The sequence below is a fragment of the Gopherus flavomarginatus genome, chromosome 17 (genome assembly GCF_025201925.1).
Source record: "Gopherus flavomarginatus isolate rGopFla2 chromosome 17, rGopFla2.mat.asm, whole genome shotgun sequence".
In the NCBI taxonomy this organism is placed as follows: domain Eukaryota; kingdom Metazoa; phylum Chordata; order Testudines; family Testudinidae; genus Gopherus; species Gopherus flavomarginatus.
The window spans coordinates 12401193-12462140 of record NC_066633.1 but is presented as its reverse complement, the minus strand read 5'-3'; the positions used below and the strand labels follow the sequence as shown (position 1 = coordinate 12462140).

Genomic DNA, 60948 nt, shown 5'->3' with positions numbered 1-60948 from the left:
CATGAAATGGGTATCAGGAGCTGGGTTTAGATTCTGACATGCCACAACCCCCGATTTCAGAGACTCCAGAGTGTGAAGTGGGCTCTGGAGCACACACCCCCTGATATTGGGGTGCCCAGATCCAGATCTGCCTTACATCCCATCCCACAGTAACCCAGTTCAGAGGCAGGTGGGGGAGGCTCCTAGCTACAGAGGGACTCGTGTTCCACATGGTTACCTACTTCCCTGAGGCCTGAGATTAAGCCAGTCCCCAAAGGTTCCTTAATTGACACGAGTGCCCCGCACAAACATGGCCGCCCGGGGGAAACCTTTAAGTGCCCCGCACAAAGATGACCGCCCTCGGTACTTTCGAGTGCCCCGCACAAACATGACCGCCCGAGGCAATTTGGACTGCCCCGTGCAAATATGGCCGCCCAAGGAGCTCTATGATGGACGACGTGCCCGGCACAAAGATGGCCGCCCGACAGTTCAGTTGTGCTGGGAGGTGAAAGGTGAAAGGTGATAACGGCGGGGGCCTGGTTCCAGGAAGATGGCAGAGAGCGAGCGGCAGACAGGTAGGGGGGAAGCTCTGTGGGGTGTTTGGTGGTGGTAGCGTGATGTCCTCCATGGGAGTGGGGCGGCACTGGGCAGGGGTTCTGTGTCCCATGATGAGGGCCGGGGTCTTCTGTGGTGCCCAGAGGGAGGAGGCTAGGTGATGCCGTCTATGGGGGCAGGGGGTCCGGTGCCCCCAGTGTGTGTGGAAGGCTGGGACATGCCTTCTGTGGGGGTAGGGGGTCTCTGTGCCCCATAGTGTGTGTGCGGAAGGCTGGGTGATGCTTTCTGTGCGAGCAGGGGTCCTGTTCCCTATATTGGGTGGGGAGTGGGGAGTCTGAGTGATGCTCTCTATTGGGGCAGGTGGTCTCTGTGCACCAAAATGGGGGGAGGACTGGGATCCTCAAGCGTCCATGTACCCTGGGGTGGGAAGGGTGAGTGGGGGGATTCTGTAATGTAGAGTTTCCTGCCTGTTAGTAGGAATGGGATCTTGCTGTACGCTTGTGGGGACTGTTCCTGTGCTTGGAGCCTCACGGTGTGGGGGAGCAGGCTGTGATGCCCCTCTTTGAGATTGTTATTCTGATGGCCCATACTGGAAGCCCCAGAGAGACTGATGCTAGCTGTGGGGTGGAGGTGTTACTTTCCCCCTGGCTCACAGGTGAAGTCTTGTATGGGGAGGAGTAGCTGCTAGGAGGGTCACTATGGGGATGGTAGTCAGAGGTGGCTGTGCTTTGTGGGGGCTACAGAGGGGATGTGGGGGAATGCTGGTTCACTGAAGTTGTCGTTGGCACCTCGGACCTTCTACCTGACTGTCACTTGCTGTATCTTGGGGTGCTGCTATTCTGGGGATAGACCACTGGCCCAAAGCAACCCTTTTGCTGCTGATGTTATTAATGTGTATGGGCACTCCTCAGCCAAGTGTCTCTCTCTCCCCTATATTAAACATCTCCTGGTTCAGGCCATTTCAGAATCTAGACCAGTGGTGAGAGCAGAGGATTGAGAGTCAGGATATTGGGTTTCTATTCCTGCTCTGGGAAAATTACTTAGCATCTAGGAGCCTCAGTTTCCTATCTGTAAAATGGGGCTTATACCTCCCTTCTCTCAGGAGTTAAGTATATGTGGAACATACTTTGAGATCCTTAGAGATTATGTGCTATAGAAGTGAAAAGGATCCAGAGAGAATTTGGAGCAAATGTACAGAGGTGATTCAAGTGTAGTAGTGTTTTTTTGTTTTGAAATTCAGGTGGCATTTGTTTGTCCCCCATATATGACAATTGGAAGGGAATTAACAGTGCTACTTAGTGTCACTTGTGGATGAAGCTATTGTTCAATTAATTCTTAAAAGAATCAAATACAAGAAACAAATGCAGAGCTGAGATCCAACAGCTCTCTGGTTTCTGACTGAAGCGCCAAGGTGTTCTGTTACCTGAGATGCCTTCTCTGAGCTGGATTAGATCCAGGTGCATAAGTGAAATGTTCCTGGTGGGGAAAAGACTGGGCAAGTCTCCATTGTCAAGGTCAGTTCTTACCACAAAATACCCTCTTCTCCTCCCCAGAGCACAGTTCCTTGGCTCTTGCCTAGAAACAAGTTGTCGTATATGTATTACAGTAGCTCCTTTTGTGCTAGGTGCTGTACAACACCTGGTAAGAGACAGTCTTTACCCCAAAGAACTTTCTTTCTAAATAGCAAGGGGCGTGTGGGGGAAGAAGCACAGAGAGATGAAGTGAGTTGCTCAACAATGGCAGAATTGGGATCATAGCTTGGGCCTTCTGAGTCCCAATCTAGTGTCTTCTCTTCAGGCCATCTTGTCAGTGAATCCTCCTCTGTCCTGTTACAGGTGATCAATCTTTTTGCTAGTCAAAGTTTTCACATCTTCCTTTATCAGTGCACTGGGGGTTTATTGAACTTTCTGTTTATTGTCTTTGATTTGTAAAGCATTATTTAAAAACCACTTACAATAATGTGACATTATTTAGTTGTGAGTTTGTTAAGCTGCAGCTTTTCTGAATACAGATACAATTCCACCTTTATATCTGGGTCTCTCAAAGTACTTTACAATAATCTGTTAACTAACCGTCAATGGTATTATATTGTAGAAGGGGAAATTAAGGGACAGAGAGGTTAAGTGACTTTCCTGAAGCAGCACAGTGAGGCTGTGGCAGAGCTTGCAATGGAATGCAGGAGTTTTGACTCCTAGTCGTCTGCTGTTACTGTAGACAGTGCTACCTTGCTGGAGAAACGGGAAGAGCTGGTGAACACTTCTGGGCAGTATAAACTGTGCAAGAGATTTATACACGTTTTTCTTTTAGGCAGTTCAACTTTTGTTGGAAAATGATATTTGGAATTTTCCGTTAGTGCTAAGAATGATTATTTAAGTGTTATCTGGGTGCTTGGTGCTGGACGAAAGGTTTTAAATGTTCTAGGGTTGAAAGCATTAATCAAGGGACTATGATGTAGCTCATAATTTCATGCTAAATACCCTCTTGGTTTTCTGGTTCACTGTTGTTTGCTGTATTGCATCTTGATTCTAAGTTTGCTAATGGCAATGCGATGCGAATATGCCTTTAACCTTGTGGCAATGTTTCCAGCTCTGCAGTGTCCTCGCGTGGGACTGCAGGCTGAGACTAGAACCAGTTGTTCACCTTGGACTGCAGAGGAATTAGGAAAGAGGTGACCCATATGTCAGGGTTTATTTCCTTTTTGTGCAAGCTCAGGGGAAAGGAGGTTCCTGGCTAACTGTGTACCCGGGTCAGGGAGCAGGAATGTTGCTGATGTTCTGCATTAATTATTTGCATTTCTATTGTGCCTGTCATCCCAGGATCTCAATGTGCTTTATAAAGAAGCTCAGTTCGTACTTCTCAGCATCACCCTAAAGCCAGCCTAGGGACACTGTTCAGTACCGAGAGAAGAGTGCCACCTACTGATTCACTGATGCTTTGTGTTCATTGCAAAAAGAGGATGTATTTTTACATGGAGATGGCTCCCAATGTAAAACCACACCTTTTGCAGTGAAGACCTAGTCTAATGCTATGATTGCCATGATGCCTAGAAAACACTGGACGATGATTAGGCTGGTGGTGTACTGAGACCACTGCCTCTCATGCTGACCAATATTGTCTCATTGTTCACTTATACCCCCCCCCCACCTTTTCCATCTGTTGTCTCTTGTTTTATACTGAAGTTCTTTGGGGCTGGACAGGTCTTTTTGTTTTGTGATTGTACAGTGCCTAGCACAGTGGGATCCTGGGCCACGGCTAGGGCTCCTAGGTGCTATGGTAATACAAATGAGAAAGAATAATGCTATTTTCTGCAGTGTCCTGGGATTGCTTGGGGCTCAGCCATCAAGGTACTGAGCAGGCCTGACACTGCTTAGCATGAGAGACCTGATGGGATCAGAGCACGAGGGTGAGAACACGTCACAGAGTTCAGTACCTTTCGGTCCAGAAAAATGAATGTTGCCGTCTAAGAAGTGGCTGTGATTAAAGGGGGCGTCTTTAATGTCTGGCTGTGTTTGACCTCTCTCTCTTCTTTGTCTTCCAGGCTCTCCTGAGGAGGCAACTCCTCCCCTCTGCCAGAGCTTCATGATCCCCAAAAAGGAAATACACATGGTACCCGACATGGCCAAGTGGAAACGCTCTCAGGTATGGAACTGGGTCCAGGGACAGTCTGTTAGTGCCTGATGTGTCCCTGGGGCAGCATTTGCATGGAAAAGGCCAAGCCTGGTTTGGGCCTAGCTAATGAACTAAGTAGGGTTGGATCGAGCTATGTGGAATAATTCTTTTTAAAAGCAAAAGAGCAGCATGGCTAATGCCATATGAATTGTCATAAAGTTTGTCTACCCCAATAAACTTTAATGACAACAATAGGGGGCTTTTGGATACTGGCAGCTCTTGCTTGGAGAGTAATTTTGTGATGGCAGGTAGGTCTTGTCTATGTTGACACCAGTGTATCCAGTAGTTCATCGCCAGTGGCAGCTGTAAGGTAGACAGAGCTCAGGTGTTTTTGCCAACCTGTAGGATTAGACAACACAGTGGTAAAATGCTTGAGCCGTGTCTACGCTCTGACTTTTGCTACCACTGCTAGTGAACCATTTTTCCTCTACAGAAGTGTTGAAGGGATGAGAGCCTGGAAGAGGAGGAGAGAGATCCCTCTGTGAGCTCTGATTAACACACAGCCATGGTCTGTGCTGCAAGGAGAGCCATACTCCTCATGATCACATTTAAACATGTTGCTAGCAGAATTCTAGGAACGTTACCATTGCAGACAGGGTGTTGTCGAAGAAACGTGATTGTGGCTGGAGTGACTCTGATCTCACTGGAACCATAATATTAAACCCTGTCTACAGATGGTAGCAATTGTGACATGAAAAATATTCCGTCGGGTTCTCGTAAATAAGAAGTGTAAGGTCCTATTTATGCTGCGGGTAAAACAGAATCAAGGGACCTGGTTGCAGTGTGGTTAGAAGTTGCAGGGCTATAGCTTTGGCCAGGGTAGGGCTTTAGTCAAATTATGGAGAAAGCAGTCACCAAGTACTCAGGATTTAATCCTAACCATGTTGTAATGGGTGCCTTTACTCAGGGCTAGTGAGTGGGCTTAAACTATTAGGACTATCCTCCTAGAAGTGTTACCCATTCCTGCGTAGAGTCTAGGCTACAAAGTGACTTTATAAGAATTATAACTGTCTTGATATGTCTACCCTGGCCCTTCAAACCATGCTAGAACCTAGATTACCCCCACAGTGATTGCACTGAAGTTTGAGATGGTTTCAAATATAGTTTTCCCTCGAGTGTTGATCGGGCCTGTGATGATAGCCCTGTCCACAGTAAAGAAGTATCCATGCAGAACGTGTCTTTGGGCCAGCCCTGATAGAGCATGTTGTTTCCTTTTCTATATGACCCTCCATGTTTTAACCAAACAGGAATAAAATGTTAAGTGTGATCACCAAACATAGTTTCTTAATATTGTTATAACATAGCTTTCTGTCCACAGGTATGTTTACGATCCATCCTGTCACGGTATAATATGATCCCTGATATGGTAGTTCTTAGACTTGAGGTGGCTTTCAGTCTAGGTACTAACCTAAGAAACTGACAGAAGTTGCCCCTTCCTAATGTTGGCGTTGGAAAAGGGAGTTGATGAAGATATGATAGTTCTGTTGGCGTAGAAGGGACCTTAGCAAAAGTTTTACTACTAGCACAATTGCAGTTGTTACATTGCAATACATTGGGACAACTTCAGGCTCTCTGTGCACTTTGACTTTTCCCAGTGTTATGTCCGTCTTGGTGCGTGTGTGAACTTGGGACAGTTGGCCTCTTGGTCAGTCCAGCTCTCTTTGGACTAGATTGAGGCCATCCCCTTTGTCAGCAATACTGTTTTGTTGAGACTTTAACCTCTCATCTAACTGGCCTGAGTGATGTAACGAGTTTGACAATTCTGAGCATTTCTTGAACTTGATGCCCACAAGCAATGTGGTATCTGCTCCAGCACATTGTGGCCAACAACCTTTTCACCAGGTTTTTTTAAAACTCTTGGGGAAGAGCCAGGAGAAGATCATTTTAAATGGTTAAAAAAACAAAAACACCAGTCCCACATAGAGGGCCTGTAGTGGCACTGGGGTGGCTGTTTTTAATGGGGTCTGCTTAGCTTGATGCAGAAGAAAGGGCTGCAGAGGTAAGGCACATAATTCCTGAGGTAAATGTTTGGGCTTGAACCCCAGGAACTGTCAGGATCTGTGTTCTTGTGTCTATGGTCCAAACTTGCTGCTGAGGGGTGGGGACAGCAGGGTGGGAATAGCTCTTGCATGGGGATCAAACTATGATGCCACCACCAAGGGGTCTTAAATAATAACAAGGTCTTCACGAAGCCCTGCGGCGGAAGCTTCCTTTGTCCCCTTGCCTGGGCTTTAAGTCTTATTTCTGCCCAGGGCTTCTGTGGCAGGAAGTTATGGGCTCGCCCAGATATTTTAAAGTGTCTTCCCCCAAAAAGAAAAAAGCCATTCACTACTCCCAGGGCTTTGTGGCACTTTCACCTTTGCCACTGTGTTTCCTGAGCAGCCTGACTCTATTCTGTATGTGGTGCTTCACAAGCAGGGGGGTTGAAAGAAGAGAGAGAAAGGTATGTGCCTGGGGCAACTTTCAGCCTCCTCTCCTCCTAATTGTGGGTAGCGTGAAAGAAGGCCTGGGGCAGAGAGCAGGAGAAGTAGATAAAGGAAGAGGTTTTTGAGAAGTGACATGGAGTAGGATGAAACAAGTAGTGATGTAGACAGGGTCGAGATTGTGCAAAGCCTGGACATGAGACGCTTGAATGTGGCATGGTAAGAGACAGGAACCTGGCAAGGGGATTCAAGGAGGAGGGTCGTGGTTTGGGCTGTTTGTACAGAGAGCTTGGTCAGTGTGATGTCACCACCGAGGGTTCAAAGTGCACTTAGTGGTGGTCCAGGAGTTCCCATCGGGCTAGGAGTCCCCAAGGACAAGACAGTAGCAGCAGAACAAGCCGTGTCCTGGACTATCCCAGGAAACTGATGCCATGGGTTGGGCATCATCCCTTCAGTTTGCTCTAGGCTTCTCACACTGGGGTTGCTTGGCTCCGAAGTAACTGTCAGTGCTCAGCTAACACCCCTTCCGCTTGTGTTTGTTTGCAGGCGTACGCAGACTACATAGGTTTCATCCTCACCCTGAACGAAGGTGTCAAGGGCAAGAAGCTGACCTGTGAATACAAAGTATCTGAGGTGGGAAAAGGGCCCAGCCCTGTTATTTCCAATCTTGCATTTGCTCTGCTTTTGCTGGTTTGCCTTCCACAGCAGGGCCCAGGGCTGCGACGGCTGCTTTCCTGGTGCCCCACAGAGAACAAAGTGGAGCCAGACTGTATCTGCTTTCCTCATTAACAGTGGTAGAGCAGCCTGTGGAGACAAGAAGTACCAGCATGCAATGCTTCATCTGGTAACGAGGTGCCTTTTACTTACTCGCAAAACTTGTAATTGAGCAAACTGAGAGGAAGCTGGGGTGTTTAGAGGCTCAGGGTGAAAAAGAGGTGCCCTGTTCTGTCCATACCCACTACGCTATTGCTGGCTGCTCTCAACCAGAAACCAGGAAGCCATCTTATTTAATGGCTATTGTGGAGGATTGGGAGTCTTAGTTTCTCTTCCCGCTGACTTGCTGTGTGACCTTGGGCAAGTACCTCAGTGTCCCCTTCTCTCAAATGGAGATAGTAGTAGTGACCTCCCAGTGAGGGCTGTGAGGTTTTATTCATTCATGTTTACTCGGACCTGAAAGATGCTACAGATGGGCAAAATATTGCTTCCCCTTTGCCCTCAATGCCAACGTTCTTTGGCTTTCTTGTGTCTTCACCCCCTGAGGGGACAGTTAGATTCTTCAGACTGTAACAAGCTGCCTTTCCTGTGTTGTTGTCTGGGCAGCAGTTACAGCTGCTCCTGCCTGTTGGTGTGAAGCCTGTCATAGTCTCTAATCTCTATTGTTTGAACAACGGGTGTGGTGCAGAGAGGTTTACCCTGGATCCTTCCATGCAGCTAGCCTTGCTCTGCTGTGCTTGAACTCTGAGTGAGCCCTGCTGGGCCCTATCCTGTGAGCTCGGGGGAGATTTTTGGCTGGGCCCAGACTGTCTAATGCTGCACTTTGTGTTCTTTTAATCTGATTTATGAGACGTGAGTAGAACACAGACTGGGTGAGGGAAGGAAGAGATGAACTTGGACCAAGATGACCTAAGCACTAGTTCAGAGGTGTTCAGCAGGCCCTTAGGGGACGGTAGGGCATTAGTGACCTGGTTTCCCCGGGGGAGTTTTCTGTGTGTGTCACCTGGTGGCATTTGTAACACTGCAGCTCCTCGTGTGCAAGTGGGCTGAAAGTTCTTTCAGCATAGTGCTATCCAGGCTGTTTGAGGCCAGAAGTGAGATTCAGAGTGGACTCTCAGGGTTATAATGCAGATTTCCTCTTCATGCGCATTATCCCCTGGAACTTGTCATGTTTCTGTCATTATTCCAAAGTAAGCAGTGGTGTAGCACTGACCTGTGGTTATTGTGTCAGTCACTGAACTCCTCATCTTCCAAGCAGCGCTGGACTGAGTCCAGTGCAGAGTGACTAAGAGAATTTCATGGGACCCTCTTAGCTCTTTCCAATTATAACCAGTCATAACTGTGCAAGTTAATGAGGGTGCTTAAAGGAGACCTGCAAGTGGCAGAGGGAGGAATGAACTTGTGCCCTGTCTGGCTGTGGCTTTCTGGGGGGAAAAGGAGGAGGCCTGGAAGGAAGGTTTTTTTCCCATCATTTTGGTTTTTGTTAGAGATATCAGGCTTGCCAGGGCTGGCCATCTGTGTTCTGGGGAGATTTCCCTTGAGGAGCTGAACATGTGGCTTAGAAACTCACTTGTCCTTTGCTGAAAGAACAGGGCTGTGGAATCTCTACCAAAAGCACTTTTCTTCCAACTTTTGTTCAGGCATTTGGTTAAATAGGAGCTGCCAAAATCCCATTTTAAACAGTCTGAATAAAAACCATTCCCCCTTTCAGTTGTTCAGGGTTTGCCTGCACAGTGTGCCTCTGTCATAATCATGTTGGTCTCCAATCATCACTGGAGTATTACAGGGTAAAGAGGGTAGCGAGACCTGAATTTCTAATGTATAAAACAATCAGAACAATAACTTTAAATCCCAGCCGCCCACCCTTTCAGGCCCTTAACCGTCATAAAGAAGCAGAGAAAGCATGAATATGTTTCCCTCCCCTCTTGGCAGATCCCCTTGAAATGATTTTAGTGCAAGTGACAAATACCAAATGTGATGTCAACAACTAAGAAAGTCATAGGAAATATATCTTGCTGCCTTCATGCTGAGCAGGGTAGAAACCTGTGACTGAAGGCAAAATGAATCTGCTTTCCTCTGGGGTGGAAGGTCCAGTGGGTTGCCCTGTTGATGAGGCTGCATCCATCTTCTTCCTCCTTCCCTACTCCCTGCTGAGGTTCCTTCTGCATCTTTATACCTTCTTTGCTGATCAAACCCTTGGAACTCCTGCCTGCACCTAACACTTCCTCAAATCCCTCCTTTGCATGCACATCCTCCTTGCAACTGATCACTTGTTGGTAATGGGAGAGGAGAGACCAGACCACCTAACGGTCTGCAGGATATTGAGCATCTGAACTTGCAAAGGGAGCACACTTAGTGTGTGAGCATGCTTAGCTCCTGTTGCAATCAAATGAAGTCACTGGTGGCTGAGTGCACTCCACGCCTCTCATGAGGTGCTGATCCACCTGGCAGGGCCAGACCTTCAGACTGTAACCTCTGTGTCACCAGCCTGGATTTTCATATTGCACTGAACACACAGGCTGCACTTAATAAATAAGAGGGCTGAGCATCTGCCTGTGGGCTGTGTATGGCTCCCACAGTGGAGGCTGAGTGTCTGGCTGCTTGCTGGGAGATGTTCTTGGAGCTGGCTCCCGGGCCAGTCTGTAGTAACAGCTGTGGCTTTGGCATGCATGTCTAACGTGGCAGGGAAGGGTTAACTTTGAGCTTCCAAGTGAGCAGAATTGGGACAAGAGAACATGCAGCCTGCAGAGAGATCTCAGACCCTTGAAATAGTCTCTGTGATTCCAGATCACATTTATTTTTATGGTGTTTGCCCACTTCCAACTTGCAGTTGAGAATCTCCTGCACTTGAGTGGCTGTCACCCAGCTCTGGGGTGACTTGCTTGGATTCTAGCGGGGAGGGGTGGGAAAGAGGCAGTCACTCTTGACACCAAGATGCCTGACTGTTTGGGCTCTAGAGGGGACATTTGCCATCTCATCGCCTCCAGTTGTCCGGCTGATGCTCACAAGAGACGCTATCAGGGCACTGTTCCATAGGAGGGTACAGGGTTCACCTTTGTGATCTCAGGGCAGATTTTGGTCTGGGAGGGCGACAGGATGCAAAATCAGCACAACAGAAAGAGGAACGGTGGCGGGGGGAGGATTTGCCCTTGCTCTGATGTCTAGGAAGGTAAAGTAAAAATAGAGTCTCTAAAAACCTAGCCACCCAAGACCATGCTGCAGTGGTTCTGATTGCTGAGCTCCTGTGAGCCCTGCTGTTTCAGCCCTGGCAGTATGAGTTTCCTCTGCCATGTTAATTCTGCTGGGCAATGGAAACCTGCCCCTTTCAATAAGCCCCGTTCAAAAGGCCCTGAGCCCAAAATGAGCTGCGTTTCTTTAATTATTTATTGGCATGGCTGAGCCAGCAGCTGGGTCCTGCTCTCCTGCGTTCAGCTGGGCTGTTTTTAATCCCTTTAAAGCAGGCGAGTGAGGAAGGGATGCGTGACTCTGCCTCCCCTCCCTGAGGCCTGGAGGCAGAGACTGCAAGGGGGACAAAAGAAGAAAATCTCTCGCCAGCCATTTATCCAGCCAGCACCGAGCGCCGCAGTCACAGCTCAGTGAATGGGTTTGAAATACGGGAGCTGCTCGTAATGAGCTGCTGCTGCTGCTGGGGATAAATCACTGGCGTTATTTAATTATTTAACAAAAGCCACTGCCGGGGCCTTTATTGATAATTGGAGGGGAGTGTGGTAGCCAGGTCGGGCTGAGCTGAAAATCAAGAAGCCCAACCCCATTGGGGGATGACCAGTCTCTGTGTTCTAGATTTGTACAGTGCCTAGCACCATGGGGTTCTGATCTATTACGGGGCTCCAACACCACAGTACAGATAATAAATAATAATAGTCTTGTCCCTCTTCGCTCAAGTCACGGGTGCTGCCCTTTCGCGGATTCCAGCCTGTGATCTTACAGTGGCTCCCAGGTTGCATGTGGCCTGTCGTCTTCCCCAGTGCATCTGCAGATGCTGTGCTGAGGGTCCCCCCGTGCTTTCCCTGCTTTACTCTGTTCTTGCTCACCCACCAATCACAGCCATCCTCTTTTGACCCCTTCACTGCTCTGGATTTAGGGCTCCTTTTGCAGCAGATAAATCCTAGATTCCTGCTGTATGACTTTATGCTGCACCCTCACTTGTTTCGAGCAGCTCCTCCAGAGCCAGTGTCTGGAGGGGCACCCGCTCAGCTGGCTGAAGATGTCACGAAAGACCTCCCTGCAGTGGAGAGGGTGAGGGGGGAGGAGACTTGCTGCTGGTTCAAAGGCAGTAAAGTGCTGCCTGTCTGTCTCTCCTCCCCCGCCTCTCCAGTGGTGCTTCAAGGGCTAGAAACTTGCTAGGCTCTGCTGTTTCCTAGTCCTCTTCTGACAGGCAGCATGAAGAATTGAACCACAGCCCAGGAGACCAGCCAGCTTCACATGGTCGATGCCTCCAGCAAAGTCAAACCAGCCCCTGCCTCATCTGTCCTCTTTCTCTCCTTGAAGGAGAAATCCCCTATTGAGACCGTAGTGCCTCTGTTGCCCAGGGCCCAGCCTGCCGCCGTGGTGACCAATGTGGCTCTGGCTGCTCTGACTCGGGATTGGAGAATCCCAAATATGTTGGCAGGTGAAAATATCTCACAGTTGTTAGCGGGGCCTCCTAGTGCTGCCTTCTGCAGCTTAATCCAGTGGTTGGGGTTTGGACAATGATCCTGCCACTACGTTTCGGCTTTGTAATTGAACTGGGGCAGTAGTGGCTGCACCCAGAGGGCCTCTGCTCCTCAGCTCTGGGCCCAGGGGGTGTTTGCACGTCCTGGGCTCAAACCCTAAAGCTTCTCCAGCAGGCTCCATGTACCCACGCAGTGCTGAACCGCGCTCTGTATTGCCTGCCAGTCTCTGCCCCTCGTAGTGGTCTCTCTTGCCCAAGGTTCCCCATTACTTAGAATCCTGCTCTCCCTTTGCTCTGGCTGTGTCAGCCCCTCCTTTAACCCCTTCCCAGGCTCCATCTCTCTCTTCACATCAAAATCAAGCTCCTCATCTCTACCTTCAAGGGGCTGGACACCTCTGCCTTTCTTGCTCCTCGGCGGCATCTCACTGTTCCTTCATCATTGTCTTCCATTCTCAGCATCATGCCATCAGTCACACCTCCCTCCTCTTTGGAATGCCTCCTGTCCCGCCCTGCGCCAACCGCTTTCCCTCCCTGCTTTCAAATCCCACCTCAGTCTCTCCTGGGAATCCTCCTTTGCATGAATGAGACTGTTAGCTCTTTTGGGTGGCGACCGTATCTCGTATGTGCGCGTTTGTGAAGTGCCATGTGCACTGATCGTCTGATTTGCCGAGAGGATTGATACCTCTGGAGATCAGACTATGACAAGTATTAGGTGGAGTCCTGATCGAGGTTGAGGCCCCTTAGTGCTTGGCATTGTGTGAACACCTAGTAAAAGAGACTCTCTGCCCCAAAGAGCTTACAGTCTAAATAGACATGACAGACAAAGAGTAGCGGGAAAACGGAGATCCCAGTTCTCAATGATATTTAGATGTTTAACTCCTATTTGGAGTTAGAAACCTAAATGCCTTTGAGGATCTGGGCCGAAGTGACTTGACAAAGGTCAGTCAGCAGCAGTCAGGATACTTTCTAAACAGTATATCTTGTCCTGTGGAGAATATTAGCTCTAAAGTGTGTGGTGCAGAGCCCATAACTGCGTGTCAGAGACCCCTGAATGATGTGGCCCTACCCCGCAACCTACTCCTCCCTCCCCTGGTTTGGTCAGGTTCTCTTTGCAAGTATTCAGACTAGGGACTTCCTTTTTTAAGATGAGATCTTAGACTCTGGAGCACAGTTATGTGACCATTTAAAAAAAAATCTGCAACAATAGAGCATCTTCTGTGGCTGTAGTATTGCATTGTACGTGATTCTGAGAGTCCCTGGAAGAGATGCCTGCCTTCTTAAGCTGCTGTTAATGAGTGGCTGTATCTGGGCTCTCAGAAAGCCCAGGTCAGTATGGGATGTGGGCTGTTGTCTTTTGGACTGGACTGTCCTTTCCTGATGTGAAGGGTTGGGGCTGGCCACTGTGGACCTTAGAGAGATGACGTGTACCCATTATCCCCTTCCATTCCTTGCAAAGTCTGTTTGGGGGTCTGCGACTCAATGCCGGGAGAACACTGGCAGGTGCAGGTAAAACAGAAATACTGGAGCCTGGGGCAATGGTTTTAAGGTGACTGGCTTGTACTTGTGCGTGAGACTTTCTTCTTCTGTCTGATTGTGAGCTGTCACCCATTCTGTCCTCGTAGCCAATTGAAAAGCTGGTGGAGCTCCTGGATACCCTCGACAGGTGGATTGATGAGACCCCACCAGTGAACCAGCCCTCTCGCTTTGGGAATAAGGCCTTCAGGACTTGGTACGCCAAACTAGACCAGGTATGTAGGGGTTGGGAGAGAGTCTCTTAGATGGTAGACTTAAAAGGGAGGCTTCATCAGCAAGAAGTATGTCTTGCAATGATCGTGGAAAGGCTGCCATCCTCATGTTATACCTGGGCAGTCAGTAGATTGACCCACCAATTTGCAGGATTAGATGGGGACTATGTTTCAGGTCTCTTGATCTCAGGTCTGGTGCTGGTCTTGAACCCCCATGGGAGCACAGCTCACCTTTACATGCTCTTTGACAGGGTCTTTGTCCCATGGAGGTAATCCCCAGGAGCTTCACTGACTGCTCTCCTTCTTTAACCATCCATTGTGTCCACCTGCCTGTAGATATGGCAGATGGGAGCAGGTACGTGGTGGCCCATGGCATAGTTTGGCCTGCCTCAGCTGAGAGGGCTCACCCCAGAGAAGGCTCCGTGGAGCTCGCGGAGGCAGAGTGCACTGTAGTAGGCTGCAGTGCATTTACCTGTGGGCTCCTTCTGGTCCCATAGATACATTGCATTGCAGTTTGTTAAAGTTTCATTTCGAGGGCACTGAGTGCCAGAGAAAGGTACTAGGTTGATGGCTTTGCAGACTGAAGTCCTCTCTCTCCAAAAAAGGATACAGGCCAGGCAGTGACTGGGCAAGCGCTCTGCACACTGCTCCCCTGTATGCTGCAATCCTGCCCTGGAGAGACCACCTCCAGCAATTGTAGGGGAATTCACTCTCCAGGTCATCTAAGCCTGGGGTGCTCTGCTGGGACTGTCAACAAGTGGGGCATCTGTATTAAGGACTTATCAGGATGTATGTTTTTTAAGTGGAAGAAGCCCTTACAGCGGGCAGAGGAATAAGCCACTCTCTCTGACTAAATCTCTGCCACCCCAACTGGTGACCTACAAATTCACCAGCCTGGAGACAATTAATGCTGCTCCTTATATTTGCCTGTAACAGGAGCTTTTGAATAATGTAAGAGTTTCTTATTTTTCCCTAATCAATCCGGTCTGTTGGAGGGGGTGGCTCGCTCCATGCAAAACCAACTCCAACCAATAGCGAGGATGTTGGTGGTGCGTTGTACCTACCTTTTGGGTTGTGGCACATCTAGGTTAACGCTCAGAAACCTTTTGTTGTTGTGTTTAAGGAAGCAGAAAACTTGGTTAAAACAGTGATCCCCGAGCATCTGGCTAAAGCTGCACCAGAGATAGCTGTATACCTGAAGGAATCCGTGGGGAACTCCACCCGCATCGACTATGGGACAGGTACCTTCATGTGCACACTTAATTCTTCTAGCTTTGCTGGGCTTAGATTCCCCAGCGTGAATTCACCCCTACAGTCAATATATGCCATAGCAGGGAACTGCTCTGGATCACGCCAAGGCTAAAACTGTCCAGGAGAGAGCAGGGGATCAGAATCTGATTATACCAGAGCTGTGATTGATGTAGATTCTTGGCTGCCTCCACTTCAGTCCTAGTCATCTTAAGTTTTTCAAAATAAGCATTCTTAGCTTCCCTATAGCATCTTTCATCCGAGTGCTGTAGAAATATTAATTGACCACTGCAACCACTGTTGAAATACTCTCACTTCTGGCATGTACCATGGGAGCTGCTTAACAGCGCACAGCAACACTGCACGGTGGTGTAGAACAGAAGTGTCTATGGATTATTGTGTGCAGCTGAATCACAAGGGGGAATTTAAGGCTCTAAAATGTAATATCTTGGATTGGAATCAGATCAGGAAATGAGTTAATGTTCATACTCTGTGAGAAGTGTCTTCAGATCGTAAGTGGCCACAAATGTTTGCTACGTGTGGCATAAATACCACGTCGGACCTTTAAGACCTAATGTGAGAGCAGAATCGGGCCCAGGGAGAAATGTCAGAATCAAAAGCTGGAGTAATTCCATTCGCTTTAGTTAGGTTATTTTGGATTTACATCAGTATGAGAGCAGATCCTGAAATTCCAAGGAGTCCCACCTGTATGTATTGGACGAAGAGGGCTCGAAGAGGAATGTCCGGCTAATGACTTAATCAGATAGCTGGAGTGAGGGTCATTGTAGCATGCCAGGAGCCTGAAATATGTGACTTCTGTAATGTGCTGGGTAAGGAGAGGAGGAGGATTGAGGTAAAGAGATAAAGAAACACAGGTGTGCAAATCTCATCAGCTGTGCTGCAGCTGTTGATCACCAGGGGGAGATGTTGCCTTTAGTAATGGACCTGTTGACTTAGACTGTCAGTTGCAGCTTGGTGAGGGAAATCCAGTCTCTCCACCACTCCCCTGTCTTGAGCATTGAGTTGTGTATTCTTTCAGATCAGCACTGCTAGACCTTTGGTGCAGCTTGTTCATATCCCAACAACTGCACGGCTTGATAAAGTGGAGGCACCTCCTTTATTTACTCTCTTTATTGCTGTAGTTTCTCCCACCCAAGGGGAAATTAAAAGCACCTTTCTGCAACCAGCCCCAAAATCTTATGGGCTCTTCTGAGTGCTGCATTTATTCTGCTCTCTTCACTGTTAGCCAGAGGACAAAGCTGCATAGAGCGGGTGGCCCATGGCTGACAGTTTGGCACCTTAGGGCGGAGCTTTTCCCTGGGGTGGAGCAGGGGTAATGTCCCTCTGACATAGGGCCTTTTGAAAGTAGGAGGAAATCTGTTTAATTGCTAACGAGTGTTTGTGTTCACCCCCAAACACACACATCCCTCGCTGGGTTATTCTGGAATCCTCCGGCTCCCCCATCCTCTTGATCAGCTCATAAGAAAGGGAGATGCTACCAACACTCCACTCCACTCAGTGCCTGGCTCTCAAAATATTTAATTCTGCAGGTAAATACATCTGTTAGTCTCTAAGGTGCCACAAGGACTCCTCGTTGTTTTTGCTGATACAGACTAACATGGCTACCAGTCTTAGAGATGAAACTGACATCTTAATTCCCTGAATATGAACAGGGAGGGTGTTCGTGTGCAGGTGCAAGAGAAGTGTTGTTTAGTGATTCAATTTCTGGGCTAGATTCATGGCTTCTGAATTCTGCCACTGATTCACTGTGGTGTCTTGATCAAGTCACATAACTCTTCTGTGTCTCAGTTTTCCCATTGTACAGATGGAACTAATCCTTCACTACTTCACAAGGGTACGTGTTTAATTTGTTAATGGCTGTGAAGCACTGTGGGATCCTTGGATAGTGGATGCTATGTAGGTATGAAATATTATTGTTGGGTGTTAATAATAGAAAGAGTCTTCTTTGTGATCTTATCCAAGTAAGAAGGAGCCTTTGTCGGTTGGAGCTCTGCCGCTCATGGGGATGTGATTGCTGTGTCCTCCAGAGAGCCATTGTGGCACCTGCAGAGAGCTTATCTATGATGGGAATTGCCAATGTTTTGTCTATCTCCTTTCCTTCAATCCCAGGTCACGAAGCGGCATTCGCTGCCTTTCTCTGTTGCCTGTGCAAAATTGGTGTTCTCAGGGTGGATGATCAGCTGGCCATTGTCTTCAAAGTGTTTAACAGGTGAGGCAATGCAAGTACAGGTGAGGTGGAGCTGTTCCTAGGGCATTTTCCCCTCAAATCTGTCTATGGTTCACTGGTCATAAAGCATGTGGCCTGCAACCATCAGTCCACCACACCTAATTCTCGCTACTGTCTGGTCATAATGTGCCCCCACACCCTTTGTGTTGTCACACTGCCTGATGTGCAGTAAACTATGTGTCCCCACTCTAAATCCAAGACAAGAGGTGATTTGATCACTGTGTATATATGCCTTCATGGAGAAAATGTACCAGCTGCTAACGGGCTCTCCAACCTAGTGGATAAAGGTATAATAAGAACCAATGACTCAAGGTAAAGCCAGACACATTCAGATTACAAATAAAGGATAACTTTTTTAACAAGTGGGGAGATTAACTAGTGGAGGAAACTACCAAGGGCAGTGGTGGATTCTCCATCTCTTAATGGCTTCAGGTCCAGACTGGATGGCTTTCTGGAAGATACATGGTAGTCAGTACAAATTATTAGGCTCAGTATAGGGGTAACTGGATGAAATTCTGTGGCTTGTGTTATGCAGGAGATCAGACTAGACGATCTAATGGTATCTTCTGACCTTTCAGTCTGTGAACCTGCAAGCCCTCCATAGCTCCTCTTGAGAGCTAGCACAATGTAGGAGCTGGGGTTTGTAGTGGTGCAAGCAGAGAACTGGCCATTGGAACGCCTACATTCTAATCCCAACTTTGCCACTGACTCGCTGTGTGAACTTGGGCAAGTCGCTTCTCCTCTCTGCGCTTCATTTTCCCCATCTGTAAAGTGGAGATGGTCAATCCTCCCTCACAGGGACTGTTGTACAGCTTAACTCAGGGATATTTGTAAAGTGCTTTGCGATCCTCTGGTGAAAAGAGCTGGGGGCGGGGGGAGGGGAGTGTCATTGTTATCAGGCAACAGACAGAAATTTTTTGCAGCAAAGTAAAATACACAGGGATGGTATTCAAAAGCTGCTGCTCTCTTTTTTTAAAATTGAATTCAGTAAAAACCTCAGTGCTGTGTTTGCCATTAAGTCTACTATCAGGCTCAATTTTCTCTATGGTCTTGTGGTAGAACATTTATCGAGCGTGCAGCGTTCTGTGCAGGGCGCTGTATGCAAGTCATGGATCCAGGGTTCTGATCCTGGTCTGTAAGGAACACCTTTAAAAGCGTACTCCCTCTTGTCGCCTCACAAATGGGCACAGAGAGCGGATACAGAGTGATGGGCATGACGGAATATGTTCTGCAATGAGTCAGAGTTGTCATCCCCAGGTACTAGCTCTATCTTCATCAAAAGATTTGGGGACTCTGTTGCCTTTTATGCTGTCACCATCACCCACTTACATTATCTCCTTTGGACAAAGTGCTGTTCCTTGACTTCCCTGCTTAGCCTCTTATGTATAGTTGAATGACCAAAATAGGCTCTGGATACCTCTTCCTCCTAAGCAGGGGCTCTCTGGGTAACATGAGTCGGGCAGGTTTATTTATACGAGTGTATCCTGTCCTCTGGTTAACCAAGAGGTAGAAATTTGGTACAAGAAAACCAATATTTGATATCTTTTAGCTGTAAACTTAACACTGCTGTGAACCAGACTGAGTCAAACCTCTGTCTTTCACAAATGGTTTATTGTCATTTGTTTCTCTTCGCATGGACTCTTGATGCTCACCCAGCCAGCAGGCTGTTGGCCTGGATCAGGTGCTTGTGCTGGGTCCAGAGAGAATGAGCTTGGGCCGTCTGGTTCTCTCCTGTATATGTAGATAGGTTTTCTGATTGGAAACCCACCATTGTTTCAGCAGGGAGGAGAGGCCCTGAGCCTTTACAACTGATGTCTTATATTACCCCTCCCCTTTCTTCTCTATCTTAGGTACCTGGAGGTGATGCGGAAACTCCAGAAAACTTACAGGATGGAACCAGCTGGTAGCCAGGGAGTTTGGGGCCTGGATGACTTCCAGTTTCTGCCCTTCATATGGGGCAGTTCCCAACTGATAGGTACTAACAAACCTACAAAATGTTGGTCTCTCTCCCCTTCTGTCCTTCACTGTGAAGATCATCAGTGGATCAGGATTTTTTTTTTTCCAGCTAAGTGTTACTTTAAAAAAGCTGATTTGGAAAGTTTGCTTGAAGTTTAAGAATTTTTGTTCTCTGCTTTCAAAACAAGCCAGTTGGTCAGAATGTGAAAAAGGAGGGTTACAGTGGAAATGCTGAAACATCTTAAAGTACACCTGTTTTTTATTGAGACTCCTGGGTGTATTTTTGTGCTGAAAAAGACAGTTTTTGCCCTGAGTGGCTTACAGTCTGCTCTTACTGCGAAGGCACTAGGGTGAGACTCAAATTTGGGTTTAATTTCCAGCTCTGCCATAGACTCCTGGGGCCACCTTGGGCAAATCACTTAGTACCTCTGGGCTTCATTTCCCTATCTGTAAAATGGGCACACTTCCTTTGTTCTATCTGTTTAGATGGTAACTATTTGAGGCAAGGACTTAATGCAGGGGCAGGCAAACCTTTTGGCCTGAGGGCCACACTGGGTTTCTGAAATTGTATGGAGGGCCAGTTCGAAAAGGCTGTGCCTCCCCAAACAGCCAGGTGTGGCCTGGCCCCCACCCCTATCCAACCCCTCCTGCTTCTCGCCCCCTGAGGGTCCCTCCGAGACTCCTGCCTGCCCCCCGCCACCCAATCCGAAACCTCTTGTCATTCCTGACTGCCCCCCTGGGATTCCTCCCCCACCCAACCACCCCTTCCTCCCTGTCCCCTGACCGCCCCTGGGGCCCCTGCCCCTGACTGCTCCGCCGGGATCCCTGCCCCCATTCAACCCTCTGTTCCCTGCCCTCTGACTGCCCCGACCTCTATCCACACCCCTGCCACCTGACCACCACCCTGAACTCCCCTGCCCTCTATCCAACCCCCCTGCTCCTGCCCCCTTTCCGTGCCACCTAGAGCACCAGGATAGGTCGCGGATCTGCAGGAACCCCGCCGCACAGAGCATTGTGCTGGTGGTGCGGCGAGCTGAGGCTGCAGGAGAGGGAACAGTGGGGGAGGAGCTGGGAGCTCAGGGGCCGGGCAGGAGGGTCCTGTGGGCTGGATCTGGCCCGTGGGCCGTAGTTTGCCCACCTCTAACTTAATGGGTGTGTATGACACCTAGCACAAGCAGGCACTGATTTCAGCAGGGACCTCTAGGTGCTACTGTAAACAAATAATAATGCATACTGTAGTCTGATCACAACAGGCAACACGCATCTGACACAATGCACTGGCTGGTCCACAGGATAATTCTGCTTTGGAACTGTGCTGCGAGATACCATTGATACATAGATAAGAGCCCTCATCATATTGTTCATTGCACAAATATTATGGACCGGAACATAGTTGGTCAGGTCTAGTGGGTGGATCAGGAATACCGTTTGGGGAATGAAGCCGAGGGTCAGCAACAGAGTCAACTGCCAGTTACCAGAGCTTGAGGTCAAGCCAGAATCGGAACCAGGAATCAAAGCTGAGCGTCAGAGCCGAGGTCAGTTGCAAAATGCCAGAGCCAGGGGTCAAGCTGGAATCGGGGTCAGAAGTCCAAGGCTGAGTTCAGAACCAGGATTGGTCACTGAGGTTTGGCAGTGAGGCATAAGGTCAGGAGGAGAGGCCAGAATCAAGCATGCTGGGAACAGGAGTGAAGGCAGAGGTAAGGGAGGAGCCGGGAGCAGAAGAGGAACAGGGTTGAGTGCAGGAGGTAGACATAAGAGGCTCCAAGGCAGGCACAACAGAAAACTACTTTGTTACATGGACAAACTTCCTGTTCCTACTCCTGGCTTAAATAGTGTAGTTGGACCTATCGGTGCAGCTGGGCCATCTTCCAATCAGAGCTCCTGTGGGTGGTGCGTTGGCTGGAGCTATCGCCCTAGTAGTATCTCAGCCCACCTGGTTTCAGTAGCCATTGGGTGGAGGCCAGGATGTGGCAGCTGTCTGGGAACTCCCAGACCTGGGTTCAAGACCCTGGATATCACAACTAATCCTATTGACTTGGGTCCACAGACAAAGTCAGTGAACCTAGTGCATCGCTGTCTTAGAGTTTAGGGTTAGAAATATGGCCTCTAGCAAGGAAGAATGATCTGAGCCTGACAATTAACATCCAGTAAATTCCACTTCAGTCTCTAGTGAAATAATGGAGCAAACTTTAAGAAGAGAGTATCTGTAAGTATTTAGTGGATAAGAAGCTGTGACCAATGAAGTCATGCATTTATAAGGACCAAATGTTACATTTTTGAATTTCAAAATCAGTGGGTGAAAGGAATGGAGTAGTTGTAATATAACTTGATTTTTGTAATGTATGTCAAGAAATCTCGTAACTTATGTTGTCTTGGCTGGAAACAGTACAGAATGGATGGAAAATTGGCAGCATGGGCATATACAAAAGCCAAAAAGAGGTCTGAGGGAATACTTTAGAAATCAATGTTTGCTCGTTTACCAGACAGATGTAGACAAACAGAGAAGAGCCTTGGAGGAGAGCAACCAACCTGGTTAGCAGGCTGATGAAAGATTAAAAGGACTGAATGTGTATGTAGCTTTGCTTGCTGAGGGCCATGGGCCCCTGAACCTACCAGTATTTTAATGGTACAAACATCAAGGAGGGGAGACAGATGACAGAGGGTGGCATAATGAAAGGATGAAATTAAGACAGGACACACGTCAGGAAACCTGTGAAAGTGTCTCCCAAGGGAAATGTGTGAAAGTCTCATCTATGGAGACATTTAAACTCCACTGGATAAAGCCCTATGCAACGTATCGTTGGTAGGAACCAATCCTTCACTGATCTCTGTGGTAGGTGACCTAGTATGAAACTTCTGTCTCTAACTCACCGGAAGCTATTGAAGTGGATTGTGTCTATAATGAGGGGCTGGAGCAGGAAGAGACCAGGCTGTTTGACATCTGAATTTTTTTCAGAACACCCAAACCTGGAACCTCGGCACTTTGTTGATGAGAAGGTGGTGATTGAAAACCATAAGGACTACATGTTCCTGGAGTGTATCCTGTTCATTACAGAGGTGAGCGTGGGGGTATTTACCCCAACGAGAGACTTATCAGCTGTATTGGGTTCTCTTGGGATTGGATTATTGGGTGCCTGCTGTGGCTTTCTCCTCCTCCTTTTGTATTTTTGGTCTGTCTTTGTGGAACATGTGGCTGAGCCTTTGTAGAAGCCCCTGACTCTCCTCTTGAATGAGTTCGGCAGGCATGTTGAGAGTGAATGTGATGAAGCTGCATGGGAGGTAGATATGGGTGATTTAGTGAGGTTTGCCATGGGTGGTAAATAAAGCAGATAGGTCGCCTTGGACACCTTTTTGGATAAGACAAGAGGTATGTGATTTCAGAAGACATGTGCTAGCAATGGCTGGTGTTCCTTGTTAAGTCAGGTCCTTGTGAGTGGTACTCCAAGCTATCCCTCCCTCAGCAATAAGCCTCTTGGCAGGGCCCTAGTGCCTCTGGGTCACCTGTGTGTGCTCCTAACCCACCACAGAGCCTGGGTTGCTCCAAATCTCAGCCTGGCCATTGGTTCTCTGTGGTAAAAGATACTTATTAAATGTCCATTCTTGTGAGCTAGTGAGGGGAGATGTCCCTCACTAGTAACGTGTCCAGAACCACATCCTTATTAAAGTGTATCATGGAATCTTGGGATGGGGGAAATAATGCTGGCAAAAGGTTTGGCAAAGCCCCTCTATGGTAACATCCAGTGTATCTTCATTAGAGGGCACTGTTTCTAAACGATGGTGCTTACTGCCTCCTGTCTGCAGCCACATGGTGTGAGTGTCTTGTCTGACTAGGCTGAGAGAAGGTAGGTGAGGTAGTAGCTTTTATTGGACCAACTTCTCTTGGTAGAAAGGTACTAGCTTTTGAGCTTCACAGACCTCTTCTTCAGATTTGGGGAAGGTAACCAGAGTGTTAGACCTCCTACTCCTGAGTGCTTTCTGTGCCAAAAATATAAAAATTCTGTGCCAAAAAATTAAAAATTCTGTACACAATATTTTAAAATTCTGCACATTTTGTCAATAAATAAATGCAGAGGCTCCAGCATGGCAGTGGGGAGCATAGGCCACTGGCTGCATGAAGGTGGGAGATCACCCTGCAGCCTCCCCACTTCCACCCCGAGACACGGACTCAGTGGTGAGGTTGCATCCAACCCTGACACAGCACAAGGCCTGGGCCTGCCCCAGAAACACCCTAGGGCCTGCCCTTCTGTGCCAGGCGCACAGGTGTGGGACAGGCAAGCTCAACCAGGCAGGATCCAAGTGTGGAGGGGCTCAATGTTGTGGGGGATCCAGGTGTCAGGTGAGAGGATTCTGTGTGGGACAATCTGTGTGAAGGCAGCTCAGCAGGGGATTTAGGTGTGGGGGGATCTGAATGCACAGAGGCTCGTGGGGGTTCCAGGTGCAGGGGCAATAGGACTCTGCAGGGGCTTCCAGGTGAAGGTGGTTGGGGTTCAGCATAGGGGTCTGGGTGTGGGGAATCTCGTCAGGGGGCTCTGATGCTGGGGGAGTGGGGCTTGGTGGGGTGGAGGTCTGGGTGCAGGTAGTTGGGGGTTGATGTGGGGGTCTGGATATGGGGGCTCAGGGTGGGGCTTGTCAGGGTGGAGGTTGGAGTGCAAGGAGCTCAGTGCGTGGTAGTCTGGAGGCAGGGGCTCTGGGTGCAGGGGGCTCCAAATATAGGGGTTCAGGTTCGGTGGGGTGGGGTTGAGGTATGGAGGGCTGGGGGGGGTCAGGGCATACGGGGTGAGGCCTGGCAGGGATGTCTGGGTATTGGAGGTCCAGATGCATGGGGGTTGGGTGGATGGGGGAGCAACTCCCTGTACAGTAACCCCTCCCCCCACAGCTGAGGAGTGATGGGGACAGGAAGCAGGGGAAGATGCTGAGCTTTTCTGCAGCTAGGGGAGGTTTCTGGAGGTGGGTCTGACACTCCTTGCAGGCAAGAGGAAGTCCCGTCCTTTCCTGCCTCCATCCCAGCTGCTGATCCGGGCTCAGGGTAGGAGCCACTGTCTGGGGTGTTCCCAGCCCTGCATTAATTTACTTCTTTGCCAGCTGCTCTGGGTGCCCAAAACAATGTACCTGCGCAGCTATGGAGTGGTGTATGATTGCTCTTGCAGCTTCCCGTTGGTTCCCTATCAGAAAGTCAGTTTTCTGCTGGGAAGCAAAGAAATCTGCAGGGGACGTGAACTCTGCACACGTGCAGTGTTGCAGAATTCCCCCAGGAGTAAGGACCTGCAGGAGAGCTCTGTGAAGCTTGAAAGCTTGTATATTCCACCAACAGAAGTTGGTCCAGTAAAAGATATTACCTCATCTACTTTGTTTCTCTAATATCCTGGGACCAACATGGCTACAAAACTGCAAATAGTCTAGGCTGGACATGTATACGGTGCTCATTCCCATGAGATCTCAGTGGGGAGAGCAAAGACTGTGCACTCTACTCCTGTTAGCAATCGCTTTTCTGGTAACCTGCTAGAAATAGAGGCTGACACAATTTTTATTCATGCAGTGCCACTCTTTTCTTGCTATTCTATGCCACTGTGCCCACTTTTTCTCTGTCTCCTCTTGCTAAATTAGTGGTCAAACAGACAGGTTCACATGATATACACCCACCCCACTATCATCAACAGTATAGTGAATTCTTAAAAGTGGCATATAGCTCCCTTTGAACCAAATCCCGAGAGGTGCTGGGCCATTGGAACTCCCACTGATTCCAGCAGATGCTGCTGGTGCTTAGCATCTCTTGGGATTTAACCCTTGATTTGCAGTTTAAAAATAACCTAATGGAAACCAAATATCACTGAGAACATGTGGCTATATAATGCCAAAGGAAAAAAAATTGTCTGTCTGGGGGGGATCTGTTTGTGCTTTCTGCTCAGTGAAAGCTGAAGCCAAGATGCTGTAGGATTTATTGTTTACAGTTTTGTTGTAGATGCGTTGGTCCTAGAATACTAGAGAGACAAGGTGAGTGAGGTAATATCTTTTCTTGGAGCAACTTCTGTTGGTAAAAGAGACAAGCTTTTGCGCTCATACAGAGGTCGTCTTCAGGTCTTCAAGAGCTCTGTGTAACCTTGAAAGTTTGTCTTTCTCCAGCAGAAGTTGGTCCAACATAAGATTTATTTTAATTCTGGGTTGTGTAACTTGTTCCTGTATTGAGGGTGTATTACAAATATGCATCTCTGTGCACAGGTATAAAAAACTATAAGCAAAATACAGATGACACTTTATAGGTTGAAGTGGATTTTTAAAACCTCTTTAGTCATTTTTTTTTCCCCTTGCAAAAATTAGCTTTTTATGGCTCCCGTTAAATAAATAAATATTTGTACCACAAATTTCATTGGAGCTGGTGGAATCTGGAGTTCAAAAAGTATCATGTCTAGCTGCTATAGCGCCACCTAGGGGCATGAAAAGCTGCTCTTGGTTCTTGTTGGGTGAGCAGATAAAGACTTGGGACAACGTGAATTATAAAACATGGGATATTTTTAACCATTTTTTCTCATAAATATTGTTTCAAACAGATTTATCTTTTGAAATGTAATTGTTTAGTTTCATGGGGAAAGGTTGCTATTGCCACTAGGTGGAGCTATAACAGCTTTTAATCCCAGCTTTTTGTCTATTAAATCAACAAGCTGAACAAACAATAAATATCATGGCAAAATAACGGGGAAAAAGGTTTTGAAACTTACTTTAATGCTTTTTTTCCTTCTAATTCCCGTGATTGAAAACCTGCTTTCCCTTAATAATATTACGTACACATAAAGCAAATCTCACACACTTAATAGCCTAGATTGAGTGCATTTTATAGGTATTGGATCATTCCTTGCTTTTGAACCATTCAAAAAACAGCAACTACAGTGGTGTGTTTTTTTGTTTGTTTGTTTTTTAAACATACAGTGTTTTCTTTGAGTTCTCCATTCCTTTGCCTGTATGTGATGTTTCAGTAATATAGATACTGGATTACATTGTTTTTATTTGTGTGTTAAACCTCAAACTGTTAAAGTAACAGTAACACAATGTCTGATCTGAATCCACTAAAACTCTTCTTTAATGCTCCTTGTAATCTATGAGTATTGCAGCAAATGTTACGTAAGCTAACTAATTTATAAGGTGACTTTTAAAGATGGTTCTGAAATGGCTTTGGTCCCTAAATAGGAGTTCCCTGTGTGTAAAGGGAAGTAGAGTGTTGAGTAGTGGCTGGAGCAGGGGACTGAGAGTCAGGAATCCTGGATTTCCCTCCCTGCCCCCCCCCCGGCTGTGTGACAGAGGGCAAGTAATTTAAAATGATTGCAAGATCTTCTGTGCAGGGTCTGTTTCTTTGTATGTGTTCCTACAGTGCCTAGGACAAGAGAACTCTAAGTGCTGCTGCAATGTAAAGAGTATGAACTGAACAAATCTGTGCCTCAGTTTTCCTGCCTGTAAAATGGAATTAATGCTGATGTGCTGGGTGGGAAAATATGAGGCTTTATTCACATATGTAACAGTGGTTGAAATGGGCCACAGCAATGTTATATCACTACTACTGAATCAGGCCTATAGGACTGACTTGTTCTCTGGTTTTAACTTCCATGTTCCAACAACAGTGTTTAAAAAAAGAATGGCAAAAAGCAAGTACTAGAACATCACTCCCACCCCTCCTCAGCTCAAAAACCCTTCAGAAGAAATAATCTGCCGTTGCATAATCCCCCCCAATCACTGGTGATATCTCTGGGTGCTTTGAATGGTGTTGTATGCAGTGTAGTTGTAGTTGTCAGTCCCAGGATATTTGAAGCAAGAGGAGGGGAGGTAATCTCTTTTATTGGACCAACTTCTGATGGTGAGAGAGACAAGCTTTTGAGCCATACAGAGCTGAAGAAGAGCTGTGTGTGGCACCAAAGCTCGTCTCTCTCACCACCAGAAGTTGATCCAATAAAAGAGATTACCTCACCCACCTTATTTCTCCAATGCTGTTAGTTATCTGGTGCCTACAATATGCAGAGCCCTCTGCAAGAGACAAAGATAAAGCTGCTCCCTTGTTAGATCTCCAGTATAATCTGTGGGACTGTGGTACATGGGAAAAGCCCAAGCATTGTGTGTGTGCTGAACTGTGCAGGGGGCTGAAGCCTGAACAAAACAGGGCTGTGTTCCTTTAAGAGCCAAGGGCAGGCAATGAAGAATTTCAGTTTCAATCTGGCTTCTAAATTTGGAGGTTTGGGAAGGGAGGGCTCAGGTTTCAGCTGGAAGGGAAGGAACTGACAGGAAGGCACTGCACAGAGCCGTCCTCCTCCCCCCCGACCCCCTCCAGTTACTGACAGAGGAACCATTTACAAAAGGCTGATTCTCTTGGGAACAGAGAGGCAGGAACGCAGCGTCTGTGAGTAATTTCCTGCTCAATATGGCTGCTCTGACTCACTACATTCCCCTGGGGTCACTGCGGGACTGCAGCGCTCTTGCTGTGTCTCTCGCTCTCTCCAGCTCGCTCGTTTTCTCTCTCTTCTCCCTTTGTGGCTAAAATGAGCTAATTTTTTTTTTCTCCCTCTCTGCCCTCCCTCCCCAGTTCGAAACAATAGCAAGTCTTCTGCTGGAGCGGACATGGGTTAGGAAGGCCACAGTCACAGATGCGTCAGGTGCTCCAGGCGCCCAAATCCTGTATGACTTGAACGTGGGTCTGGCCATCCTAACTGGCTTTTTCAGAGCTTCCCATCTGCCTTAACTCTTTCTGGCCAGGAGCGAAGCCAAAGGGGTTGATCAGGGCTGTGCCAATCTGAACGAAGGAGGGACTGGAGAACAGAATGAGGCTTGTCACTGAAATGTCTGCAGCAGAATCTTCCATAAAGAGAGAGATGCTTTTAAAAACTGCCTTTCATTGCATCCCAAGCACATGAGACTTGGGGCATGTCAGCTGGACTGTGCCAAGCCTCGTCAGTATAACCCCCTGACGTACACCATCTTCTCAGTCACCCACTGGTCATGATGGGATGCCAAATCTTTGTGCTTAATAACACGCCAGCTCCATTTAATTTTGTGTGTGTTTCATCTTGTATCTGCAAGGAAAACATATGCGCGCACACACAAAACGAAGGGGAGCAGGAATGGTTTAGTGGCTCATCAGTCATTCCCCAGCTCAGAAGAACTGCAAAGAGGAAGCAGAAATTCATCTGCGTTCTCATCGCAGCTGTTCAGAGCAGACAGAACTACATAACCGTTACCCACAGTGCTTCAGCCCTGAGGTCAATGGAGTCTAAATGTTGTCCTCTGAGTGATTTTTTTTTCTCTTCTTCCTTGTAAATTGCTGCCACTTTGCCTCTGCAGAAGGGCAGCAGTTTCTCACAAATGGATTGATCAGCTTTTTTACAGCAGGCAGCTTCAAAAACATAAACACTTTTCTCTGCTTAGTGGGGGGGAGGGGAGAGGGTTAGTTATTGAAGACCCAGGGTGCTCCTATCATGATAGTCAAAAAGACTCTTATTTCCCCATGATCCTTTTTAGCCTGAGCTTTGGCCTTGTGGTTTATGAAGTCATGAGAATTTCACTCAGTTATATTGGCAGCATTATTTTTTTCTCCCTGAGGGTCTGTTTAGTTGGTGGAGAGTGGCAAACAATGGGATAATCTAGAGGCAGCTGTCCTTGAGTTGAGCTCCCCCTAAACACTGCCCCCCCCCCCAATCTATCTCTGGAAAGAAACTAGCATCAATGATTAAATACTCTAGTTAAAAAAAATAAATCCATCGCCCGTTTGCTGTGTCTACTGTAAGATGGAGCCTTGCAGCTTCACCGGCAACGTGAAATGCAGGAACTTTAAAGAACCGCTAGACCCCCTGTAGCCCATCTCTGCTCATGGCAGGTGCAGAGTTTGGATCCAAGCGCAAGAGCTGCTGCCAGCCTGCGTTGCCCTCTGTATTCATGGTTGGCGGTGGTGGCGGCTGCTGCTGGTTGTTGATCTGAATGGAGAATGAGTCATTTTCTTGGAAAGCCCAGCAGCAGTGTTGCATGGGGAGCTTTCTGGGGAGAATGGGAGCAGCGCTGAGCTGGACTGTGTTAGTTCTTCAATGAATTCATACAAGGAGAAGGAAAAAAATGTGATTAGACTAGAATGTGGGGCAGAAAATGGTTGGCGCTTTCAGGTTGTGGGGGGCTGGGATACCCCCCTCCCTGAGTGGTAGTGCTGCTGCAGGAGGGCATGTGGAAGGAAGAAGGAGAGGGCGCAGTGACATGAATGGTGCTTGGGTCGCACAGCCCAGCAGGAATGTTTGTTGAAGTGAGCGTGACTGTGAGTCACTGGGCTGGTGCACAAACTTCCCTGTTGGCTCGACTCCCTTAGCTCTCTTCCTCTGTGTTTTAGATGAAGACTGGCCCTTTCGCTGAACACTCCAACCAGCTGTGGAACATCAGTGCTGTACCTTCCTGGTCCAAAGTGAACCAGGGCCTCGTCCGCATGTACAAGGCAGAGGTGAGTGAAAGGAGAGATGAGTGTGGTCTCCCCTGGTCCGGCATGCAACTCCTGCCTTGCAAGTAACAGCAACCTTTCAGATTGGCTCTTCCGTTCTTCTGCTAGTGCATCACTTTCTACCCAGCACCTCCTATAAGCTGGGTGTAGGGCACCTCAGAGCTCCTCCAGAGCCAGCAATCAGTCACCACTGACTTTTTGCTCCAAGAGGCTAAGGCTTGGTACAGCACCACCTTCCTATGCCATTCCCCATAGTGCCCCCTGGTGGGAGAGTCTCGATCTAGAGCCCATGGCAGGCTCCTCCCATACATCACTGACGCATATAACATCTCTTCTGAGAGGCTGGGCCTGGAATACCTCTGAGCTTCCTCCAAAGCTAACACACTTACCTCAGTTTTTAGATGTTTGCCTTTGTTCATCTCTCTCTTCTTCTCTCGCGCTAATTCTAGGTGTCCAGATTAAGAGCGGTTGCTTGAAGCAAATGTATTGCTGATCCGTACACGGGAATTACCCAAACTGAACTAGATCAGTTGCCCACCCCTGTGTGGAGACTCCTGAACCAATCTGAGTGTCTGCTCTTGGCTGCAGCTTGCCCATGTAGTCAGACACCAGATCAGTTAAATCAAAGCAGCTTCGGTGTGTAGACAAGGCCACCACAGCTGCAGCCTGCCTTCCCCTCAGCCCTGTTGTTCCACTGTGCGGTCAGCCCATGAGACTTGCTCTGTAAACCTTGACCTGGGGATTGGGCAGCTGTGGCTGTAACATCTCTTTTCCCCCACCTATGTGTACACCTCTTGTGGCACTTATGGAAGCTGGACAGGCACTTTTGACCTATATTGACCTATATTGACCCATATTGACCTATATTGACCTCTCACCAGGAGATAAGGCAGAGTCCTGACTAAGCAGCCCCACTCAGTGCAAGTGCATAAAAGGGTTAACTGTGCCTCTCCTCCTCCACTCTCTCCCTTCCCTTCTCCCCTCCCCCTTCCCTTCCTCTGAGCTTCACATCCTGTGTTTAGGTTCCAGCCCACATACCTCTCTAATCTGTGAGGCGTCACTCCCAGGGACCGGGCTGGCTCCTTCCGGCTGCAGCTCAGCTTTCCTCTGAAGAGCTGGGATCGCCAGGCAGTGGGGTAATGCCCCCCCCCCCGCCCCACTCTGCACCCCTGCTTCTTTACCCACTCTGCACCCCTCCTTCAGCTCAGTGGCTTTGTGCTGCCTCCTGTGTCTAAACCAGAGCTACAGCAAGTGCCAGTACTGCTCCCAGGGCTGGGGCCTCTGCCCTGTAAGAAATCCGAGGCCAAATTCTCTGGGGTGACCCAGCCGAGCCTGTGGTTACCATAGCAGAGGATTTGGCTCCAAGGGGACTATTAAAGCACACCAGGGTTCTCCAGCCTACCAAGGTGTGAGAGTGATCTGCTGGCTGCTTACCCCTGACCCTGCCAGTGCTTTTGGGCTATTTTCCTAGCATAAATATATGCAGACTGCTGTTCCCAGTACTACTGCTCCAGGCTAGTGCTCTGAGTGCAGGACTCCGTAAGCCTGGAACACCTGTGTCCAATCCTGCCTCTGACACAGGCTCCTCCTCTGGGCTACAGCAAATCTCTTCACCTCTTGGTTTCGCAGGGCTGCCAAGGATCCGACTGTGTTTGTAAAGCACTTTTTGAGACTGGGAAATGGTCATGGTGCCTGGCCATTTCAAGGGGTGTGTGCTAAATGTATCCCCATCCCTGACATCCTTTGGGGGCTGTGACCAAGACACCAGTGTTGTTAATACTAAGTCTTACGTCTGTGTAACGCCTTCCTTCCTTCCTACAGTTACTGACTGTAATGCAAACTACGCACAGGCACCTGGATACAACACTAGTGGGTGCTCTTGAAATGCCTAGAGAGATGCATCCACCTCTGGGGAGAAATGCGGAAGCTTTTAAACTGTGCGATATCATGATACAGTAGTTTAGACAGGAAGTGGAAAAATGCAGAGTACAGTTTAAATTTGCAGGACTTCTTTTGACAGGATGAACCTTTTGACAAGGACAATAGGGTTAATGCTCCTATTAAAAAGTGCTGTTGGCTCTCCAGTAACCACAAGTGGTTAGGATCTCATCTTCTCCAGAAGCTTGGACCCTCGCACCACACAGGGCGCTCCTAATGCCATGATGGGCCCTTCGCTTGGTGTGGATACAGACTCACCAGCACTGTTTCCTGCTAGCTACTTTTGGACGTCTCCCATTCAACTACTGATTCCGGCAGTTTCTGCTCCGTTTGTGAGATCAGACAGGAGCGTAGCAGATGATGCCGGGCATTGCTTTTAGCCATAATGGTGTGGGTGTTTTGGTTTTTTAATTTTTAGTTATTTATTTTTTTAGTATGGCTGAGCAAATTTTAGCCAAGATCTTCCAAAAGTGATGAGTAATTTTTTAGTTTGAGTGTCCAACTTGAGGCACCTTGAGATAGCAGTGAGCCTTCACCCTTTGAAAATCAAGCCCCCTTCAAGATGGGCACCTAAAATCACTCTTGAAAATCTTGGCCCTTAGCTACTGGTCCCTGAAGCAAGTTCATATTTCTCTTTTCCAGGAGCACTGTATTTGCCAACCCTTCCTTCTACCATCCCTCTCCCCTCCCCCCCATGCTGCCAATGGTAGCAGACAATACTTAGGTAAATGGAGCTCCTAATTGCTGGATTGAATCTTGGTTCATCTCCCAGGCAGGCAGCTGCTGTTGACAGAGCTGGGGGGGATTTGCATTCATGTTCTCTCTCACTTGTGCATGCTCGCTCTTTCTCGCTTCTCTCTCAGGCTGGCTAAGATCTGAGCAAGGCCACTGACTTTTTCTTCCACCATGGCTTCTTGCTGTTGATTAGATTACATTAACTCAATCTTCAGTATGGAGGCACCAAGCCAGCAATGTTCTAGCTATTTAACAGCTTCTCAGGTATATGTCTGCTGTGATTGATGGTGAGAAGCATCCAATGTCATCCAGACACTGAAGTGCTGCCACGTCATCCTAACAGGCAAGTGGAGCCAGCAAGAAGGAAGCGGAAGGGGTCATTCTTTACCAGTTGATCTGGAGATGGAAGTCCACGCACTCAACAATATGGGGCAACTGTCAAGAATAAGATCTAAGATCTGGATCGTTTAGAAGGCAAACTGGTTGCTTCAGTCTCATCTTTGCACCTCTCTGACTCTTGAATGCAGCAAACCTAAAATAGGAATGATTCTCTTGCGAGTGGGATCTGTTCTCTGGATCCAAAGATTCTGCGTACAAGGCCTGTGGTTGGGCAGTGGGTTGTAAACCAAGTATCTTCTGCCTCCCCCCCCCTTTTTTTTAAAATTGGGTATAGTTTTTGGCTGGAAGTGAGAGGGACTTTTCTTATCCTCTTTTCCATCAAAGGACAGAGAATGGAGCATGGCTAAAGCAGCAGCTGCGGTGTGTTCTCCTGAGCTTATCCTGAATTTCCTGTCCTTTCCCTCTCAGCTGCAGTCAGATGGGGAATACTTTCCATCAGGATTAGTCTAGTCCCAATCCCATCTGCAAAGGCTGCAGGAGAGACACTAATCCTGCTTCTGCTGGTGCTGGAGGAGGAGAGGTCTCTTTGCTGAACCCCTGGCCTCACTTTCTGGCAGGAAGGCTGGAGGAGGAGTCCCTGCCTCTTGTGAAGTTCCTCAGTTTACCCTGCGCATGTTTGAGGCCCAGGGTGCTGGGCCAGAAGTAGCATGTAGTGGACTAAATATCCATGCTTTGCTTTAGTGGTGGAATCTGTTCAGCAGGAACTCAAACCAGCCAAGTTCTACAGCAGCGCATCTACTGTAGAATCTCTTGGGGCAGTGGAGATGCTGGAAGCCACCTCAGCTCCACCCACCAGGGTCTTAAGGCTTCAGTTTGCTCTCTCCTTCCTATTGGTCAGCTTCGCCTACACGTTCTCACTGCTTTCCAGCTCTGCAGTGGCTTCCTCCTGCAGGTATTCAGCCCTCTCGCATCCCACCTCTGGTCTCAGAACCTTTCCAACTGGTTTTGGCTTCTGTGCATTGTGAAGAAGTTAGATTCTGCTGGAAGCAGCCTGACCTCTGGCCTCTGCTGGAATTCCACAGGCCTGGGGGCCTTCTCAGAAATCACACTGCTTCCCCGATGACGACAGCACCATGGCAGCTGCCTGCCTCTGGCTGTAAACCCCGTCTGTGCTCTGCACTGGGGGAGGGTGAGCTGTCCTCCTGGACATACCGGTTCCTTTCCCCAAGGGGCCATGCAAGAGCTTGCTGGTTTCCGGCATGCCAGCAATGAGTCCTTCAGTTCAGTTAGTGGAGACAAGGGCGCGTTTGCCCACGGAAGGGTGTGCTGGCACAGTGCCAGGCCCCCTTGCAGGTACTGACTCCTGCCTCTCTCTTAAATACAAAATCAATACTGCTTTAAAAGAAGTGACTGCAGCAGGAGTGTTTGCTTCCTAGGCAGAAGGGCAGGGGGGACTGGGGCTCTCTGAGGAGGTTTCAGAAGATCCAGATGAACCTCTGGAAAAGGAGTCTGGATTTACATTCCCACATGATGGGATTGTTCTGGTTCTGCTGCAGGATGGTAAGCAGCATTCCTGACTCATCATCCCAGTTCTCCAGTGTAGACAAGGCCTGAGATAGCTGTGCCTGTGATGTGCCAGGGAAATGTGGCTGGGCCAACGAGTGCACGGAGTGGCTGGTTCTCTTGCTTATCTTTATGGTTCAGCACATCGTCACAGGAGCACTGCTTCTGCCAGTACTGTTTGAAGCATTCACGTAACGTGTCTGTTGTCATCAATCCATTCTGGGATTCCTGAAGGACCTATTCCGTAGTGCTTAGCTTCATTGTTGGGAATAGGCTCTTCTGGGAAACTTCCAAACACCAGGCACTGCAGGGTACAAAGGAGTTAAGACAGGCTGCAGAACTTGTGACTTCCCATCCATGCTGGAAATAAACAATGTCCAACTGCATCAGCTCAGCCTCACCTGAGCTAAAGATCATGTCTTGGGTATTGCAGTCAGTTGGTGTGACAAACGTTCAGCCTCCGGGCCTTCCACCCATTGATTATTTTCAGTGCACCTTGACTTAGAGTCCAAGTGGAATACCCATCCAATACAACAAGGCCAAAGCCCTGTGCAACCAGTGCTCAGATCGTCATGGCTTCCTCCTTTAAAGTTAGTCAGAGCCTACACTAAAGGGTCGGTGCGACTGTATTTTTTTTTTTAAATGCGTAAAAATACCTTCCTGCCTCTGTCCAGTTTCCCACACTCAGCTCTCCGTTGAACAAGACTTCAGGAGACAGATGCCTACTGGTGCTGAGAGGAGAAAGTAAAGCTCCCTCTTCTAACTGACCAGAGAACAACTGATGTCGTGGCATAAATCTCTTCCATTGAACTCCTGGTGGAGAGAGGATCTCCTGCGGGGGTGGGGGGCAACCCAAGCTAGGAATTTGCTCTGAGCTCCCTGTATGCAGACTGGGGAGCAGGGGGGATGTAGTAGCATTCTTCTAAGGGCACTTCTTCACCTAAACACTGCAGCTGCTCCGCTGTAGCGCTTCAGTGAAAATGCTACCTATGCGGACGGGAGGGCTTCTCCGTTGGGATAGGTAATCCACCTCCCCAAGAGGCATCAGCTAGAAGAATTCTTCTGTCGAGTAGCCCTGTATGTTCAGGGTTAGGTTGGCTTAACTATGCTGCTCAGGAGTGTGGATTTTTCCCACCGGTGCATTACGTATTTAAGGCAACAGTGTAGACCAGGCCTTACTCTGCTCACCGTATTTAAGGTTTTCTTCACAGCCATAATAGTGAGAGCTGGCTACACGAGGAAATTAGGTCGGTATAACTACATAGCTCAGGGGTGTGAAAAGCAGACCCAATCCCTAGTGTAGACAAGACTAGTCGATGGGAGAATTCTCCCATCAATCCAGCTATTGCCTTTCCGGGAGGTGGAGTTACCTTGCCCAGGGGAGAACTCCTCCCGTCAGTGTAGGTAGTATCTTCACCGACACAGACAAGCCCTAACATTCTGGAGAGCAAGTTAGTAGCTTCAGGGAGGTGTTGACATGGTGTATTGGTTGTTTCCATGCCCTGTCTGAACGCCAGTACAAATGGCTTCCACTGGGTAACCAGGCTGGAGAACATCATTGAATGACCAGCCTAACGCACGCAGGCAGGGTCCCCAGGCCCTGCTGCCAAGACAAGAGCCCAACTAAAAATAGCACCAGCAGCAGCTGCCGCTGCAGTGTGAAATGCTCAGTTCCAGTGCTGCAGGCGGATTGCTCCTCTCTCTGTCTGAGGGTGCTCTTCTCTGCTGCTTCCTAGTCCATCTGTGGTCTGTAGTGCTGTGGGTGCCTGCTGCCATCCCGCTGCATTGGGGGAGCACCTGGCATGCAGTCTGGTTCATGTCCACCCTGAGCATTGTCCTCACTTGTTGGCAGTGGGTGTTGGTGTGAGGCAGTTGAGGGACCTATTCGCTGGGGCGGAGGGAGCTGGGTGTAGCCCTGCTGCCCTGTAAACTGTAGAACTCCCAGGATGTGATGGTGACACATCCCACTGTGCCGTAATGGAGTGAGCCCTTCCCAAGCCTGTGTTCCCTGTGCTGGAGCAGATTCCCCTCTTTGTCCTTTTTGAAAATCTTTTCCATTTATTCTACTTCCTCTCTGCAGGAAATGGCCATTTTAGAACCTAAATGGTGCTGCCCAGTTCTGTTGGCATCAGATCCTTGTGCCCTAGTGGAGAATGCCCTCCAGCCCCACTCTCTGTCCAATTCAGAGTGCAATTGCTCCTTCAGCAGCTGTTGTTGCGATGCACATGCAAATGTGAGTCTTGCATGCCCCTCTGGGCCGTGACAAGGGTCCACTTCATACCCCTCCATAGGAAAGGCCAGGGGCTGAGAAACTGCTACAAGGGCCTGGTCAAAGATCCTTTCCTTTGATCCAGCTCGTTCCTCTTGACACTTGACCTTGCCCATGGCGAAATATCCAAAACAAATCCTTTTTTTATAGCGCACAGGTTCACCCGCTCCCACTCTCTCCCAAGCACCCTGCTTCGGATTAAACCCACTGGCTTTTCTTCTGTTCTCCTCAGGCGTGTGGAAGCAGGTCAGGTTCATCCGCTCCCATTGTGGCTGTGCATCTGTCTTATTCCCAAGCTCGCAGGAAGCAGTTGTGTGGCCTGGAGTGTGATGCCTGGCTGGAGAGCCCTACCTCACAGCTAGTTTGCTTTGCACACACTTTTCCCTTCCAGGTGTTCTTCTTTCATTTCTCAGACTCTCCTCCTGCCTTCGCTTGGGTTTGGCCTGACCATAGCCTGTTCCCTTCGAAAACGCCTCTTGCGAGGTGCACAGGTTGCTTGTGTGCTCTGTGTTGGAGTCACCATCCCTGCTTGTGCAGCTGCAAACATGGGACCCTGACAGATGCTTGTGTCGGGTTTATCGGAGCTCTCCTCTGCTGCTCCTCCTCTTTCAGGAATAGCAAGAGGGAGCAAACACGCTCCTTTATGTCCTGTCCCTTTATGTTCATTGGGGAAGTTGGTACTGTACAGCTGGGTCTCGGAGCAGCATCTCCTTCCCATGGCCGGCCCATTGGCAAGTGGCCTGAGTTACATCAGTGTTAACAGGAAAGGTCATATGCTAGAAAATACAGTTCCAAGTGGTGCCCAGTGCGACTGAAACCTTATCTAGAGGGCCCAAAGATGAGGTGCCTAAAATGATTAGGGGCATGGAGAGCCCACTCTGGAAGAAAAGAATGAAAAGACTTGGGTGGTTAGGGGACTGGTAAGAAGAGAACACAACAGAGGTATATAAAATAATGAATTGGATGGAGAAGGTGAATCAATACATCTCTCTCTCAAAATAAGGGGGCAGCCTGTGCAGTTGAAAGGCAACTGATCTAAAAGCAAAAAAAAAAAAGGAAATATGGTTTTGGACAATATATAATTAACGTGGGGAACTCATTTCTGCAAAACATTTGAATCCAAGAGGCCAGAACTGCCGATCCCAGAGCTGAGGTGGCAAATTTTTTTCCCACATAGATTTCTGTAACTCCTCGTGTGTTCTTTGCCCCTGGATCTTTGTTATGGCAAGGTGGTGAACTTAAAGGTATTGATAGAGACATGGCTACCGAGGTAAATCGCCCTCCTCTGCTTCCACTGACACTCAGGGCCTAAACTTTTGAAGTTCAGCTGAAGACAAGGGGCATTAGGGGCACTCAGAATCAAGCCCATGGTGTTTCTGGAATGAACTGAAGGAGGGAGTCGTCAAGGTAGCTCTTCCTTCGCAGCCCCTCTGGATCTCGGAGCTGAGCTGCCTGTGTTTGTTCCCCACATGGGTTCCTGAGCCCCAGTCTCAGGCTGGGAGTGAGTTAACTCTGGGTGATTTGTTCAAGTGGAAATGTGCTCTGGTTTTCTCTGCTTCTGGTGGGGGTGATCCCCTGCCTGCAACATGCTGGTTTTACGCCTCTCCTTTTCTGTTCCCACAGTGCCTGGAGAAGTTTCCTGTGATCCAGCACTTTAAGTTTGGCAGCCTGCTTCCTATCCAGCCTGTCACATCTTAAAGAGGCCGTGGGAGGAGTCAATGCAGTGGAGACGACAGTGCGGCGCTCTTCCTCCTCCTTCCTTCCTTCCTTCCTCCTCACCTCTCCAGACCCACAGCCCATTCATCCCTTTGTAGAGAAAGTTACAAAGCACTTAGTGACCTTGCATGAAAGAAGTGACCAAGAACAGCTGCTCATGCAAGTGCTCCCCGCACTGACTATAAAGTGACCAAACCAGTGCTGGGCTTCAAGCCTCCAGTGCGTTCAGTCTTACACTGTCCGTGGCTCGAAGGGCTGCCGCATGCTGAGCTGGGCGGGAGGGTGGCTTGAATGGGATTTGCGTAGAGGATACTTCTAGTATGGCCTTCTAGGAAGACCTCTGCTTTTTATCCCCTGGAGGTAGGGGGTTGGGAAGGGGAGGAAGGTGTGTAGTGGGGGTGGGGTGATTACCGTTTCACTGGAATCTTTTGCTGTCTTTTTTGAGGGACCCAAGGTGTGCAGATCAGGCCTCTGAGTCCATTAAAAAACAACAACAAAAAAGCCAGCTCTCGCTGTTGCGGCTGTGAAGAAAACCTTAGAAAGAGGTCCTGGGGTGTGAACATGCCTGGGTGGCAGGAGGCCCCAGTGTCTATGCTGCTGCCTTTGCTCGCAAAGGGTATTTTGCAAGGGGTAGAAGAAGTGGTAGAAAATCCCTGTGGGTCACATGAAGCCAGGGTGCGCTCTCTCCCCTAGCCTGTGTAAGAAAATGTCTTTTTTTTTTCTCCTCCAACCCCTATCCCTGGCAAACTTCCTTGAGACTTCCTTTCACACCACCTTGTCCTCTCCAGGGTACCAGCTGGGAGCCCCACCCCTGTCAGCCTAGGTCCTAGGATGCTGAGCTGGCTTTGGAGCTGGAGATGGGCTCAGGGGAAGTCTTTGGAGACCAGATGGTTGCATTTCTGTGGGAATGGCTCTGCAAAGACACTGTTCTAGCAGAGCCTGAGCCAGTTATTTCCTGCCCTCCGTAGCTAATGAGCATAAACTCCACAGAGGGTACCCATGCCCTCTCCATCGGTACTTTGGGCTCAGCTGAAGCTGGGCACAGGCCCCTTCTCTACACCCACCTTTTCCTGTGTGATGCTTAGCAGCCACTAGAATGGGGGCAGCCTTAATGTCCTCACTGTAATTTATCATGGCTGCTTTTGCTTGATTATAAATTGTAGTGACAGCCCTATAATAAAGGGATTTTTCCCCTTCAGTAGCACATCCTTACATACCGTAGACTTTACTGTAGGGAGTGCAGCGTATGGCAGGTATATTGGCTTTAAATCTATTATTTAACTGCTGGAAACAAAATGTGTGTCAATGTCTTGGGGCAGCCTTTTGCATTCTTAAAAAAAGTCTTTCACCTCCCTCATTCCCTGCAACAGCTGCCACCCGTCCGGGGCAAACTGTACAATTATTTTTACCAAAACCCCCTTAAAGCACCAGACATGCTTTGTGTTTCCCAAGATGCGCAGGTTGTTTAGAAGGCTTATTCAGCATACTTAATTCATACAGTGGTTCTAGACTCTCACTTCCAGTGGCTTAGACTTAGGAGCATCTCTGATTAAATGAGGGGCTTAGACATGCCTTTGGTAATTAGTAGTGCTAGAAAAGGAATGACAGAAAACGGCTGGGATGGATTTGAGGTGAAACCTTACATGATCGCTTGAGCCTGACAAAGATTCTTTTTAAGTTCCTAGCTTGAGAGGGCAAGTTTACTCCTGGGGTATTAACAGACATTGGTTTGGAGTGTGGCAGGGGTTAGCACCAACTGTGTGTAGCAGGGCTAGCAAGGGCACTTTTTTGTTTGGCTTTCTTAGCGAGTGCAATGCCAGTTTTTTTCTCCCGCTGCTGTCATCTGCAGCCAGCCTGCCTAACCTTTTCCATCTGTGCCCCTTGATTGCTGTTAAGTGATGGAAAAAGTTTATTTTGCTCATGGAATTGGGTTTTTCGCAATTTTCTCTTTGGCTGCATCCCCTAGAATTAGCCTCGTCCCTCTCCAAAGCTTGTGACCTGCTGCTGGGGGAAGAAGGGATGAGAAATGCATTTAAATTTAAGGTGCAGTATCTGTTTCCTGGGCTAAAAGGGCAAACCCTGGCCAAGCTGCAGCTGTTCTCTCTATCCCAGTGGTTTGGGCCTGAGCTAGTGCAGCGTAGGACAATGGCAGCTGAACTGAATCTGCTCGTTTTGTTTTTTTACGTAGAGGGGTTTATCAACTTACGTTTGAAATAAAATGTAAAAAGTCCACCCCCCGTTTTACTCCCAAATCATTAACAGGGTATCTAGGTAGAGTTAAATTACAAATAAATCCACTGGAAAAGTGAATTAGGAAGCCTTTAACCTTTCAGGACCCCTGAGCATTCTATGTTCTGGTGCTGTAGGATGCAGGGATGCAGTTCAGGGACCAGAGCACAATGTTCTAGACCGAGGAGGCCTGGCTCTCATCTTGCCCTTACTGCCTCATTGCATGACTTTTGGCAAGTCCTACCATGCACTAAAACAGGTCTAATAGCAGCTGCCTGGCAGGCTGGGCATGACTTAGGCTGAGATTTTCAAAGTTGTCCAGGAGATTTGGACACCATATTCCCTTCCATTTTAATGGGAATTAGGCTTCCCGTTCAAACTAAATGAAAGTTGAGACCTCAATGTCTGCAAAGCTCTCTCTGATCCTTGGTGAAAGATGCAATAAGAGTGCAAAATAGAGCACTGAAAGGGTACATTGCGTTAGGTTTTAGTGATGGCGCCAACCTTTACTGGGGCCAGCCTATAACTCTGAACAGGGGACGTAAGGAGGAGCTAATATGGAGTTGTTTATTTATGGACCATCTAAGTCTGCACCCTCATTCTGTCACGGATTTGGAATCTTAAGCAGCTAGTGTTTGTGTGAATCCTGTTGGTCCACCTTTAACTTGCCCTCAATAATCTGGCAATAGGCTGCTTCCATTCCTTGGTCATTACTGTGATTCCTGTCAGATCTCAACCGACGGCCTGTTTGAGTTTTGTCCCTTTCCCTGAGTGGTTCCACGTGCATGCATCAGACCACCTGCAACACCACCTGGCTTCCCCCAGGTCTGCAGAAGCAATACCTGAGCATCCCACCTCCCCATGTTCTCCCATGTTGTGGTTTTAATTAAAAATCTGTGTGTTTTGCACCTGGTGATTGTGTTTGACTGTGTTGGAATAGGGTTAGCCATTTGGTGGCTCTGCTTCCAAAGCTAATGGCTGCAGCTCTGACTCTTGGGTGCTTTCTATCCCGGTCATTGATCGCTCACGCCAAAAATGAATGGCCCTTGTGCTTAAGGATACATTTGTCTCATCCAGTTCAGTAGTCAGTCCTTTTCTGTTTGCATCATTATTGGATCTTTGTGTAAATTTACTACAAAACGTATGCAACCAGCAAGGCATTTAGGCCCACTCCCCTGCAGGCAAATACCTCATGGGCATTCTGAAACTCCCATGAGCTGAGACATTTCAATGGTCAGGTTCATTCTGAGGCAGGGTAAGAGCTGGACTGAAGACATTTCTCCTTTGAGGCTGGCCTGCTGTGGGGTTCTAAAGCATGGCTTTATGTGATAGTTCAGGAGAACAGCTCTGTCTAGCTCCAACCTGAAACCTGTGCCTGGATCTTCTGCAAGCTTCAGTTTATCTTGTTGAGAAGTTCTGAATAAACTCTAGTGTTACTGGCAATAGCTTATATTCTTCCCTTCTGTTTGGCCTGCCTAGCCTTGGTTTTCATGCTGCTCAGAGTGATGGTGTATCACGGGAAATGACAGGGCAACTGAACGTCAGCTGTCATGTATAGCTCCATATTTTCTTTAAAGGTACTTGTATTTGCCTTAGACAGCTCCCTGCGAGAATCAGCTGCGTTATTGAAAAGAACAGATGCTCTGGGCTTTCCACCATCTTCTCACCACGGCCAAAATTCTTGAACACAAAATAAAAAATTATGCAGTCAGAATCTCTTAAACATCGATTTATCAAGGATTGAGGAATGTTTATATCAGTTGCATTTAACAGTATATTAAATCTCTTGCTAAAATCGGAACAAAGTCATTTCCACGAGCTTCCAGTTGTTTATTGCAGTTGCACTCAAAATCCCTAGTCAGGGTCAGGGCCTATTAGGGGTAGGCCATGTACAAACACAGAGGCAGACCTGGTCTCTGCCCAGAAGAGTTTGCAGTAGCTGGCCCTGATTCAGCAATGCACTTATGTGCGTAAGTCCTTATATAAGGATGGACTTACGCACATGTTTCGGTATGTTGCTGAATTTGGGCCTGTAAGCAAAGGAACTAGACAAGGCCCTTGGTTAGTTGGCATCTTTCTAGGATACCTAAGAAAAACATTAGAGCTCACTCCAAAATTCAAGGTATCTAATTAGGACAAAAGGTAAGGTCTGTATTTTAATATGCAAATGACCCCTGAATGAGCCCCACTCGGTGCTAGACATAGCAGTCAACTCCTTCAAAAAGTTGGGAAGTGATAAGGTTACAAATTTGGGCCCCAATCCTGCAAACGCTTGCATATCAATGGGACTAGTCACATGGATAAAGTTAAGAATGTGCATAAGTGGCTACAGTACCAGGCCTTTAGTACGTCTACACTACAGTAACAAACCCGTGGACTTGGGCTTGCAGGGCTCAGGCTACAGGCCTAAGAACTGAAGCGTAATTCTCCTCCCTTGCAAGGTTTCAGAGCCTGGGCTCAAGCCGGAGCCTGAATCTACACCGCAGTTTTTAGCCCCACAGCCCAAGTCGTGTGAACTGGAGTCATCTGACCTTGGCCAGCTGTGGGTCATTTATTTCAGTGTGGACGTATCAAGGTCTTGATCCTGCAATCACAATGAGGACAGAAGTAAAACCCTAGCTCTCAGCGGGCTTACGAACATAAGAGGGGCCATTCTGGGTCAGACCACCTTGCCCAGTATCCTGTCTCTAACAGTGGCCCACACCAGTAATATTTCATTCAGTGGGAATACTACTACAGGAAGAGTGCTGAATACTGCTACTGAAAACAGACTCATCTTCTACATTCCTAAGAGTCAAAGAATAAATGGACACAAATCGGACGTCAGGAACGGTAACATACAAAAGCCAGTAGGAGAAGACTTCAGTCTTCCTGGACATTCTATAACAGATTTAAAAGTAACCATACTTGAACAACAAAACTTCAGAAACAGAGAAAAACTGCAAAACTTAAAATTCATTTGCAAATTTAACACCATTAATTTGGACTTGAATAAGGACTGGGAATGGCTGGCTCACTACAAAACGAACTTTGCCTCTCCTGGAATTGACATGTCCTCATCAATTACTGGGAGTGGATTACATCCACCCTGATTGAATTGGCTGTGCCAAGACTTGTTCTCCGCTTGTGAGGTAACTCCCTTCTCTTAGTATAATAATGCCTGCATTGGTAATTTTTACTCCATGCACCTGAAGAAGAGGATTTTTACTCATGAAAGCTTATATCCAAATAAATCTATTAGTCTTTAAGGTGCCACTGGACTCGTGTTTTTGTGGATACAGGCTAACATGGCTATCCCCGATATTGTAATGGCAAAGAACTTTATAGAATTCTCTAGTGTAATACTTATAGAAAAAATCCAGCAAGCTTTAAGACATTGGAATGTATTTCCCAGATTGACACTGGCCAGGTATAAGATGCTAAAAGGAACATTCTGCCGAGATCCCTCCTTTTATTTCAAGTGCATTCTGACAGTGTATATCTTAATTTTTTTTTTTAAATCTGTTCATGTAGTATGTAGCTTCTTTGAAAAAACACTCCCTGGTGGGCGCTAGAACTAAACTTCCCGAAAGGCTGTAACACAGATCATCAGCTCTATTAGATAGGCTGCAGTACGAACCTCTAGCACCAGAGTTTATTCCTTTCCAAATTACAGTAGAGGATTTGACTGTATCTTGCTGATCCATCCACATTTTAATTTCCTCTGAACAGATACGTCTTGCAGGATGCTGGAAACCCCCAAACCCACTGGAGCTGCAAGACTGGCTGTTTCGGCATGCAGTGCCAATAAAACGTTAATGTATACAAATAGCAAAGGAAAAAGGATTAGGGAGAAACCTCCGAAGCACTGACTTTTATAGTGATCAGGACATCTATGTTGAATAAGAGTTTGGGAGCAAACTGTCAACTATTGCACTTTCATGTCAACACAGGAAAATAAACCTTTAAAGAAAACCTAAATCCCCTGCTAATTTATACTGGGGGGGAGGAAAGATGATTTCCTGGGGACAGGACCAACAATTTACCAGCGTAGGGGAGGAAGCATTGGTCTAGGGGTTAGGGTGCCTGGTACTCAGAAGACCCAGGTTCAAGACCCCGCTCTCCCAAGGACTTTCTGTGTGACCTTGGGTATGTCTAGACTGCAGCTGGGAGTGAGCCTCCTAGCCCAGGTAGACAGACGTGCAGTGAGGGGGTTCATGCTAGCATTGCTAAAAATACTGGATGTTGTGGCCCTGCCAGAGGCTCAGGCTTCACCCCCTGCACTTGGACCCAAGGAGCAGGGTTGTGGCCTTTGCTGACGCAGCAGCGTCCCCACAGCTATTTTTAGCGCACTAGTGTGAACCCGGCTAGCTCCAGTCTGTCTACCTGGATTGGGAGGCTGACTCCCAGCTGCAGTGTAGACGTACCCTCAGCGCCTCATCTGTAACATGGGGATAACAGCACTTCTCTACCTCATGGGGGGGTTGTGAGACCAATGCTTCCTCATCAACCCACAGACAGTTTCCCTCAGCCCTAATGTTCGTAGGGACACAAGGCTGCTTCTAGCCACCACTGGAGGAATATGTCTGTAGATCATCCAGCAGGAAAGCCATTGCAATTCTAACCCAACCCTTAGGGGATGTGACTTTGTCTTTACCCCGGCTGTAGATAATTAAAAGCTGATTGGGTTGATGGGATCTACTTCAAAGCAGCTCTCTGGTCCCTGTACAGCCATCATCCTGATATGACAAAGATAAGGAGGTGTTAGTACAGTTATATAAGGCACTGGTGAGACCTCACCTGGAATACTGTGTGCAGTTCTGGTCTCCCATGTTTAAGAAGGATGAATTCAAACTGGAACAGGTTCAGAGACGGGCTACTAGGATGATCCGAGGAATGGAAAACTTGTCATATGAAAGGAGACTCAAAGAGCTTGGCTTGTTTAGTCTAGCCAAAAGAAGGCTGAGGGGGGATATGCTTGTTCTTTATAAATATATCAGAGGGATTAATATTAGGGAGGGAGAGGAATTATTTAAGCTTAGTACCAGTGTATACACAAGAACGAATGGGTATAAACTGGACACTAGGAAATTTAGACTTGAAATTAGACGAAGGTTTCTAACCATTAGAGGAGTGAAGTTCTGGAACAGCCTTCCAAGGGGAGTAGTGGGGGCAAAAGACATATCTGGCTTTAAGACTAAGCTTGATAAGTTTATGGAAGGGATGGTATGATGGGATAGCTTAATTTTGGCAATTGATCTTTGATTACCAGCAGATAAGTATGCCCAGTGGTCGGTGATGGGATGTTGGATGGGATGGGATGTGAGTTACTGCAGAGAATTCTTTCCTGAGTGCTGGCTGGTGAGTCTTGCCCACATGCTCAGGGTTTAACTGATCGCCATATATGGGGTTGGGAAGGAATTTTCCTCTGGGACAGATTGGCAGAGGCCCTGGAGGTTTTTCGCCTTCCTCTGCAGCGTGGGGCATGGGTCACTTGCTGGTGGATTCTCTGCAGCTTGAGGTCTTCAAACCACAATTTGAAGACTTCAATAACTCGGACATAGGTTAGGGGTTTGTTATAGAAGTGGATGGGTAGGGTTCTGTGGCCTGCTTTGTGCAGGAGGTCAGACTAGATGATCACATTGGTTCCGTCTGACCCTAAAGTCTATGAGTCTATGAGACAAGGCTTGGAGTAGGGGTACTGCACAGTCAGGTGCAGCTCTGTGATAAGATAGCATATTCTTTGCCACTCACTCCTTATGTTGCTGGGATTCTCTTTCAGCTACAGTCCACCTATGGAGCCCTCAACCAGCGGAGCTGTGGGGGCATCATTCCATGATATGTCAAGGGGCAGTGCTTGTATCCCAGAGGTACCTGTTATAACCTTAGTCCCAGATTTGGACCTTAGCGTCCAAAATATGGGGGTTAGCATGAAAACCTCCAAGCTTAGCCACCAGCCTGGACCTGGTACCTGCTGCCACCACCCAAAAAATTAGAGTGTTTTGGGGCACTCTGGTCCCTCTGAAAAACCTTCCCTGGGGACCCCAAGACCCAAATCCCTTGAGTCTCACAACAAAGGGAAATAATCCTTTTTCCCTTCCCCCCTCCAGATGCTCCTGGAGAGATACACAGACACAAGCTCTGTGAATCCAAACAGAGTGAATCTCCCTCTCTGTTTCCAGTCCTGGAAGCAAAAAGTACTTTCCTATTCCCCCAGAGGGAATGCAAAGTCAGGCTAGCAATCCAACACACAGATCTCCCCTTGACTTCTTCCTCCCACCAATTCCCTGGTGAGTACAGACTTAATTTCCCTGAAGTAAAGAAAAACTCCAACAGGTCTTAAAAGAAAGCTTTATATAAAAAGAAAGAAAAATACATACAAATGTTCTCTCTGTATTAGATGATACAACACAGGGTCAATTGCTTAAAAGAATATTGAATAAACAGCCTTATTCAAAAAGAATACAAATCAAAGCACTCCAGCACTTATATTCATGCAAATACCAAAGAAAAGAAACCATAGAACTTACTATCTGATCTCTTTGTCCTTACACTTAGAAACAGAAGACTAGAAAGTAGAACTACTTCTCCAAAGCTCAGAGAAAGCAGGCAGCCAGAAAACAAAGACTCAGACACACACTTCCCTCCACCCAGAGTTGAAAAAATCCAGTTTCCTGATTGGTCCTCTGGTCAGGTGCTTCAGGTGAACGAGACATTAACCCTTAGCTATCTGTTTATGACACGCCCCCCAAATTGCAGACAGTGGGGAAGCTCACTGGCGGCGATTTCCTTCTAGAACTTGAAAATAAACAGATTAATACAACACATAGGCCTTTACATATACTCCTAAGTATATAACTAACAGACTTCTACATTTTAAGAACACTTTTTAACTACTGAATTCTGGGAAACTCTCACGGGAGAGTGCATCAGCTACTTTGTTAGAAGCTCCTGTGATGTGTTGAATTTCAAAATTAAAATCTTGGAGAGCTAAACTCCAACGAAGAAGTTTCTTGTTGTTCCCCTTGGCAGTATGAAGCCACTTTAGTGCAGCATGGTCAGTTTGTAGTTGGAACCGCCGTCCCCAAACATATGGGCGTAGCTTTTCCAGGGCGTACACAATGGCATAGCATTCCTTTTCACTGACTGACCAGTGACTTTCCCTCTCAGACAGTTTCTTGCTGAGAAACACGACAGGATGGAAGTTGTGATCTGTTGCTTCCTGCATGAGCACCGCTCCTATACCACGCTCAGATGCATCTGTGGTTACTAGGAATGGCTGACAGTACCTATCTCCTATCCAGGGCCCCCAGGAGGGAGGGAAGCATTATCATCCCATTTTTAAACTGGGGAGCTGATGCATAGAACAGCTAAGTGATTTGCTGGAGGTCACTCAGGAGGTCTTTAACACAGCAAGGACTAGAACCCAGGTCACCTGAATCCCAGGCCAGGATAGTGCTCTACTAGCCTTCCTCACCTTTACCTCTACTACTGCATGTATTGATCCTGGACAAGGGCTAGTCTGGAAGCGCAGTGACAGCACAGTGCCATGGTCAGGCAAGGACCAGAGACTAGGGGTGAAATCCTGGCCTCCTTGAATTCAACAGGAACTTTGCTACTGACTTCAGTGAGTTCAGGATTTCATGGTAGATCTTGGGCTGCTGGGCCGGAAGGAAACGTCTTGTAGCAGATGCTCATGCCTCCCTCTTGCAGAGGATCTCTGTTGGGAGTCACAGTCAGCCCTTTGCCAGAGGGAAGCTTTTTGTACTGGTAGGAGGAGAATAGTCCTAGGGTGTGTGAGGCATGGGATGACTTCTCACCAAAAGAAAATCTCTCCCTTGTGCAGGCCCTATCTGGTTTCCAGCAAGTAGGGGGTTAACTCTCTGCCCAGTCCTCACACAGGTGTAGAGGGTGGAGTAATAAGCCAGGGCTGGGCCAATCAATGTCCCACTAGGGATATAAACCAGGATAAAGGCAGCTGCTGCAGAGGCAGACTCCAGGCTGATAAGGATTGCGTGCTTTGCCTGCCCTATGGGACTGGTGTGAGGCTTAAAATGCTGGGATGTGAAATGAGCTGCATAGGTAGAAGGGGCTCTGGCAGGGTAAAGAGTTTATCCAAAGGCTCCAGAGAGTGAGGTGGAAACAAAACTGCTACAGTAATAGTGGGGATCCCTCTTTAGGGAGCGTGGGGGCTTGCCTGCTTCTGGGGAAGTTCACCTTCCTGGCTGGGTGCTGCTAGCTGTTCCACTACCCCTGGAAAGCCAGGCTTTTTCACCTGTGAAATGCACCAGATTGCAGTGTGGTGGAGATATATTAAAATCAAATATGTGAGGGGGCCAGTTGCCCTGAAATTTCATTCCCATCCTCAAACACAAACCCTGTGTATGGTCCTACATCCTTAAGGCCAGGTAGTACCATTGTGTTCATCTAGTCTGACTTCTTGCATAATACAGGTCAGAGAGGCTCATTGTGTGTTGAGCCCAATAACTTGTGCTGAATGAGAGAATTTCTCTAAGCTGTCTAGCCTTGAGTTAAAGACTCCAAGCAATGGAGACTCAGTTTCCCTTGGCAGTGTCCCAATGGTTCACTACCCTCACAAGGAAGAATTTGCACCTTATTTCTAGTCTGAACTTTGCTGCCTTCCAGTCATGGGATCTTGTTTTAACTTTGCTAAAAGAGAGCCCTCTGGCATTAGATTTTTTCTCCCCGCACAGGTGATGCTAGACCATGGCCACATCCTATGCACCTACCTTGTTTTGACTATTGACCAGTGTGTAGGGTCAGGAAAAACAAAGATCTGACCATAAGGGAAAATTATTTTAGCCCCCTCAGGTAGCTGAATTAATATTCCCACGGTGAGGGTTTTGTCTACACTGGAAATGCTACAGCTGCAGTGCTGAAGCTGTACCGCTGTATGCTGCAGTGCTGGTAGGAAGGGTTCTCCTGTCAGTGTAGGTAATCCACTTCCCCCAGAGGTGGCAGCTAGGTTGACAGAATTATTCTATTGAGCTAATGCTTCTACAGGGGGACTTAGGTCAGCTTAACTATGCTGCTCAGGGCTGTGGATTTTTTACACTCCTGAGCAATGTAGCTGGGTCGATCTAATTTTCTAGTGTAGACCAGCCCTAAGGGCCTGTCATACTGAAGATGTGCGCTTATCTTCAACCTGGCACAATTCAACATCTCCAGAGCTGTGGGTGATGGTGCCTCTCGCTGAGAACTGCCATTTCACTGATGCTTCCCAGCAGCAAGGCTAGTCTGCTGGAGACACAGGAAGGCTGGTGGGGAGAGTGTCTGTTGGGGACCCAGGAAGTGCACCTGGAGGCAGGAGGAAGACAGGCGGCTTCTGAAGTTGTTGCAAGGTGAGTTCTGTGATTGATTTGTATTTATCTGGTTCATTACATTAGCTGTGCTTTAATGATTAATAGCAGGTAGGAATACAGGCAACCTACCAGACACAAGGGAGTACAAAAGCAGACCTCTTTGGGGTTCACAAACCTTCCTTTGGGGACCCCGACTTAGCCTCTGCTGTGCAAATACTGGTGTACTTTTCCTAGGCAAATAAGAGACAGCATAATCAAGTGGTTAAAGCACAGACTTGAGGACTGTAGGTTCTACTCCTGGCTCTGCCAGTGACTTACTGTGTGGCCTTGGGCAAGTCTGCACTGCTCTGTGCCTCAGTTTCCCCCATTTGTAAAGTCAGGATAGGGCTAGTCAGCTACTTCCCAGAGGTGTCTGAGATGTACATCATTCATGTCTATGTAGTACTCTCAGATCCCTAGATGCGAAGTGCAGAGTTCTTATTAACTTACCTTTAAAAAAAAAGTTTCTTGCTATTCTCGTGTTTCATAAACTGAGGATTTTTTCCTGTGTCCCAAATGGTGTCATTGTATGTCAGGATGGTGTTTTTTGGCTAAATATTAATTTCTTACATGCAAGACATTTTTAATTGTAATTTCGTTGAATATTTTTTCTTTTGTGATTAGATGCAGTGGTTAGAAAACATTTTCTATAACTCTGCAGCTTCCCTTTAACTTTCATGATAGACCAAATAACCCTTTAAATCAAGGGATGGGCTTAAATCAAAGAAGAGCATTAATCATCAAAAATACTAGCAGAATACAGGGAGGTCAATGTGAATAATTACTGCTCAGATGCTAATTATCCAGCACTACAGAAACCTAACATATTAAACACACTGCTAACATGAATGGCCTCTACACCATATTGCTTTGTCCCTCACAGCTATCCTACTGTTCTCTCTGCATGGGAGTAATTCAAACATCTGCTAACATAGGCACATCCCAAAATATATTTCTGCGAACACTCACACAGATGGGGAGACAGGAAAGAGAAAGGGGAAGAATCTGGAACTTGGACCTAGGGAGTCTATGGAGACTTGGGCTTAAGAAAGGGCTGATCTTGGGGAGCTTGAGATAGAAAAGTGCTTTTACTGTCCTGATCCCAGATACAGATGTGACTCGCTCCTTTGTCTGACCTACAGCTTAACCAGGTGTTGAGGGGCCGTTTCTGCCACCTTTGGTCGGAAAACTAATTTCATGGCTTCCAGCTTTTTAATAAGGGGTCTGATCCAGATCCCCCGAAGTCAATGGAAAGATTCCTATTGATTAGAATAGGCCCTGGATCAGACCCTAAAGGAACAACGCTGTTGAAGGTGCTGAACAGACAGCCCTGAGCGTGCTTCTCCGCTATCCAGCGCTTTGTGTGGTCACTTACGTCTGTGCAAACTAAGCAGGTGTAACATGCTGCCGCTGCTGCAAATGAGTGGAGAGCTCTTATCTGACTGTATTTTACATCCACGGTGTACGGGTGCTCCTCCTCTTCTGTGCTTGTCCAGCACCTAGCACACTGGGGTCCTGGAGCAATACAAACAACTGGCCAAGCCTGCAAGGCTGTACGTTCAACTCATTGGCATTTCTCAGTGTCTGGAATGCAATCACCACATCCAATCAATTCCAGATTTTCAGGGACTGTTCTATGAATGGACCGAACCCTATTGATTTTGTTGAAAATTGGAAAACCAGGAGGAGGAAGTGAGGCATACATGAAGCCAGGGGTGCATGTATGTATTTTGCTGCCCCAAGCACGGCAGTCGGGCGGCTTTTGGCAGCATGCCTGTGGGAGGTCCGCCGGTCCCGCGCCTTTGGCGTACCCGCTGCCAAATTGCCGCTAAAGCCGACAGGCTGCCCCCCACGGCTTGCCGCCCCAGGCACACGCTTGGTGTGCTGGTGCCTGGAGCCGCCCCTGCATAAAGCCCCCGGTATCTGGTTAGTAGAGCTAACACCTTCAACCACCTTGGTAATTGTCTATAGAGCAAAGAATCTTAAATGGAGAGAAAAGTCAAACATTTTCTTGAGCTTTGTCTGTTGTATTTTGGTGCTAACAGTTGCGCTCCACTCCTTCGATCTTCCCTAGCCTGCTCAGAGTCACTTCCAGAGTGTGAAAGGTTGGTCTTGTGGTTAAGGCCCTGTTAAACTCAAAAGACTTGGGTTCAACTTCCACTTCTGCCACAGAGTCTGTGCGACTTTGGGCTCGCTGGACCTCAGGCTCCTGAGCTGTAAAATGGGGATAGTAACACACCCACTGTGTTTTAGCTCTGTAGACTGTAAGCACCTCAGAACTGCCTCACTGTGTGTGCCTGTGCAATGGGGTCCTGAGCTTAGCTGGGGCCTCCCAGTGCTACCAGAACTCATCTAAGAAGGATGAATTTAACTTCACAGGAGGCACAACACCTGCATCCTCTGAAAGAGGCCTGCTACTAACCCATGGCTCTGCCCTGCACTCAGCTTGGCTTTAGTTCCAACTCGTAGCTTTTGGGAGTGTGACAGAGGACAACAAAGATATAGAGACCCACACTTGGAAGGCACTGGCCTCCAGGCACAAGCAGCTTCTTAAAATGACTGCTCTCCAAGCCCCTTCTTAAAGGGGCCAGCGTGTAAGCAAATGCTCTCCCTCCTTTGTTAAGGAAGAGTCTCCATCTTTGCCCCCTGACAGAGCAAGGTGACTCCTACCAGAAAATGAGGGATTCTGACAAGAGACACTAAAGGGGCCCAGGAGAGACCTGTGCATTTGATCTAACCCGTGGGGAGCATTCTGAGTGGAAGGAAATGCCTGCTGTTGTTTTACAATCACAGGTTAGGGTCTAGGGTTTGTTTACTTCATTCTGTTTCCCAAGGACAGACAGCAGACACTCCAGGGAGGGAGAGAGGTTTATGCACAGTGAAGAACAGGCTTTTTCTCTCTGCTTTTCTTCATCCACAGCCATCAGTCTGTCCTGGCTCAGAGGCACAGTGGCTACTTTTGCTGCATGGAAAACTGGTGGAAAGAGGAAACTTCCTCTTTCCTCATCTCCCCCCACAATTCCCTCTGACTTCTCCGGTTCTGCTGCAAACCTAAGTGATCAAGTTTCCGTCCCACTAAGGTCTCAGCACCAGTCCTGGAGAGATTCAGGCTAGATCATTAGGTCAAAGCAGTAGTGGCCTTGAGCCTGCCTGGAATATACTGGTGTTGTGAATGTGTGTGGTCCTCCCTTTAGATTGTATTTCCCTTCCCCCCCCTCCCCAGTGATGTGGGCATATTGGTGCTGCTCACATCCATATCCAGATCCTTTTACCTTAGTGCACAGACAGCCAAGAACAAAAGGCCATGGTCCCTGGTCTCCACTGGTCAAGCACCAAAAGTGGAACAAAGCCTGGGAATGAAGGAGGAATAACAGCAAGAAGAGAGGGGAGGAATGATTCCTTCAGGATAAATAGCAATGTCTCTAATTCTGCTCTGACACGCCAGGTCTCTGAGGCTGGAAAGCTTTCAGTCATGGATGCAAGAGAAACCACAAGATCAGTATGGGCTGGGGGCTGATTTGGGACTGAGATGAAGGATGTCCCCTAACACAATGGAGGTGTGTGTGTGTGTGTGTGTGTGTGAATGGCACTTTCCCTCCCGCCCCCAGGGTTTAGGAGATGTGCAGGTTTCCTCTGGATGAGATGAGATGAGATCAGCCAGACCCTGTGTCCTTCCCCTCACTCCAGCCCATCTGTTCCAGCCTCTTTCACAAGTATCTCTAAGGGATCAGAGGCCAGGAGGGAAGGCAAGTTATGCCCTGTCTTGTCAAGGTGGGCACAGCTCTCCTAGCCTGTAGTCTGGGAGAGGCTGTGGGTTCTGGGTTTATGATGAAGTGACAAAAATTATCTGGGGAAGAGAGAGAGACCGTGGGGTGGGGGAGCAACTTTACACTGTCTCCTCCCTTCCAGCCAGAATGCTACTGACATCATGATTAATTTATCAGGTGCTTATGAATATGCAGATAAGGCTCCAGTTTCTAGGCTCAGCTTTCAGGAGAGAGATTGTGTGATTGGGTTGCTGCTGCCTTCTTAAGAAGAGAAATGTCATGTAGTGGTGTTTAAAATATATAAATAAATGAATTCACCTCCAAAAAAGTCAGGAACTCAACAGTCCCGCCTGGGCTGGGAAAGCTACTTATTTCCCTTTTGGATGGGGTTCTTATGGGTGCCCCTTTGCTCTCCTCACACATCCTTCCCCCACCCAACCCAGCAGTCCATTACTTTTTCGGGGAGGGGGGGAAATTTGTCTTTGTTGTGAATTGCAGCCTCTTGTCTGTTTCAGTCCACAGGAGAAGGCAAAGAAACTTTCATCCTGGGAAGTGTGGAAAGGCTTGATTTGCCCATAGGAAGGAGTAGGGAGGAAGCTGACTACAGGTTGGGGGGGGGGGGGGGGGGGGGGGGTAAGGCTGGGGGAAGGTATCCAGCCACTGGAGCACAAGGCCACAGAGTTCCCCAGGAGGTGAAGCCTCCACCAGCCACTCCTTCCTCTTGCAGTTGCAGCCCTGGAAGGCAGAGGAACCGGTTGTTCAGGCAGCCTGTTTATACTGAGGGCCTCGAGGAGGGAAATGCTGCGGAGTTTTAAAACAAGCTTCTGAAGCAGGCTGTGGGACTGACTATCCCTGTCCCAGAGGGACCTTGGCAGCACCAGAGAGTAAAATGAGAGGGCTGTTTGACGCACCAGGGTTTGCTGGAAGGTGGCTTGGTTGCGGGAGGGGTTGCAATAGGCAGAACTATGCCAGCTAGTTCATGGGAACCTTTCAATGAATGAGTCATGGCTGCAAGGTTTGGTGTGTGTTCGGGGAACTAGGAGGTCCTCTCATTAAGCGGAGAATTAGGACTTTGTTTCCTGGTTCTGCCACAGCCCTACTATGTGACCTTGGGCACATCCCGGCATGGCTTTGTGCCTCAGTTTCCCCCTCTGTAATATGGAGGTTGGGGGACAATCCCTTCCTGCCTCAAGCAGCAGGGCTGTTGTGAGGCTGGATTAATGAGGATGCCTACAGAGTTTGGCGATTCTCTGATGAAAGGGACTGGAGAAGGGTGAAATATTATTTTCCTCCAACAGGGCAAGGAGGCAGCTCCTACCCTCCCAGAGTGGCTGGAGGAGAGTCCATTAGAAACCTCTCCAGCTGCTGAGGGTTTGGAAAATCCCAATGAGCCACTCGACACTAGCTGGGGCCCTGTGATTTAAGACTCCCCTAAAATAAAACTTCTGGCCACAGAATCTGACAAGCTGCAGCTACAGATTCCCATTGAACTGGGGGTGGGGGAAGGGGGAAACGTATTTTCAAGTATCGCAGAACTATAAGCCACTGCTTATGTTAACAGTGATGCCTCAAGAGAATCTCCCCCAGCAGAACCTGCTCCCTTTAGGCAGGAAGGTGTCCCTGTTTGCCCGTAGAATAGACCCATGAAGGGCTGTGGTTGGACAGCAGTTGTCAGGTTCCAGCAGGGTCATATTCGTGTTTAGTGGCCATTTGCACCACAGCCGGGCAGTGATGTGGAGTGGGCTTCATGTTGCAATTCTGCCACCAAACTGAACCAGAGGGTTGGGGCAATCTGACTCTCTGGGGAGCCACTGCTTCGGTGGACGCTGCTAAGCCGTACCCCACAGAGATGGCTGACCCTGGGGATGCCCCAGAATAGGTCTGAAAAGCTCCAGGTCTCTGCTCTGCTGTATTCTCACAGACACCAGTTGGCTGCTGTGTCAAACCACCTCAGCACAGATCTTTTCAGCAGGTAGCACTTGCTTTCCAGCAAAAGGGTTCAGTCCCTCCCTTGGTTACGGGAAAATAGGCAAGTGGAGAGATTCTCCAGTTACTCACTCCCAGCTCTCTGGGAACGCTGAGTGAGTCATGGGTTTTGCCATAAGTGAAGAAGGGTCATGTCATTAGCTTTGGGACCCCTGCTCTCTGATCACTAATGGGCAGAGAGCAAGAAAAGCTGCACTAGCAGTGACCCCCAGAGCCGATGGATGGACAGGTGGGTTTACACCTCCATAGGTCCTGAGATCTGAATCCCTCCATGGTCTCCTTCCAGGGTGACATAACACAGTTGCTCGTCCCCAATCTACACTGCACTCCCCCATGGACCTTCTGTGCCCTGTGACACTCTAGCCAGGGGAGGTACCATTTGTCCCAAGAGAATTGTGTTCCCAGAGCAAAAATGTTCCCTTACAGTGTCTGGGGCCAGGGGGAGGGTCAGCAGATCAGAAGAAAATATGAAAGGAGGGATGAATGGCTGCACATCTCACTGGCCTATCTCAATAGCCTTATGGTCTGCAGTGCAACCCTAGGTGAAAGATGCTGCTAGACACGCCTCCTTCCTCCCCCCAGCTGTGGGATTAGTAACATCACACTAGTGATACCAGGTGGAAATAGTCCCTTGCCTCCGTCACAGCTCTACAAGAGGCTCAGGAGACCTGGGTTCTATTCCCCCTGTGCCTCCAACAGTCCTTGGGCAAATCACTGAAGGCCAGACCTTCCAAAGAGCTAAGCGCGTTGGACGCTGAACTAAATTCTCTCTCCAGTGTAAATGAGGACAGTACTTCGGTAGCGCTCTCCGAGATGTATCAGGCGGGCACTCACCACCCCAGCTTCCACTCTGGAGGGGGCAGGACTTGTCTCATTTCTCAGGGGAAGGTGGTGGATGTTTTGTTTAGAACGGTTTGGCTTGGGATTTCACACACATCACCGACAAGCCTCTCTCTCTCTCTCTTTCTCTCTCTCTCTCTCACAAGGTGCATGGGGGAGAGGTCACCAAGAGATGACCCAGAGAAAGAGCCTCTCAGAGATCCCAGGAGAGGTGGGATGAGTTAGCCAAGCAATCGCCCGTGAGCAAGAGCCCAATGTCACAAAGCGTGGCCCAAAAAGGTGTAAGTACCAGCCCCAAACCCTTCCCAATGGGCCAAAGCACCTGTGACCTCAATGCTTTGCCCGGACACAAAACCTAAGCAAAAAAAGAAGTGTCAGATTTCTTCCTGTTGGCAGAAGATGCGTTTGTTTTAACTGAAGCCATGCTACCATTCCAGGGTCCATGTTAGAGGGGGTGGGATGTAGTTTTCATAGTTCTGGAGATAAGTCCCCTCAGTGGCTATTAGCCAAGATGGTCAGGGATGCAACCCCATGCTCTGGGTGTCCCTAAACATCTGGCTGCCAGCTGCAGGATGACAGGAATGGATCACTCCATAATTGCCTGTTCTGTTCATTCCCTCTGAAGCATGTGGTATTGGCCACTGATGGGAGACACGATACTGGGCTAGATGGAGCCATTATGGCTGTTCTTATGTGCTAGAAGGAAAGCCAAGTGTAGATGGCTCTGCAGGGCTGGGTCTTGGTTTTCAGAAAACCTTTGCACCCATCCACCTTCTTCGAGGATGGAACAGCCGAGCCTCTCTGGTGGCCCCTCACTGGTGCCATTCTTGGGTGGAAGGAGGTGTTGCATACTAAGTGTAGGGGTGCTGCTGGGTCCCCATGATCAGGGCCGGCTCTAGCCATTTCACCGCCCCAAGCACGGAGGCACGCTGCGGCAGGGGCTCTGCCGCTCGCCGGTCCCGCGGCTCCGGTGGACTTCCTGCAGGTGTCCCTGTGGAAGCTCCATCAGAGGCGCGGGACCAGCGGACCCTCCGCAGGCACGCTTGCGGGAGGTCCACTGGAGCTGCCTGCTGCCCTCCGGGCAAATGGCAGAGCGCCCCCCATGGCATGCTGCCCCAAGCGTGCTCTTGGCGTGCTGGGGCCTGGAGCCTGCCTATGATAATTAAATTGGAGGCATCAAACCTTCAGGGGAGCAGATGCTGCCTGGGCAGCCCAAACCCAGGGCCTGTGGGACTCTCTCAGCCACCTTAGAGCTGCTGCTGGCCAATGGGCTGGTGGGGTGGGAAAGGGAGCCAGGTGCACCCATGACCAGAAGTGCCCCTCGCTCCCTCCCCCTCCAATCTGGGCAGAGGGTTGGGGGGGGTGAGGCTGCTAGCAAAGAGCGGACTTCTAAAGAAAGCCGTGTTCCCTTTAAAGGGGCAACATAGAGAGGAGGGTGCGCGGGGCCCCTCACCCCACATCCATCCTCATTAAAGCGGAGCGAGGAAATTCAGTCGCTCGCTGATCTCTCTCGCTTCCCTCGGAGCGATTTGTGCTGCAGGCATGGGGGAGGGAGGCGGGGAGACGCAGTAAGCGCCTCTTCTATCCCTGGCACCAGGGCTGAGCTCTGCTCTGCACCCCGCTGCTCTCCGCTCGCCAGCCCCTGTGCGCTGCGCTGCGCAAAGTGACCGAGGCAGGGGGCGGCGGGTCGGTTTGTTTAGCTCTGCCAGGGGAGAAGGGCCAGTTTTTGCGCCTCTAACAAAAGGCTCGAGGCGCTGCTGCTCCCTCCACGCCCTTGGCCATCCTCTCTGTGGCCCGGCCCTCGAGCCCCACCGCGATCCGGGTCCCGGCTCCCCAAAACTCGCCTCTGCCAGAGGGGCAGGTCGGAGCGTCTTTTCCCAGTCCCCCGAAGTAGCAGGAGGGCTGCAGTGCTCCAAAACTGGCGCTAGGGGGAGCTCTGACAACTGGCTTCGCCTGAGAGCCAGGGTAGGTTTAATGGAATCAAATCACAACAATAATCCTACAAAAAAGATTTCGGAGACTTCGAAGAGAAAGAAAGAAACCGACAGAACAGGAGACTCCTGCCCGCAACAAAGCCAGAAAGTTGGTGTAGGGGAGAAGAGTTCCAACCCCCAGTGAGCGGGCCCCACAGTAATTCCAGGCTGACACAGGGCGATTTGTACTTTAAACGTTATGTAGCTGGATTATTGGGGGTGTGTAAACACACACGCACGTTGTTACTTTGTGATTAAGCTCGAGATAATCGACTAAATTTCTGCTTGACTAATCGGAGTCTCCTGTTGACTGTGCCTTTCCAATGCGATTTTTTCCAACCCTCCCCCGCATCCCCCCAGTCCATATCTCTTGGGGGGGGGCGGGGTGGTTTAGTTCGAATCATTGCAGTCATCGGCAGTTTCTTCGCCCCCCGGGCTCCCAGGAGAAATCGTAGCGATTCTGTTCTAAAAAACCTGGACTAGCAGCAGCACCAGCGGTCGATTTTGCTCTAAATCTGCACGGTTTTTGCACGGGCTTTCAAAATCCTCTTCTGAGGTCAGCCTGTAGGTGGTCAGGGAGCCTTGATTACCTTCATTCATTTGGGTTTTTTGTGTGGTTTCTTTTTTTAAAAAAATAAAACACACCACCAAGTGGCACAGAGTGGTGATAACAAACTGCAACTTAAAAAAAAACCAACCCAACTTCACAAGTACATCAGGGAGGATGAGGCGAGAAAAGCAGGCTGCTGCTGTGGCAGGGTTGGGGACAGAATTAGTTTAGCGCTCTCTGCCTAGGCTGAGATAAGAATACTCACTCCTTGTGCACCCATTCTTCAGACCCTCGCCATCTGTTTTTTTTTTTAATATGGATCAGCTTGTGGACTAGGAAACCCGTCGGTGGGCTAATGGCATTGTGTGCACTATTATTGTGCTATTACTTTTGTGCAAACTAGGCACCGTAGGTCTAAACTGGTTTTAAGCAAGGAGCAGGCACTTGTCCCTAGCAGATCTGATTTATGTGGCTGAAATATCCCTATCTCCACCCTCCTATTGTCTTGAAGTAGATGAACAGTTAAGACCTGGGAACAGTATAAGCCTAGGCAATTAAAAAAAATATGCAGCGTTTTTACCTCCCTGTTGTTGAGTTGAGGGTCTCCTACTGTAGGTAGAAGTGCTGTTGTGTGGGTAGTTCAGGGCCTTTTAGGCAAATGCTGGAGATCAATTAATCTATGTAGGGGTCACCTGAGACTCACCCCCCTGGGAAACTTTGAATAAGTGGCATCTCCACTCATCTGAAAGCTAAAGATTTGTCAGCTCCTAGTAAAAAGAAGTTCAGGCTACAGGTAATCTCTCCCCACCCCAAAGAATTTAGGGTGGGATCTATAGATCTAGCCTACAGGCGAAAGCCCTTTGGTATAAGCATTCATATAGCCAAGCTGTGAGCTCCAGCGATTTCACCCTTACTGTGCAAAACCCAGCATCATACTGGGAAGAGCAAAGAGGGTTAAGCCCAGGTAAAAAGACCACCACAAACTTTATAATGGACTTTTTATTAAGATTATAAATTTAAACAAATCTGAACAGTTTTACCCGGTGATATTCCATTCAATCCGCACAAAAATACAGGGATATAAAGAAGAAGAAAAAAAAAAAAGAAAACAAAAAACGTTTGGCAAGGCGTCCCTAGTACACCTAGTGCTTATACTGTGATGGTTGGGATGACAGGGCTGCAAAAACAAAAATCAAACACCTTTTTACAACAAAAGGTTTATTTGTTTAAAAATAATGTAAAATTAAAAAAAGGTGGAGAGAGTCAAGGGGCCACAGATCTCTTCACAAGACCAAGCAATGCTGGCTTTATGGTTTGGAAGGCTGAAACCAGAACAGTCAAACTTAAAAACAAAAAGCCCCAGCATATCACATTCAAAGAGACGTTAAAAGTAGTGTTAACACGTTTACCTGTGACACCTAGGTGAAGGTACACAAACACTGAGCGAGGGTGGGGTAAGGAGGACTGCAGAGCTGTGCATGATGGGAAATGTAGTTTGCCGTGGTGTCCCCAAACTTGTGTCCGGTTAAAAAGCGTAGGCCGGCAGGACTACAGGTCCCATGGAGCAGCCAGAAGAGTGGAAGAGGGTAAGAGAAAACCGCCCTTCTTCCTCCCCCACGAGAAGCTATTGTGCTCTGCAGGGTTACCCTGGCACACATGGTAGGAAGAGGGGTCGCAGCAGACAGTCCTTCTGGCAAGTGAGGAAAGTTGAAATGTTTTCATTTCTGCCTTCGGCTTTTTTTTTTTTAAATAAAGGCTGAAGTAGAGCAAGCGAGAGGAAGGCTGCTCCCGCAGAAGCGCGCTGCTGGAGGGAGGCACTGACCCACGCTGCTGCTGGCGGTGTGGGAAGGGGAGAGGAAAATGTAACTAAATGAAGTAGTTTGAATGGGAGACGGAAGGATTTAATCCACCCCGCGGGCTAGGAACCTTGCAAACGCGCCCGGGGTCCGTCTCCCCCTGCCTGGGACAAGCGAGGAGTGTGTCGGTTTAACAGACCCGATCACACTTGGCTCCCCTTTTTCTGTAGGCTCCTTCTCCCCGCTT

General features: G+C 48.4%; 2 protein-coding genes across 3 annotated transcripts in view; one reads left to right on the top strand and one right to left on the bottom strand.

The window, feature by feature from the left end:
- Positions 1 to 475: 475 nt before the first annotated feature.
- PTPA (protein phosphatase 2 phosphatase activator) lies at positions 476 to 41356 on the top strand. 2 transcript variants are annotated; one of them, XR_007769964.1, is made up of 11 exons: positions 476 to 554; positions 4073 to 4173; positions 7173 to 7259; positions 13635 to 13760; positions 14881 to 14998; positions 17136 to 17235; positions 19104 to 19228; positions 22166 to 22266; positions 29555 to 29662; positions 30682 to 30795; positions 38127 to 41356. XR_007769964.1 is itself a non-coding variant. In XM_050926208.1 (10 exons), exons 1-10 carry the CDS (start codon positions 530 to 532, stop codon positions 38199 to 38201), a joined length of 966 nt encoding a protein of 321 aa, XP_050782165.1. In that variant the 5' UTR covers positions 476 to 529; the 3' UTR covers positions 38202 to 41356. The 2 variants fall into 2 exon arrangements, 1 of the variants encoding a protein (XP_050782165.1); XM_050926208.1 differs by lacking the exon at positions 30682 to 30795.
- Positions 41357 to 59895: 18539 nt separating this feature from the next.
- Positions 59896 to 60948, bottom strand: part of IER5L (immediate early response 5 like) — a 2771-nt gene continuing 1718 nt past the window's right edge. The window contains exon 1 of the mRNA XM_050926206.1: positions 59896 to 60948. This exon is cut by the window's right edge and continues 1718 nt beyond it. The gene's annotated coding sequence lies outside the window, so the exon portion shown is untranslated.

Bases quoted from the DNA above. Each gene is read 5' to 3' on its own strand.
- PTPA (XM_050926208.1), top strand. From the start codon at position 530: ATGGCAGAGAGCGAGCGGCAGACAG. The intron at 17,236-19,103 runs GTGAGGCAATGC...TCTCTATCTTAG, and splicing joins GTCTTCAAAGTGTTTAACAG to GTACCTGGAGGTGATGCGGA. The intron at 19,229-22,165 runs GTACTAACAAAC...AATTTTTTTCAG, and splicing joins GGGCAGTTCCCAACTGATAG to AACACCCAAACCTGGAACCT.